Source organism: Porites lutea, chromosome 1 (genome assembly GCF_958299795.1).
Source record: "Porites lutea chromosome 1, jaPorLute2.1, whole genome shotgun sequence".
NCBI lineage: Eukaryota > Metazoa > Cnidaria > Anthozoa > Scleractinia > Poritidae > Porites > Porites lutea.
Window position 1 is genome coordinate 42,983,189 of NC_133201.1, and position 61,155 is coordinate 43,044,343.

At 39.5% G+C, this 61,155-nt stretch overlaps 4 protein-coding genes across 6 annotated transcripts; all 4 read right to left on the bottom strand.

The window, feature by feature from the left end:
• Positions 1-968: 968 nt before the first annotated feature.
• On the bottom strand, positions 969-10,781 carry LOC140938669 (myophilin-like). Of its 2 annotated transcripts, none has more exons than XM_073388167.1 (6): positions 10,668-10,781; positions 5,267-5,400; positions 4,630-4,696; positions 4,164-4,268; positions 3,020-3,052; positions 969-1,205 (listed from the first exon to the last, which is right to left on the bottom strand). In XM_073388167.1, exons 1-6 carry the CDS (start codon positions 10,713-10,715, stop codon positions 1,179-1,181), a joined length of 414 nt encoding a protein of 137 aa, XP_073244268.1. In that variant the 5' UTR covers positions 10,716-10,781; the 3' UTR covers positions 969-1,178. The 2 variants fall into 2 exon arrangements, with proteins under 2 accessions (XP_073244268.1, XP_073244274.1); XM_073388173.1 differs by lacking the exon at positions 10,668-10,781 and adding an exon at positions 7,027-7,187.
• Positions 10,782-12,315: 1,534 nt separating this feature from the next.
• LOC140930069 (uncharacterized) lies at positions 12,316-36,660 on the bottom strand. The gene is made up of 13 exons (XM_073379727.1): positions 36,484-36,660; positions 30,927-31,066; positions 28,252-28,312; positions 27,225-27,329; positions 25,743-25,775; positions 24,623-24,816; positions 21,089-21,241; positions 19,652-19,718; positions 16,947-17,098; positions 16,325-16,409; positions 15,804-15,902; positions 14,258-14,290; positions 12,316-12,619 (listed from the first exon to the last, which is right to left on the bottom strand). The coding sequence occupies exons 1-13, from the start codon at positions 36,532-36,534 to the stop codon at positions 12,422-12,424; spliced, it is 1,371 nt and encodes a 456-aa protein (XP_073235828.1). The 5' UTR covers positions 36,535-36,660; the 3' UTR covers positions 12,316-12,421.
• An 811-nt stretch (positions 36,661-37,471) lies between these two features.
• On the bottom strand, positions 37,472-47,572 carry LOC140951668 (myophilin-like). 2 transcript variants are annotated; one of them, XM_073400981.1, is made up of 6 exons: positions 47,424-47,572; positions 44,963-45,102; positions 42,993-43,080; positions 41,074-41,181; positions 40,646-40,678; positions 37,472-37,895 (listed from the first exon to the last, which is right to left on the bottom strand). In XM_073400981.1, the coding sequence occupies exons 1-6, from the start codon at positions 47,469-47,471 to the stop codon at positions 37,698-37,700; spliced, it is 615 nt and encodes a 204-aa protein (XP_073257082.1). In that variant the 5' UTR covers positions 47,472-47,572; the 3' UTR covers positions 37,472-37,697. The 2 variants fall into 2 exon arrangements, with proteins under 2 accessions (XP_073257082.1, XP_073257074.1); XM_073400973.1 differs by lacking the exon at positions 37,472-37,895 and adding an exon at positions 39,036-40,041 and having other exon boundaries at positions 47,424-47,570.
• A 1,334-nt stretch (positions 47,573-48,906) lies between these two features.
• Positions 48,907-60,445, bottom strand: LOC140951682 (protein MFI-like). Its single transcript, XM_073400993.1, has 13 exons — positions 60,242-60,445; positions 59,872-59,924; positions 58,620-58,708; positions 58,274-58,421; positions 57,098-57,427; positions 56,453-56,545; positions 55,766-55,819; positions 54,485-54,635; positions 53,702-53,838; positions 52,865-52,929; positions 50,968-51,138; positions 50,300-50,355; positions 48,907-49,052 (listed from the first exon to the last, which is right to left on the bottom strand). The coding sequence occupies exons 1-13, from the start codon at positions 60,300-60,302 to the stop codon at positions 48,997-48,999; spliced, it is 1,464 nt and encodes a 487-aa protein (XP_073257094.1). The 5' UTR covers positions 60,303-60,445; the 3' UTR covers positions 48,907-48,996.
• Between the last annotated feature and the right edge of the window lie 710 nt (positions 60,446-61,155).

Sequence of the window (61,155 nt, forward strand, 5' to 3'; positions counted from 1 at the left end):
TGGTTTTACTACGCCCTTTGGTTGGCTAGTGTATTTACTTTGGTTTTGGTTTTACGACAGTCAAGTGAAAACCGCTCTAGACTAAACATGCATAATTCATATTATGTGGCCCGTGACGAACTATATATACGCACGCGCGGTCTAAATTTCTCCGTTCCTTTGCTCTGTTATATGAGTATGATAGGTGATAATCATGATACTTCCGCATGACCTGTTTTTTTATTGCCATTTCTGAATTCTGAGCAAACTACTGGTACCTATACTCTTTTCACACATTTAGCCATTTCGGTAAACAACAGACGGAAATTAAACCACAGATTGTAATTAGACATTTTTTTCCAAATAGTACTGGTTAATTATAGGGATTAACAGTAACAAGAAAATTAAGACATGCACTAATAAACTGTTCGTTTTGGGGCTGAAATGTCTGGGAATGAACCTCATGACCAGTCATCATAAAGTGTCACCAAAACGGACGTAATTCTGTCCAATGCGAAGTAACTGAAAAGGCAAATGGTCAGTAACAAATAACTTGTGTTCAACACCTGGTCAATCAATGCCTTTAAAGAAGAAATCGCACTGAAATCACAAAATAAACAAACGGACCACAAGGCTCATCGCTACTGACTAAGTCAGTGGCCACATAAACGTTTCTTGTTTGCAGACATTTGCGCGATGGCTTGTAGTACGAGCGTTCCGTTATTCCCCTTTCACCGTGGTTTAAAAGTAAACACATAATCTTACCCGGCCTTCACTCGTTTACTGAGCACGTTCGGAAATGCTCCACAGAGAGAGAGGGAATATGTTAGGTGAAATGTTCTCCGAGCGAAATTATTCCCTCCTCCCCATCTCTCTCGCTGACGTCATTACCTGTTCATCGTCCTCGAGAGAAATGAGAGTTATATTACCCATATAATGATCCCGCCCTTAATCATCCACTTTATTTACAGCAACTAAAACTTTCTTCATTTAGGTTTAAATATTTTATTTATTTGAGAGCTAAGAGAATAACGCCTATCCACTTTTTTTTAATGATGGAGGCACTGATGAGGGTGACTGAATGTGACGGTTTGCGTTTACTAAGAGGCAACTTAAATATTTCATAAAACAATATTAGCTAAGAGTAGAAATGAATGCTTATAATGTTAAGTAGACAAAGTTTCTTCTCAGTAGCTATTTTACAGTTTCACGCCTTTCTTTTCGGCCTGCAAAAGAAACAAACAGAAAAATTAAGTTCGATTTCAGTTGGCAGCTAGGATCCCTCCGGGACCCTTTGGGGCTGTTTACATGGAGGGAGAAACATCCTAGCACCAGGAACATCCTGGAAAGCGGACCATCCTAGCGCCATATGTTTTCTGTATTCAGTTCACACGCAAAGAGTTGTACTTGTCCCTAACGCTTGGATTTTCCTAACTAACAGGGAGCAAGATCCTAGCACCAGGAACATCCTAGAAAGCGGACCAACCTTGCGCCATATGTTTTCTGTATTCAGTTCACACGCAAAGAGTTGTACTTGTCCCTAACGCTTGGATTTTCCTAGCCCGGGGGAGGGGAGACTCAGCAAATGATAGTGGTGGGGATACTCGTCGTCTCGCTTAGAGGTGTAAATTTCGGATTTTGGTCTCACTTAGGGTGTTCTGGGCAAAACGCCATCATACTTAGCCGTGAAGGTCTCGTTTAGAGTTGCACGCCAAAAAATATAAAAATATATATGTTGTCTGTGTTTTAACATGGGCTCTTTTAGGGGTCAAAAAAAGCTTGGGCCACGCCCAGATCGGTCCGGCCTTTAGGGGTTTAATTCAAAATTTCCGACGCGCATCCCCACCCCTTTCATATGCGGAGTTACCCCCCCCCCCCCGGGTTTCCTAGCTAACAAGTAGGAAGATCCTAGTAATAGGAAGACCTTGGCACTATTGTACTCTACCTTCGCTATGAAGATACTAACACTAGGGACAAACCAAAGAAGAATGGAGGCGGAACGTTAGTGGCTAATCACAGCGATACCACAAGCTGATTATTGTAATAGTTCTGCTAAAAGGTGGTCATTAACGGAGGCAAAGAGAGCAGAAGGGCCCAAATTGCATTTTTGTTTTTGTCGCCCGCCATTTTTAATTCCTTCCCGAACCTTCTCTAGTGGACGCCACACAGACTTAAATTTCTGCATGTAAAACCCAACGTAAAGCTTTTCCGCCTTCTAGAATCTTCCTGGTACTAGGATATTCCTCCCTTCATGTACACAGCCCCTTTGTTGTTGAGCCAAAGCCAGTGTTATTACTTTGTTCAAATAATAAGGCGGAGTCAATCCATGAACCAACTGCTTTCAGTTTTTGCAGAAGATGCACGCGATGGCCGGGAAAAATACGAGGAGGAGAATTTGGCGCCAGATGTTCACCAGTGAAAAACCAAACTTAAAGTATCGCAAAAGATGCGCTGTGTCTGTTGAACCTGGGTCTAATTTACAACAGAGAACTGACTGGGAATGAGACTGAACGTAGTGGAAAAACAACACCTGAGAAATGTAAATCAACGCCAACATAAAACTGTGAAAAAAAACCCAAATTCTGTCTGTCTCATTTTGTTCTCTTGGGGTCATGATCATTTATAATAGCCGGAATTATATTTCTTCAAATACACATATCTCCAAGTGTAACCGCGGCAGGGTTAGCTCAGTCGGTAGAGCACTTGACTGCAGAGCGGGAGGTCGTGGGTACGATTTCCGGGGCCGGACCAATACTCAGGGTCTTAAAATAAGAGAGAAATGAATGTACTTCCTTTGCCCTACGATTGGCTCGTATGACCACGTAAGATGGCGAATGCCCAGTTCAAGAGGACCGCGTCAAGACGATACTGTACCCACCCCGCCCCCCGATGCTTGTATCATCGAGTATGCGCATTGACTGTTATGATGATTAGAATACACATGTGTGAACGAGTAAGAAATGGTGCGTGTTAGTGGTGAAATCCTGGTTAAATCCGAATCATCCTTGGTTAAATCCGTAAAGACACAACAGATACGTACCTCCACTTTTAGCCATTTTAAAGCTATAAGAACCTGCCATGGAACGAAACGGGAAAAATCAAATTTGACAAATAGGTAAATTATTTAAATAGCTCCCATCGAAACTGTACTTTTATTTCACTTTCATCCATAAAACTTAGTTTGCACAGTTTTTATCTGATCATTTCCTAATTTGAGAAATTAGAGAAAAAGTCCTTCTTCTGTTCTTTATGCAACAGAAATCAGGCGAAGCCCTGACTATCCCCTCAGTCTAACAGATGCATCAACAAGAAAAAAGGGGGATTGAAATGCCAGGGCAAAATGGCGGGAACTCGCAGTGCGCGCTACTCATACTGCCCCCATTTAAACCTTCGCAGTCCAAGAGGCAAAATGATTTCTGGCGCGCTCAAGGTGGAGCTGTGACTGTTCAGGGGCACCCAACGAGAATATAGTTCAAAACCACTAAAATATAGCATTGTTAAACGTATTCTAGTATTTAAACGGTAGATATAGGCATATTTTTATCCCCTAAAAATGTTTTCTCTGTTCGGATTTCCTAGCTGAAAGTCTAGTGATCCGAAAATTGTAGGGATCAAAACTTACCTATTCGAAAATTTCAAGCAGAAAAAAGGCTCCCGAAAATTCTAGGTGACCTTTTTATGGTAAAAATCCGTTAAAAATAGTCAATTATACCTTTTTTTAGCTGTTCGAAAATCCTAGGAGAGACAGACAAGCAAGGAATTTTACAAAAAATGTTCCGAAAATTCTAGATCTCAAATCGTCTTCCGGACAAATATTTTCCGAAAATAGACGTTGGGTGCCCCTGCCTATTCTTAAGTGAGCACAAAAGAGAATGATGGGACCTTATTCTCTTTTGATGACTGAGTAAGAAGAACGAGTCGAAAATGTCTCTGGCTGCGCTGGGTCTCTGAAGATGACCAGCGTACCAACCTCGTCCCCAGGGCTTTTCCCTTTAAAAATGGGTTGGGCGGAAAACATTTGAACAACCAGTGGTGCCTGGTTTGATGGCCTCATGTAAACATTGTAAGGTTTTGAAACGCGTCTTGTTGCGCTCGATCCTTTTTCAGTCATGATAAGTAGCAATAAAAGTTGGTTTTATTTCTGATTAGCAGAAAAGTGAGGATCCTCGTTTTAAATTGCTTACCTGATGGACGTTCTGTTTTTCATACAAATCTACTGTGACAAAACCATACTCAGCTTGAACACCATATGCGGTCACAAAATCACTAAACCAACCTATATTTTCCATCTGCAAAGAGATTACAAGGTATTTGACTCTTCATTTAACTGAGAGACTCTTGTCAAAATGGAGATAAATCCGGAATGAAATCAAGAAGGAAGGAAAGAGAGAAGGGAAAAAAAGGCGGACGAACGACGTGAAAAACGAAAAAATTTTCTTCAACTTAATTACAAACATGCCTTATAATGAAATTTCCTTGAGACATGAGCGTAATAGATTTAAATACATCGTTACGTTTTTACCTAGTACACGGCTCCAAGTCTGGACAATACAGCCCCTTCTAGAAAAACATGCATTATTTTAAACTGTTTATTGCTGTTGTTGTTATCGTTTTATCCTTCCAGTTTTTTTTTTTCTGAGACTGACTTACCATCTGAAATGGTGACTTCAGTTTGTTGATTTTCCTGATTGCCCCTGGTTGGAGTTTGTTTGCCAACCTTGTAAGAAAAAACCTTTTTCAATCAGATATTGAATCTGATAACAATGATTAGATTTGAAACAAATACTTATTTTTTTTCTTATGCAAATGAAAAGGGCTTTGTTCCCTCCCCCCCCCCCACCCCACCCCAGTGAGGTCTTTGCATGCTCACTGTTAGTTATTTGAAACAAAAAAAATTGAAAGGAAACACTCGCAAACCGTTAGAAGCACGCTAGGTTGAAGTCCTTTTTTTTCGTTACAGAGTTTCTAACTGAGTCAGCCCTTTGTAATTAAATTTACACCGTCACAACGTCTTTATCACTCAACAACCCCGAGAAAGACAAAAGTTCCTTTTTATATACAGTCGACTCTCTCTTAACAGACACCTCTATAAGACGGACACCTCTGTAAAACGGACACCTAGAGTTGGTCCCTGCCTTTCTTTACTCCTTTTATTTGACTCTCTATAAGACGGACACCTCTCTAAGACGGACACTTAGTGCCGGTCCCAAAGGTGTCCGTCTTAGAGAGAGTTGACTGTAGTCTCTACGACATTTTAAAAATTACAAAGACAATAATAAGACCGTACTGGCAAAGAGTTTGGCCGTTCTTCAGTTCTTCGGCAAAATCTGAAGGATCATCTGAAGGTACTGAGACACCAGTAGCTCTCTGAATCCAAGAACAAATTTCCTTTGCAAGTCCTTTGTCCCACTTTCCTGCCATCTAAAAGAAAAACAAACTGTTGTTTGCTGCTGTCAATGCTACAAAAAAGGAGCCAATTTGACCCAAGGAACTAACTCGCGTATATTTGGCTTAGAACTGGAGGGTGAAGTGTAATTGTTTTCAAAGGAAAGTAAAAGCAAGAAAGACGCCATGTTACGGTAAGAGCTATTTTAAAAGCTTACACGCTGGAAGCTTCGTTTTTTCTCTGAAATAGCCAGTTTCCTTGACTTCTTAGAATCTTTTATACGAGCTTCATCCAAGTGTTTTCGCAGTTCAGCTAATGCCTTTAAGTTTTTGAGTTAGCAAACTTCCAGCTTATTCAAGAAAAGGTCCGTGCACTTCTCGGAAGCGGCCGCGTTTATTTGGCGCGAAATTATGATCACGTGATAGTGCCTCAAAACGATCCCAAAGCCACTCGAGTATTTAACAATTATTTCTCGAGCCCGAATGGGCTCTGAGTCAGTAGCCCATAAGGCCGAAGGCAGAATGGGCTACTGACTCAGAGGCCATGAGGGCGAGAGGAATAATTGTTTTAGTAAAATCCAACTAGTTGGTAAAAAATATCGAGAATAAAAAACTTTTAACTAGTTATAGCTAGACTTTAATCGTTTTTTGCCGACAAAAAGCCCGCGCTTTTCGCTACTGGTGGGCTATAACATATGGCCTAGTAGAAGCTCAACCAATCAGAACGCAGCATTGATAATAGACCACTAGTTCGATTTTACTAAAAATCAGCATTAGGCAGAGCACATCCGGCAGATGTTCAGCACATCCGGGACATTATACATTACAATACCAACAGCGAATGCAGGTGATGTCACGTCACACCTAAAATTGCCGAGGACGACCCTGGGGCTATTTTTGATTGAGTCGACGTAAGATCTTTCATCCTTTAGAGTTTGATTTTTCGTAGAGGACGCGATCATGTCAGATTTCCGAAAAAGTTTCGGAGATTTACGAAGTTTTCATAATTCAGGGCTTTCTCATCCAAAATCGGGCATTTCGAGAAACGGACTCTTCTTTTCTCTCTCTGGTTCGAGTTTATCAATTATTTTGTATATTTTCCGACAAAAGTTTTAGTTGAAGTTGTAATATACCTCCAATTGTTCCACCAGGAGTAAGAAATTGATCCGTAGGCCACGAGATCCGGAATTGAATTTCGATCAGCAGGTGCCTAACTCACATCTAAGGCGTATATACGGTCGAGTTGACAGGTATAAATACAACAGTTCAAAACTCCCGTTGAACTAAAACTGACTTTCCACTCCCAATCAAACAATCAACGTGGTTTAAGCCTGAGTTTTCGGGCTGCTTGATAATTCGAACCAAATTACATTCCCCCGAGGAGTTCAAAGAATCGTCATTCCACTACTCAGTATTAGACAAATAATCATTTGCAACAGCTACTCTAGTGGATTTCACTTCCATTCCTGTAGCCTATAAACTTAGTACGCTCTTTTCAAGTGACTTACAGGTCGAAAGCAAATTCTCTTAACTTAATGTGCTAATACGTCGGGTTTTTTATGAAGTGTTGGGAATTGTGACCAAATTATCAGCTGACAAACCTCGTGCTCGGTTCCAATTTAGTCTGTTACTGAAAATTCATGCAAGAGATGTGAAGGTTACCTTTTTAAGCCAGCTCGTTTTCCTGTAGGAGTTGGTGAAGAAGCTAACTTAAGCGTGTCACTGTGAACGGACGCGTAAATAGAAATCGTCTCGCTTTGTTTAGTAGTGTTATCCAAAGCTATCGAATTCAAACACACTACGCAATTTGCATCGTATTGTCCAAGTAAAACACTCAAAAGTGAAAGGTTAATTTGCATAACAATGTAGAACCTTTCAGCTAAGAAAAGGTAGATATGGCCTTTATACTTGGAGCCAATCAGAACAACTTGCAACAAAAACTATAATTATTACTTGTTAATAGGGGCCTATTAATTTACTTAATTGCATACCTCTGAGATTCCTACATAAGTTCAGTAACATCTGTAAACCTGAAGAAGGCTGGTATGACCAGCCGAAATATTGTTATGAAAAAACAATACACGTAGTTCTGAATCAGCTTTGCAGCAGTCTTTGGTCTTCTCGTTTTTGATACATAAAGGTATTTTAATATTTTAAAAAAAACTGCAGTGAACTGGAGGCGGAGAACTGGTTCTAAGGCGGCGTCCACACGAATCTGAATATTTCCTAACACGGCATTTTTTTTTTACACAAATTGGCCTTCCGTCCGCAAAAAACCAGTGAAACTCAACGAAACCACATCTTGAAACCGCTCTCCAGATTGATTTAAGGCCCCGTCGACACGAATCCAGGTAAAAATATATCTGGATTCAAAAATCTCCACATTAATGCAGACAGGGCCCGTAAGAAGTTTCGCTGCATTGCACTTCAATCGTCGTAGTCTGCACAGAGTCACCTTTCGCCAGTCCTAGTGCAAGTCCCCCGCGGCTGGCTACAAACAGGGACTAGAAGGCATCTGCGTGTGATTTATAGCCCGCTGCGTGGCAACCGTTTCCAATATTCCTCTTTTTTGCTCTTGTCCCAACTTTCTAGACGAACTCGAGCGGAAACGCTTGCTAGCAGGCTATGTGATTTATTTACCATTCTTTTTCTCAGCTTCTCCCACGGGAAAATTTTCCAGGTGAATGTGACTTTTGAGAAGTTAGTTCTGTTCCAAAATCGTTATTTCCTATAATTTTTTACTTTTAACTTTTTCTCTTAAGTTCTTAAAATTTTTGCCCGAAAATGACCTGAAGATTGGCCATGCCACGGGGTTTGCTAGAGTGTGTTTCTTGCTGAGTTCGGTCTAATCTATACACTTTCTCTCTGACACCGATCTGCTTACAAGCTGATCCCTGGGAACAAATAGATCATATTTTTAAGCTTGTCTAAAACTGTTTTGCGTTGTTTCCAAGAAACAGCCACAACATAGAGTGTTTTTGCGCTCGCTTCGGCAGTAAATGTTGGCGGGGTCTGAGATGTGACTCATTTGCCTAGGGGCGGGAAGGGGGGCATGCCATACTGATAAGTCCTGAGAAGGACGAAATTAAACAGCTGTCCATGGCGGCATGCGTAAGGTTATTGCTCATAGTCACGAGCTGAGGAATTTGGAAGTGTGTTCCTCTAGTACTCAGCATATTATGAGATGTCTTATCAAAAACATGAAATCTCAAAAATTATTTATAAACATCTCACGACTAAAACAAAAAGAAATTAAGTTTATCCACCAAAAAGATACAGTCGAGCCCCGCTTTACGGACACCCGCTTATACAGACACCTGGTTATCACGGATAGCCCTCGGAAAAGTAAGCCCTCACATTTTCTCTAAATTCAACCCGCTTAATACGTACCCACCGTGATGTGGACACTTTTTATACCCCCACCCTCACCGTCTATATTTACGGGGTTTGACTGTACGACGTTTTAAAATTTGAAATTCCCGTCATTTTGTAAAACTAAGGCTCGCCAACCCTTCATCCTCTCTTGTCAAAAAACAACCTTGATTAAAACTACTTTATACACATTTCGTGGTCTGCATGTTTAGAGAGACACAGACTTTCTACAGCTAGTGGCCCTACCAGATCTTTCGTGCAGGGCGATCGCCACCTCAGGTCAAGTTTATAATTGGATAACTCTCCTTGACTTATCAAAGTCTGCCATATGGACAATTCTATAATCCGTCTAGCTGCTTCAGTATGCAAAGCCGATTACGCGAGCCGGGGGGGTACTCCCTTGTATAAGCCGTATTGGTATGTGCCACCCCAAAAGGTATGGTTTTTGTGTCCATTTCGGTCTGAAAACAGGTGGAGAATTTGCCCATTTTGGACAGGAATCGGATTAAGGTTTTTGGAGGGAACTATGGGACTGCGCGAACGTATTTGTCGTTCAAAATGAAAATAAGAACGAAAGAGTAATATGCGAATTTAACATGGATTAGGAAATCTGTATGCTGGCCATTCGACGGCCATGTTTTAATCTAACAATGATTACATTATTTCTGCCAATGTAAACGTGAAGCCAGGTCTGAAAACGGATGTGGAAAATGACATTTTTTTTATCTGAAATAGGGTGAGGATTTGAAGAACCGGGAGGCACGAGCCCACGAAGAATTCCCGGGAGTACCCCCGGGTTATGCCATAAAGCGAATTCATGAAATTGTATAGTAAAACTGGAGTAAAAATGTGGCCTTTTAACTACATGAAGTCTTTCAACAAAAGTAAAAGAATCTATATTTCAGTATGCAGAAGTGAGACGACTTTAAAAACCACCAAGTGGTAGACTTATTGGGTAGAGATGTGTAAGATTGGCAGGAAACGCGGAATCAGTTGTGGCTATTACGTCAAACCGTTTGTATCACCATTGCCTGGAGTCAATATCACTCACTTTCAATCAATATTTATTAAACTATATCGTCTGTTTATAAACATTGTATAAACGAATCAAATAAAACAAGCCATTCTATGATGCAAATAAGGTTTCACAAATATATTGAAGAGACGTCTTTTTTGGGACCTTTATCCTTATTTTGCCGGCTTCAATTCATGACTTTTAAGTACACTTAAAGAATTAGATGTAAATCCATGTAACATCCAGTCTGTATCTAGACAATGCAAAGTACCTTCCATGATACCGATCGCGCGGAATAATCACAAAGCACGACTCTGTACGGAACCCGAACATTGAAGAATGTCGCAAAAACGCGAAAACATCGAAAAGAGCGAAGTCGAAATCTCATAAAACACCCGCATAAAATGTTTTCGCAGATGGCGTAAGTTATCCTTAGCTTTGAGGGCCATTTTTTCTTGAGCAGCAATGCTGATCAATGTAAGTGTTGTTGCTGTAAATTGCATACATTAGAGTAAACCTTATTTTCTTATCATTTGATTGTATTTCAGGGCGACTGATGTTATGAACTTTTCAGCAGATATTATCCATAACACTCAGCTGGTCATCTGCGCAAATCATTCTTGCACAAATACTAAGATTTCCAAAGCCCATTGACAAACACAATATTTAACGTCTACATGCTGTGATCATATTCATACAGATTTTTAAATTTAATAGGACACAATAAGCCGACGAACTAAAGCATCATTTTTAGTGCACGTGACGACCTTGATAACGTTCTTGGCACAGGAGTGGATGGAAGAGTTAGCAGGTCCACATCTGTTGTTATCTAACCTCTTATAAGCAATTTATTTTTATCAATTTTAGCATGCTTGGGAATTGGGTAGATTTTTAAAACGGAAATTTCTTCTGTTACCTTCATTTCGCAGCCGGGAGAAGACGGGTGATACGGTCGATAAGCCATTTCTTTTGTCGAGTTTCAGCCGAAGAACCTCGAGTCGTGACAGACAGCTACAGACGTCGTTCTATGCTTGTTGCGACGAGACAACAGTTTACTTTCACGAGGTTAAGGGCGTACGTCATACCTTTGTCACGCTTGTCTAACCATTCCACAAACAAGAACGAAATTAGACAAACATTTAACATCACACTAATTGATGGTGTTTATTTAACCTTTGAAGATCGAATAATAGAATTGGGAATTTAATTGATCAGTCAAAGCCAAGAGCCCAATAAAATTTTCCAATTATTAGTACTTTTAATGCTTTAGAAAGAAATGTACTGTAAGTTTGGTTTGCTTTCAACCTGTTAGTTCTCTATTGCTTCCAGCGACTGTTGTGAACACACTTGGAATACTACTACACCTAAAACCTGTTTTGGAAGACTTTCGCCAATGAATGCTTAGGATCAATCGTGTTCGTAAAGTAACGGTTACCATGCTACTACGGCGTCTGGGTGAGACTTGTAACCTAGCCTGTACACAGATTTTGTTGTAAAGTCGAACCTCCATGTGCGACCACCTCCCATAACAACCATAAGCGACCGTCTATCCAAAACACCAAAATTTTCGGAGTCAAAGCCTTACAGTTGGAGTCTCTAGTAAACGATCACCTCCTGTAAGCGACCGCGATCACTTTTTGGGCCTGACGCGTAATTATTTTCCATTGTTTTTAACCTCTTGCAAGCGACCACTGACGCATTCTCTGATCTCTATGTTCGCTGTGTGCACTATGCTAGTTAGAATATACGAAGAACTTTCGTGACAACATGGAACTACACATCTGGTAACTGGTCGCTTAAAGGAAGTTCGACTGTGTTTTTGTTTTCGTTCTTTTCTGAAAACAAGCGCGCGAGAAAGAAAAATAAAGAACTATTTTCTTCTCCCCCACCACTACCCTCGTGCGCTGGGGGTCAATAAACCCCACGCAGTTTATATTTTATCACGCGCACTCGACAGAGCTTGAAGAGAAAATAGAGGGTCTGTGAACAGGCTACTTGTAACGGGAATGGCTAAAACAGGTTTTTGTTGTGGTATTCAAGAGACGTGAGTCAGCAGAATAAGCTCCCCCCCTCCCTCCCCCGCCTCCCCTCCCAAAAAAGGCCGTAGTTTTGAAAGACCTCTTCTTTTACGAGTCAGGAGGGGTTGGTTAAGGTAGGACATTATGTGACATTATTATATCCTCTCTTGACTTGATGATCTAATATCATTTTACAACATCTAACTCCTTGGGTGCGGGGTGTGGTATCCTTTTTAAGCCCTTACCCATTACAGATCTGGTCCCAACAACTGATAAAACTCTGTTGTCCAGAGAGCACAGAACTCTTTTTCAACCCACCCGAACGACTGTATAAAGTGTCCAATTCAAATCAAAAGGGGTTAATAGCCAATTATGACGCCTCATGTAGGGAAATGCTTCCCTGGCATACCTTTAATTGGACTCTAACGGCAAGAGGAAAATGTTCTACGAATCAAATGCAGTTCTTTCTGTAACAAAAAGAAAGTTTATTGTCATAAAAACTACAACTACATTGTAAGACGACTATATTTGCAAGCCATTTACTAAACTAAGGGTCAACATTATTGCGCTTACAGTACATTTTCCTATTGTACTAGCTTCTGGCTTTGACATATCCCCTTCGTCAAAGAAACATTTCTCCTTGTTTTATTCTTTATTTGTAGGCATCTACTCCAGCCACCTGCCTTGCGCGACCAAAGTGTTCTCCAGCTTGCGAAGCTAACTTGTTGGTTCCCATCTGAAGGCCTATGTGTTTTTTCCCCTCGCACAGTTGCTCCTCTGTAAAGTTTCTTTTATTCTCCTCGGCAATCTTTGGACCCAAGCAGGGGCCACTAAAGCCTTTGCTTTGTGCCTGCAAACAGTTGCATCCAGTCATTTAAACTTAAGAATCGGTTTAAGAAAAATTGGACCTCCAGTTGGTTTTTAAAAGAGATAAATACATTCCTAGTCTAAATTATATATTTTCATGAAACTGTTCGTGATAAACGCAGTGGTAATTAGGAGAAAGTGTAAATAGCGCACAAGTGTCATGTTTCAAAAATATTTATCAATGTGTATCGAGCACAAAAAAACAATAACACAAATATACTTATTGGGAACAACATGTTGTTGTACCTACGTTGTGAACGTTCAGCTTGTTGCCAAGGAAAGGCAGTAAGATTTATAAAAATTGGTCTGAGTATTGACCTGAAGTACTCGATCGCAACATCCGGCTCCGGGCTCCGCTCCGCAGTAAGGGAAAAGGCAAAAAAGGGACTGGTCCCAGGCTACAATTAAGCTAACCCTGTGGTTAGAATACCTAATGGGGCTTCGCTTCAATGGCCACACTACGTGGCCTGTCACGCAGACGTTCTTTGGGTGGCAAAGGGGTTTTCCGTGACGCGTGATGTGTGATCGGGCCCAAATTAGCCTCGTGAGAAGTGATTTGGCCTAGCAGGGTGATGCGTGATTTACTATTTTCACAACGCGTGACGCGTGATTTTCCTTTGAAATTTCCGTGATGGTTAATGTCATTTGAAGCAAGAAGCAGAGACTGATTAATAATAGATAGTTATGACACCAACTTCTTGCCCTCATTCCTCGACCTCGACCTGATTTCCTCAGATCAAATGATAATAGGGTACTTGTCAATATTTTATTTTATTTTTCCGAGATGCGTGATAGCTTTAAAAAAAAAAGCGGCGTGATGCGCCGATAGGTACCCCCCCTTTGCCACCCTGTCCTTATAAGGGTCCGCCAAGCGTTCCTGCCCCGCGAACTTTACACACTATGGGCTTAGTCTGCGAAATTAAAATGATTTACCTCTCAATTTAAAGGCTAACAAAACGGACATTCTTGTATAAAGTGGAAATCACTGAAGACTCGAGGGCATTCAGTCGGGCGGGAAGAAACGGGACGACGACTGAGTCCCAGAGGATGGAAACATGGCAACTATACTCACGATAGTCTCACGACAATCTCCGTTTTAACCTCAGTCGAAAACATGGCTTTAGATACTTCTGAAGTTGTGTGACTGATTCTTCCCTTAATTTGTTTCTAAGTTCCCGCTAAGACATGCTTGAAGACTAAGTACTAGAAAAAACGTTATTCAGTCGTAACAGTACAAAGCACTTCTGCCATATGATCGGTATTGAATTGGATGAAGATGAACAGTGAATGAAGCATGTTATGAGCGCTTGTATAGGTTTTCGTAAACGTCCACCTATCCCATGTGTGGGTGCTTACATAAAAATTCCCAGAAGTGGCTGGCTCCACTTACGGAACCTTTTTCTCCTACCCGAGAGTGTCCGCTTACGGAGACTCTCGAACCACCGGATAGAATAGGGAGACAGAGGGAGAAAGTGGACATTCCTGAGTAGTGGCTTAGACCAAGTTTTCAGTTAAATCGTCTCCATAACAGTTAAGAAACGAAGCAAGACAAGTTTTATAGCGTCAAGACCGCCTCACTTCCGGTTGAAGTGCATCGGCCAAAAACGCCTGAAATACTTACTGTGCTTCCTAGCTGGCACAAGCAATTAACAACCTGAAATGAAAAAAACCAAAAACAACAAAAGATAAGGCTGGAATTCCTCACTCCAGAAACTATTAGAAGAATGGGTTGAAGCATTCGGCCCAACGATCTCTGGGATAGTTTGGGTTGACAAGCGTTACTTGTGATTGGTTAATGGTTGCCTTGGATACCATCGACCAATCATAAGTAACACTTGTCCGCCCCTGCCCCGAAATCTTGTACGCATGCCCCTTATAGTTTCCGCAATGGGGAATTAAATCTTTTCCCCAACGGTGCGCCTACTGATTGGCTTTCTTGAGATCCCATGACATCTAATTCTGGCCTTGATAGGTGGGTTACGAACTATTAAAACTCATACTTGGCTCAGAGTCTGAGGGTTCAAAACAAAAGAAATCGCATTTCGATTCAGGGATTCATAATTCATTTCTTTTGTTTTATACTCCTCAGCCGCGAGCCAAGTACGAATTTTGATAATTCCAAACTGATCGTATTGGACTACCGTCAAACGAGGGAAATATAAAATACATAAGCATTGTACTTAGTTGTCATTTTCACTTCTCAAAACTTAAACTACAAATACACTGTCGATTTACTAACCTTTGTTGAAAGTTTACTAAATGAAAGGTATCGAAAGTTAATAAAATGTTCATTCGCTAAAATAATTTTACCCATGCAGGTAGCGCTTTCAGGAAAAAAGAAATTGATTTCTTTCATGGGGAAAAAATAGAAAGTATCTACCTTAAGGTGGCTTGATTGGATTTTTTTGGGGGGGATACCTCCCAAGTTTGAGCATTAACTACGTCGGCATGAGTAAAGATATGGAAAAAAGGTTACCACAACAGTATTATATAAAGAGGAAAATTTCTTATGATCTGGGTTTTATTGAAATCGGAGTTGCCATAGCAACGTAATGACGGCATTACGTTTTTTATTTATCTTTGAGTTTCTCTGTACCAGGAGTTTTTTTAAGAAATCGCTTAAAGGAGTATGTACCTGCCATAATTGCCTCAATTATGGCAAAGTTTGAACAAATTCTATGAGAGTGTTTTCGAAATATTTTGGAACGAAGTTTTAAGAATCATAAAAACAGTGAAATAGCATGCTATCCACAAATTAGCTAATATTTTAAGAAAATGATAAGCTTTGGATAAGGTTGCACATGCATAGCAGGTGTTCACATGGGAGCCTGAGTAAACTGTCCACAGCCTTTCCGTCTGTTCTATTTTTTACGTGCAAACCGGAAAGAACGCTACAATGCAGAGCCAGCCTGGTGTAAGACAACCACCTTGCTCTTCGCTTTGATATTCGCGTCAGTTCGCGAGTTTACCAAACAGAAGTCAGAAGTAGACAGGAGAAAATTGAGAGCTGCAAGCAGTGTAGGCGCTAAAGTTGGGGCGAGATGTCCACTCTTAAATCAGACATCATTCTCTTACTGAAAGACGGCCCATCCTTGTTAATGGTGCATTTAGCAGACACTCGTCTTAATAAAGAGAAAATATACTTTCCCTCAAGAATTCAAACTCACCGACATAACATTTTGTTTCTGGTACAGGTAAGCAGTGGTAAATCGGTCCTTCACGCCATAAGCCTCGGCGAACTTCAAGAACTTCTCAATATTTTCTTTCTGTTAATAAAAAGTAAAGTATACTGACTTTTTTATGATAATTAATATACAGTACAATATCTCACACGTTTTTCTTATTATTTACTCTCTGAAAATTCCGAACTTTTTTCCGTTACATTATTTGTGAAAAATAAATTCTAGTTTTTCAATATCCTACGTTTTTAATTTTTATAGACGATATTCACGCTTCCCGTCAGCTTTGCACTTCTTAAGAGAGAACCTCCCTGTACTTCTACTTGAGAGCAACCACCATCCCCCGGGAATTTCCCACACTCAAAACCGACATTAAAAAATTGCTTCAAGCTCTGGTTGCTCTCGATTTTTGTTTTTTGATTTTTTTAACTTTGCTTGTCTTCTTTAACACCAGTCTGTAAACTTCTCTGAGCGCAAGGATGATTGTTTGCAACGAAATAGTTTCTAACCTCTTTATTTGTTCTCATAGCAGCGTTTGTGACCTTTTTAGTGTCGTTCATCTTCACCGCTCCAGGCTGCAGCTTGTTGGCAAGTCTGAAAAGAAAGAAAGAATGGTTCATGGTAGGATTTCATTCAACAAGCCTCCTCTCGCGTTCATACTAACAATAAAAAAAGGTTTAATTCTCTTCTGCAGCATAATAAAGAGTATCACAGGCAAGTACTGCTCAGTAGCTTTTATTTGAATGGTCACATTGAAGAATCGATTTTATTAAAGAATAGATAGTTAGATCCAACCTCGCCCCTAGGCTCCTCTCCATCTCGTCTGCCAGACCATAGGGGGATAGGGCGAGTAGGAGAGGACCCTGGGAAGGAGACTGAGCCGAGATCCACTTTGTAAAGCTCAATAAACAGTACCATTGGATTTATATGGAAAATGCTGTTTATTAATGATGATCAAGGGACATTCAAATGATGTTATAACCTTATCTTCTTCACTGCGTCACAAATTTGAGAATCATTTCACGACGTATTTCCGGTCGTCTCCTCTCTCCACCAGAAAAGTAATTTTTAAGCTGGAGAGAAGCGACGACCTGAAATTCGTCTGCGTTCGCAGACTACAGAATGTCGTACTTGCAAAGAATTTCACCGTCCATGAGACCATCGGCAAAACCACTTCCAGGAGAGTCAGTGTCTTCTGCTCCCCATTCCACTGGTTCTTCCAACACATCTTCGATCCAGCGTCTCACGTCCTCCTCAACTCTTTTGTTGTAATTGGCATTAATCTGATAACAAAGAAACCGTCGGAATGAAGGTTTATTCCCTCGATCTACGAAATATTGTATCGGCCCTCTTCTTCTTATTGCTCTGCACCCCACTCATTCGTGATGTTAAACGGGTCTTTGATGGGGAGGTCTGGTTAAAAGTATTTTGTTTCGTTTAGTTCCGCCCCTTTTTTTCATTCAATCGCAAAATGACTCAATTACTTTGGAGTCTTTGGAGTTCAATAATTTTTGGAGAATTTTTTTGTGATTTTTCGAATGCTTTAATGTATAAAAATTGTAGGGGGGTTGGGGGGTATTTAAAATTTTGGAAAAGGGAAAAATTTTGGATTTGGGGAGTAGTTAATATGAAGTGAATAATTAGTAGATCAATACCACCACGGATAGATGAATAGTCCACCACCACAACAAGGTGCCTCTGAGCCTATTAGGGGACTAACTGGCGTGCATACCTTGTCTACCGCTAATTTATTTCCTTCCCAAATCAATATCATTTCCCCAATGACAACCACACTTCCCCCATTAGCAAGTTCATATGCTAATTACATTATTTATTACGAGTTTGGCTCCAAAAGCGAGTAAGATGAATCGAATCCTGTTTTCTCAATGGCTACCCGATCGGGCAAGATTGGGATATCCCGCTTCCTCCCGCAAGAAAACATTTTTGTTTTTGCTATGTAATTAATCCCCCGGGGGTGGGGGGTAGTTTAGGAATTTTTGAGTGGGGATGTGCCGCTGGCATGGGACCCTGGAACCCTTAGCCTATACCAGAGCTAGTTCAAGTGAATTTTCCTTCCTTATACTAGACTAAACTCCCCAAATCCCCCTATCCTAGAGTAGATGTTTTCCAGAAACTACTGAGGTCTCTAGCAAAGTCCAGCCAAAACAAAACCGATTTGATTTTCACTTTTTATATGTTTGAGTGGCAATTCCCGGTTTCCCTAGAGTAGACTAAAATTTTCAACCAATTAATCAATTTTCTGGAAAATGATACGCTACTCTAGACCCAAACTCTCTCCTCTCCGATTTATATACTCCATCCCAGGGTAAAATGCTTGAAAACCATACCCTTCACAGCGGCACATACCTATATAGCCCATATATGGTAGTATGCCCCACCTCCGGGAATCAATCCTTCATCGACCAAGCTTGTTCGGTCATGATGGCTGAAGATTGCTCTCGTATGCCTAAGCTTTGATGGCCTTTGACAGTTTATCGTTGACGTTGTATTCTTATTCACTTTCCCTTTTTGCAACTTCGTCCAAGGGGTCTTCTTGTTTTCCAATATGGCGGCGGCGTATTGGAAAACGAGAAGACCCTGGGGACGAGATTGCCCTTTTATTCAATTTCCATTTTCCTATACTCCATTTCTTTCAGTTCGAGCGGGCTGTCGCGTTGCAGTTTTGCGTTGGGCTTTCGCAAAACAGTCGCTCCTTAGTTATAGCTCACTCACAGGCGGTTACTACGTCTCGCTCCAATATTTACGTTTTTAATAAAAGGTTACCCACAACCTGCTCCGTAGGTGGCCTTGAAAGTTTTCAAAACAAACTTCAAGGTTATTGTTTCCATTTTTATCAAATATGCGAATGTAAAAATTTCCTTGAGTTGGACTTTCTCTGGGCATTTTGTCAACAGTGTTTGACACTAAAAGTTTCTTAACAATTCAAGTAACAATTTCACTTGGCTCGTCTTTGGGCAGTACTTTGTTGCATTTTTCCCTGATGTTAATACCGTTTGGCTTACAATACGCCAATTATTTTCACAAGAGCCTATTGTTTCCTCTGAGTTAAATATTTATCCTACTTCGAACTTTAAAAGACTTCTCTTGATATCGAGCCGGGAACTGACTCAGTTGGAAAAGGCAGAGAACGATTTCGCGAGTTTTGGTGAATACTCGAATGTATACTTTCTTGTTTGTCACTATATATTTCGCCACCAGCTGTTGCGCAAGCCCGAATGGGATCCTTAATCTCTGTGTACGGACATCTCTTTGGAAGATCGATCTCAGTGCCTCTTATGCACAGTAGGAAGGCTTAGCTACCCTAACCGTTTTGGCTAGATGTGCTGAAAACCTCAAAGTTAGACCGTAATCTAAGAATGAAAACAATGCTTTATTTAAGATCAACTCATGGAAACAGACACATCTCGAAACTCCCATGCAAGAGAGTCCAGGGATAGTTGAATATGAAATCATTTAGAGGCTAGACTTCATCTTGGTAAAACATTTACTGTGAATATTATCAGTATTTAATCAGTTTTCAGTGAGGTTTGCCACGTCTTTGAAGATAACAACGGCGATGAAGGGACAGCTCATCAAACGGAACATGCATCAGACATGTAATCGCGAAAAAAATAGCTTTCTCTTTGAAGTTCGCTTGAAATGGCGACAAAACTGAAACTGTAACTGTATGGTACAAATTCAGTTATTACAAGATCGTTCGGTGGCAAGTTTTTCTCGAAATCTGTGTAAATCTTGAGCTGCATGATCTCTTGGAAATTAATTACAAATTCTAGGTATTAAATGGGACAAAAATTGCTTTCTAGATTTAACGTTACCTTTCGCTGCACTTCTGCAGATAAGCCATACCCTCTGGCTTTATTTTCCGCCATGTTTCTGGTATAACTGTAGTTGGTTTCCTTCAAGTGTCTTTTTCAGGTCCTCACTTGAATTCGAAGCAGAAAGCACAGATCCAAATGCAAAGAATGGGCAAATTGTCAAAGATTTAATCAAGTTTATTCCGCCACGCTTGATACACACGCATGCAACCGGCTGAAACTGAAAAGTCTGTTTTCTCATGTTCAGTGAAAACGGTTTGTAAGCAATCCTGTTCTCCTGTTATTTCAGTAGATAATCACTAGCGATATACGCTATAGCAATTTTTTATAGATATGTTGTGATTCTATAAGGAAAAAAATTTTCACATTTATGCCAGATCGAGAAATTTTACTTTGGCGTTACAATTTTGGTCCTTATATGGAAAGCGGAGATAAACGTTTTCGCTTAGTTAACCTTTATGAATGACTGACAAGACAAATGAGACGAGTTTTCCGAATTTTTTGTAAGTGAAAGCTTCAAGTAAACAAATACGTGCCGAAAAGGTTAATCATTTCTCTACTGATCATGAATCAAAGACAGCATGCAAGCTTGTTCTCCGTCGCAGACCCCAGTCTCAGGGCCGGGGGAAACTCACAAAACGTTCTGCTCCGCAGGGAAGGGTAGGGGGGGGGACTCTGGGAACGAGGTTGCCGAGTTATAGGCCCATCAATAGGCAACCTCGTCCCCAAGGCGGTTTTTCCCGGAGAAAAGCGCGCTGGGAACGAGGTTGCCCAGTTGCAGGCCCGTTCCCTTATAAACAAAAAAACACATCCGATTATAAGCCTCCCCCCCCCGGATAAAGGCCCCCTCCAAAAGTAGTGAAATGAATTCGATTTATCATGGAGTTTTGATGCTTAATTATTATTAAGACGTATTTTGTTCAGTACTGCTGCAGCTCGTTTCGAGGGGCTTTTTCTGTTCCGGTTATAAGCCCCCTCGGAGATAAGCCCCCCCCCCCCCCCCCCCCCCCTAGTTTACGGTCGTCTTTTATGGGTCAAGTAAATCACCCTAGAGCGAAATCTTGATACTGGGATTTAGGCTGGTCACCGTTCGTGTCATCAATTTAACAAACAACAGGACTAGGGTTTCACAACCAGTCGTCATTAGTTCATCCACTGCTGGTAACTGCCTGGTACAAAGCTTGCTCTCTCGGGTTACTGAAGAGCGGGGGGAGGGGGAGATCTTCACAAACACAAATTTTATTGTTCCTCTCTCGATGTGTAACTATTTCTAGGTGTAGGGTTTAAAAACCATTAGTAGTAAGAATTAGAGATCTGAGATCTGAATTGGGATCTATATTACCATTCATACCCTGATTCATCATTGTTTGACAGTTAGAACTTGTCTGCCATGAAAACGTGCAGTTCTGTCGGTGCACTACCGTTTACTGTGTTTACTCCAACTCTGGCCATGTAGAAGACTTGATCCACTCATCGCCGACGTATTGGCCATTGACTGGAAAAACTTTGCTCTGCATTCGTAATTCCGTTACACTAGACTTGTTGCTCTCTTGTGCGATTTCGGTGCACTCATCCCTTTCTAAAGGAGATCTGGAGAGCAATCGACAAACCACAGTCCTGTGATGAGCTGCAATTTAAACTCGAGAGTCTCAGAAATAAGGAAAAATTTTGTCTAGTTTGGAATATGTTTTACAGAAATGCAGCTGATGAACAGACTATTATAGATACTCAGGAGGTTACCACCCCTCAAAAAAGTACACTATCCCCCCCCCATCCCGCCACCTCCAAGAGTTTGCCACAAGCCTTATCGGTAGTATCTTTGACATCTTAGAGTGGTGAGGAACTGGGGAATCGTAATTCAATCGCCAGAAACAACTTCAGAGAAAAAAAGAGAACAGAATTAATGTTAATGGCGACGCAAAGAAAGGTAAGCTATATTTTAAAATTCCTACACTGAAGATTAAGCTTTCAAAATCCGTCGTTTCTTGTCTAGTCAACTAATATCATGCATTGTTAAACAAACGGGTGGTGAGATGCAATAACCTATAGTCGCTGAAGCAGGACGATCTAAACCATTCCGCAGAAAGGCTCTTGGAAGGAAGAGCCAGAGGTTGGGCCGGGCAGAATCAAACTTTCTAATTGATGTTTTGGCCTATTTCAAGCTATTTCGTTTCTTCCTTGGGTGTCGAATACCATGAACAGGCTATATGAACGTTAACTAACTCGTTGCAATTGTATAACCTGACTTCAGAGGCGGTTCTTTGTGTTGCAGGTTGTAAAGTACACCATTGCAGTTCTCTTAATAACTGGCTTATTGGTTGTGGAAAGCTCGCTTCATAAAAACGCACCCAAGGTATCGCCACACAGTAATTTTTAGTGACTACATTAAATGGAGTAAAAAGTTTTAGGTATAGGATAACCCCTTTTGGGGGGTTACTTTAACTGCGGTCCTCGATATTAACTCCAAATCTGGAGTGATTTTTACTCCTGAAAACGAGTTCTTTAAACTCCTCTTGGATAGAATAACTCTACGGTAAGGAGTTAAATTAACCCCACTGGAGGAATTATTATAACTCCTTGAAAATTACGTATACTGTGCATAATTCGTACTGTATTTTTAAAATTGAATGCAAACACAAACTTCGCCTGCTGAAGCCGAATTTTTTTTGCTTGTCTCAGTGTTTAATTGTTTTCAATCTATGCTTTTGTTTGAGCAAGTTCAAAGCTTAAGTCATGAAGTTTTAGTTTTTTTTTTTACCCGGACGCAGGGTGTTGGCCCTGGCGTTGAATGGGAGGAAATCTATTATTTTTAATATTTCAAAATATAAATGGAGAGTAGTTCATTGTAGCAAGTGGACTGTCCATACAATAACGAATGTTGTAGCCGCACCTTAGCCTACGAGTAGTCCCCATTTTTCCTCAGGGATGTAGAGCGAGCGAAACGCGAGCGCGCGTGAAAGTCACCCCAAGCGAGAAAGGCGAGAGGAGACGGTGAGAGAGAAACATGGACGTCCCTCATTTTTCTCTCTCCGCACCGCGTCTCGCCTTTCTCGCGTGAGGTGATTTTCACGCGCGCTCGCGTTTCACTCGCTATACCATCCCTGAGGAAAAATGGGGACTACTCGTAGTCTAGCCGCACCGTCACTCTGGTTTTGACGAAAAAGATGATTGAAGAACTTTGTAAAATTCTTTTATCGAACCTTTTCAGGGGGAAAGTGAAGCTAAACTCGAACAAAACGCCCGCCACTGGATAGATGCGCTTCTCGACAGAGTCGACCTCAAGCACTTAAAAGATGAAGAAAATTTGCAGTTGAAGAGACGAATACAAGAAATCCTTACAAAACGAATTTAAAACTGGATTGACTTAGAAGGTTTTGAGAAGCGAAGGAGATCGAAAAAAAAATTGTGACAGACAAAAAAGAGCTAGTGTATACAAGGACAAAAGAAATCGTCGGTATACTAGGAACGAAGGACCGCCAGCAGATCAGAAAAAAAAAAATTAAAATAGTCAAAGCACGAAGAACCTTGTTGTTATTATAATAGTTCTTCGGGAAACGGCGTCACTACAGCAGTGAAAAAGCAAGCATATATAATAGCTCCCTGCGCCTAGCCTGTGGGCAGACGTCTCCAATTTCACAAAGGGAAAAATAGTGCATGTTTGCACGCAGGCTACCTTGCGCCGAACTTTGAATGAGAGCAGCCGACTGGCGGGGGACAAGTCGGCGCCGAGTCAATTGTACTGCGAACCGATGAGAAACTGCGCGTAAGATATGGATACCTCCTCCCCCCGCCCACTCGCCTCAGTTAACAGTGCATTCGCTTGTTTTCAGTCTTACAGTGCGCATGCACAAGGCATAAACTTTCAAAAGTGAACTTTGACGGCCAAATAAGCGTGCCAAGGCCAATCTTGCCGAAGTTCAGTGGCTGACACTCAGCTGTCATTTGAGAATACCTGGAGATTTCATGCGAGTCCTTGCACAATAGATGTCTGAGAATTTCTTTCTTAAATTTAAAATGTTTTTAATGAGGAAAAATTGGGGGTGGTGTTTGTTTAAAATTAAGGGAAGGGGATGACGTTGATTAAAGATTAAAATTAACATGAGTAATCAATAGAGAAATGCCAAACAGTCCACCATCAGGTATTATAATCGGAGATCCAAGGGCAGCTGGTAGGGACTACCAGATTTGCACAGGAGAAGTTTACAAAATATGGTATCGCCCATGAAAATCCGATAGTCCGGATAAGCTGGCTTTGGGTCCCCGAGGGTGGGTGTCCCTGGGCTGCCTCATCCCCAGGCTTTCACAGGGCGGAGCGGTGATTAAGAGCGGTGAGCGGGGAATTTTGAAAGCGGGGTATTGGATACGAGCGTGGTATGATGGAACCTAACGCAGATATCCTGAGTAGAAAAGGTTTTTCCTCGCGTGCTGCGAGATTCCTTAGGGGCCGACACGTCTTCGGCCTAAAAGCCGAAGCCTCGAGGGAAAGGGGGAAATTTTTCTCCCATTGTTGCCTTCACTCACGTCGTGTCCACTTTAATAGCGAGGCAAAGCACTAAGATTCGTCGAGGACTATCTGGTTTATGTGCAGATAATCCTTTTCCTGCCTACTTTCTTTAATTTTCCATTCACCCCCCTTGTATTAAAGGAAAAAATTAAACCAGAAAGCCAGCCGAAACCATCCATATAAATGGTAAGGGAAAATGATCCACGCATCGAACACACCTTTAGTGCCAGACAAGAGCGTTTATTGCCATAGAAAACTACACCTATTACAACCACCAAATTGTGTATTATTTAATTAAAAAGGTACAAATCGACGCTACTGCACTTACAAATGATATTTTCAAATTTCTAGTTACATGTTTCAAGATAAGCCCCGCTATCGCTAAAGATATGCTGACCATGACATCTCTTCTTTCGACTTGGAAAGCTTTCATCTCGTTTTAGCTTTCATCGTGTTTTAGAGTTTATTTGTATGCATCTACTCCAGCCACCTGCCTCGGGCGACCGAAGTGATCACCAGCTTGCGAAGCTAACTTGTTGGTTCCCATTTGAAGGCCTATGACATTCTGTCCCTCTTTGAGTTGCTCCTCTGAGAATTCCCGTTTATTTTCTGTGGCTTCTTTAGGACCCAGTTGGGGTACTGGTTTACCGAGTGCAGAGCACTATCGGAGAGAGAAACAGATTTCAAAGGCTGTACAATCGCCGCATAAAGTAAAATAATGAATCACAGTTGATGCAATATCATAGCATCTATCCTTTCGCCTTTTTTCACTTATTTTGAAGATTTGCGGTCAACGCACAACGTCCGCCCTGAACGGCAACTTCACCGGCCACAAAATTCACTCGCCGGTCATGTTGACCGGTCATGCACACTTTCATTCTTGAACAATCAGCTAAATCCTCATCTGTAAATCTTAGATTTGGTCTTTTTGTAAAATACAATCACTTTCACAAATAGAAAATTAAACAAGGGTAAATTAACTTTTACCCAATATTTTGGCCGGTCAAAAACGAAACTTAACCGAGCAAAAATTTCTTTGGCCGGTCATCGTGTCTGGCCACCTTCCGAAAATTATTTTGAGCCCTAAAACGTATAGTAACCTGGGCATATTTACAGTCAAACCAGGTCAAGTGTACCCCCCAAGAATGCATTAATGAATTTATTATTCAAAAGTTGAATCTATTGCTAGTTGTAGATTTCAGATTGATCTCTGCATTCTTGTATGTGTAATGAGCCGTGAATTCACACGCGAGGCAGTTATGAAATTTCTACTAGCTCCATTTTCCTGAAATTGACGTAAATGTCTTCTAAGAAGCTTAATCCATTCAAAGATTTCCAATCTGACCAAATACAGAGAAGTTCTAGTAAAATATTCAATGCTCATTACGCATGCAGAAATGCCGCTTTGAATTTGACGCCAGTTACGGGAACGGCTAACGGATTCATTTTTCAAATAATCAATTCACTGATAGAATCTTGGGGGGTACGCTTGACTTGGTTTGACTGTAAAATTCAATTTCTCTCAATAATAGCAATGAAATTCCATAATATTCATTGAAAATTGCAAGAGCTACTGTTTGAGCTTACCTTTCGGGCAAAAGCATGCAAACCAGAAATGACCTAATGAAACAAAACAATCACACATTATCTTAAAAACTGATTCTTGCTGGCATCAGATTCATTTTTATAAGGTTAGGAAGAAGAGGAGGAGGAAGAAAAACCTAAGACTGATAGTCCGTGTTGAAGAATTCATTTATTACAGATCAGAAAAGGCTACCAAGTACAGCTGAGTACAGTCAAGTCTCGTCTTGCGGACACCTCGCTCTTACGAACACCCCGCTAATACGGACAGCAGCAAAATCCCCGTCGGCGAAAATTACAGACATTTGACTGAAACAACCTCTCGCTGTTACGGCGGACTCTCGCTATAACGGACTTAAAGAACACTTTCCTCGGTCATAGCAGCACAATTTTATTGTTTTAACTCTCGTTATAATGGCCATCAATCAGCAACTTTCAACATTTTAGACAGAATTACCTCAAATTATAATTGTTTATGTAGTTGTGTTTATATGAGGAGGCGCGCTGGCCCGGCTTGTCGAGATCCCGGTTGCACAAGCCGAGATCTCGGCAAGAGTGATAGCCCGCCTCATATACACACAACGAAAAGTTTTACGAGAATACAAGGCACAAGCCGAGCCAGCCCGGCTAAAAGGGGTGTTACACAGGACGATTCGCAACGACGATTTTTAGCCCAGCACAGAGTTGCAATGTTGGAACAATGTTGTAACCATTCGAAACAATGTCGCAACAATGTTACAACGCTGTGTTGCGTTAAAAATCGTCGTTGCGAATCGTCTCCAGTAACATCACCTTAGTGGGCTAGCTTACCTCATATAAACAGGCCCTCACTATTAGGGACACTAGACGGCGGTTCCGAGTGTCCACAGAAACGGAAGTTGACCGCAACATGTCCCCACACCATCGATACAACCAAATTTACACTGTACATGGACTAACGAACCCTTTCCCTCAGCGTTTCCCATAGATATATAAGAAAAATTTGTTCAACAATAGCCCATTTTACAGTTACCGTTGGAAAAGAGGCTAGAGTTGACCTTGTTTTGATACAACCCTTCTTGCTTTATTATGTACATAATAATCATGTTGTTGTTGTATGCTAACTAGTATTTTTTAAGCAAAATTCCCATTAGAAAAGGAAGGAGGTTTGTATCAAAACAAGGTCAACATCAGCCTCAAGATCACTCGAAGGCTAGCACACCAAGCGCTCAACTGTAAAATGGCCTATTATCAAGATCTCTTTCACTTGTTGATCATTTCATTTCTTCTCATGACCTTTATCTTGGATTGAGTAGTATAAGGAGAAACTAAATGTTGGTCTCACTTAGAGCAGTTAGAGGTAATAAAGGATTTTCTTTTTTAGCAAACTATTGAAAAAGAAGCATGAACTGAACCCTTCTGATTTTTGTCAATCACTTCCTTGAGCTTTGGTCAATCCAGGGGCAAAGATATCACACACTCTGTCCTCCAACAAAAGTCACCACTTACCCCTGGTATATTCTGGTTTTCATACAAGTCGACGGTCTGAAAGATGTCGCTTTTAGGTACCCCTATTTCATCACAGAAGGACAGAAAGAATCCAATGTTCTCCATCTACAACATTCAAGAAAGGAACAAATCATTAAACAATGACCAGATATTGAAAAGACAACTGAAAGTTGAAGGGGCTTATGCAAAGAATGTGCTGTGTGTCAGTTAAACTGAGACATCTCAACATGCAGATTTCACTTTTGGTCCACAAAAAATTTATTAGGAATTTTCAATTTGCCTAAGTATGTACTATGATCTCGCCCAAAAACACTTCAGTTGCGCGTTAGTCAAGTTACCCTTTAATGATAGGGTTAGGAGAATTAATAAGCTGATCATGACCGAAAAAATGCTTTGATCTTTTCTCAAATTTTCTCAGCTACTGTAAATCATCTATTAAGCCCCCTGGGGTGCTTATTTACTTCAAGCTCATTTGAGAGAGGGCTTAATAGAGATGGGTGGGGTGGGAGGGGGGGCTTATTGGAGAGGGTGGGGCTTATTTAAGTTAGAAAAGATGATGGTATCAGTTCTCTAAAAAGAACTACAATACATAGTGGAAAAGCTCAAGTACAAGAAGGTTGGAGGTCATGCAGCCAAGGATCAGAATCAAATCCGAACTTCCAGTTTGTAAATAAACCATTCCAGATCAGTCCACACAAAAGTTTTTCAGTAGTGATTGATTAATTAAGTCTATCATTTATTAGTGAAGAATAATTAGGAGAGGGAAGGGAGAGGGGGGTGCTTAACAAAAAGTGGGGGGGGGGGGGGTTATGAACTCAGTCTTTCCCTGAAAAGGGCCTATTAGAGGGATGGGGCTTAATAGAGGATTTGCAGTAATTATTGAAGGAAATGTTTAAAGATTAGTTTGGAGAATTTGTAGGTGAATACTGGGGATTAAAGGGTTAAGAACAGAATTACTTGACATGCTGATCATTAATGGGTACCACTGACAAATCTGGGATTCACGGCAATAGCAACAGGTACTAACCATTTTAAAAGCCATCTTGCTGGAGTTCTTCTTGTACTTCCCACCAAGAGCATTAGCTAGGCTAAGGTAAAGAGAAATAGGCAGGTCTATAAGGGAAGGGTTTTTTATTTATTTTTATTTTCTTATTATTTTACTATATTGCACTGCGCTGTTGAAGGAACACTCTCAGTATGGCCAGTGACATATTTTTATAACTGATTACATGTACCTCCTACCAAAGTGGTTCAAGTCCTGGAGTTAATGCCACTGTGGGTTGAGTTTGTTACTGGTTACTATGTGCTCTTGCTCTAATTAAGAGCTTTTTCTCCAGGCAGTCCACTTTCTCCCTCTTCTCACAAACCAACTTTTCAAGCTTCCAATTCGATCCAAATCATTAAAAATTAAACTAGTTGTATTGCATTTGCAGTTGCAGTCAACTAAAGATGAAGCTAAGGGTGCAGGTATTAAATAGATTCTTTTTTAAAATGAGTTTTAAAACAAATTTTTATCAGGGGGAAAAACTCACCAGAGGACATAAATACACTTTAAGTCCAAATCTTAATGAATAGAAGCATTGATGGACAAAAGAATGGGTGGTTCCATAAGATATCCATACTCAGGGCAGGGGGTTTCAAGGGTCTTGACTTCCAGAAGAAAATTACAGTTTTGCAAATCATGCTGTGATCATATGCTCAAGGTGAACAAAGCACTAGCAAGGCTATAAAATGTTCACACTGCATGATAGGTGAGATTGACAACTTACAATAACCAAATAGATATCAATCTCTGCAGCTTTTTCCCACTATAGATTTCATGGTACTCTCACGGTTCATAAACAATTTGCATTAGTATTGGGAATGGAATCCTGGGGTGTTCTCAATGCTGCCAATTGGACTAATGTGGGCAAATGTCAATTTTGTTTTATTTTTTAGTTTTCATTAAGAATAATACAGCTGCAATTCTGAGGGCAAGGTGATTGAGCATTTTGGAACTCAGATAGCAAGGGGAGATGCTTTCTGTGAAGATGAAGATAAAGAAGAAGATCGATGCCTTCTGTGGTAGGAATGGATATTTTCTGGAATCACCCAATGAAGATCAAATAATTCACTGAATAAAGACAGATTGAAGCAATAACCCTGAAGCGTATAAATGTTCCAATGCAGAAGTTCTTTTGAGAACCAGTCAAAATTTACTTCCTAATATGGAATTACTGACCCCTCAGCACCACTTCTTGTAGATGTAAACGTTTTTGACCATTTGATCATGTTATAATAATTATATAAATTTAGCCAAGCCTAAAGGTGAAGCTTTCATTAATAGACATCCACTTAAAGTTGAGCCCACAATCAATCAAAAACTAAGTAACTTGTCAGCAAATAACTTCAAAAAGACATGTAACCTCGACGGGTCGACACGTGAGCCCGCAATACGGTCATGTGATACTGGTCAGCAGATGCCCTGTTTTGACAGCTCTAAATGACCACAAAATGAATGTGCAATATCAGGTTGCAGGGCCCAAAACTAGCTATAAAGTTTGACAATTAACATTGGTTTCCCTGTGGTGTGGATGAACAGTTGGTTGGGCCATGGTTTGTACAACTCCAGACGAACAAATTTCAAGGACTTTTTAAGGATTTTTCAAGGACAAAGTACAGTTATCAAGGACCAAGATTTATTTTTAAAATCAGCATTCTTTAAACCCCTATGATCACCCTACTGGCTAAAACATGTTATGGAGTCATTAATTTACAATTTTTACTTCTTCAGCCATCGCGATGATCACATTATTATTTTAATACTCTTTCCTTAACAAGACTTGGCAAAATAACTGCAGGGTATGACTTGCAATATTGCATCTGTGGTACAGATTGAAAATTATATAAACATTTGAAATAAAGAAACAGAAATAAAATATTGTTCATGCAAAAAAATGTTTTTACGTTACCCATGAGTTTAATAATATTTACGGGTTCTTATGCACCGAGGATGAGCCAAATTTTCCAAGGCAAAATAATCTAATAGAAAAAGGTCTCTGGCTTAGACAAGGTTTTTGTTTTAAGGACTTTTCAAGACCAAACGAAAAAATCAAGTTCTTTTCAAGGACCTAAACCAAATTCAAAGACTTTTCAAGACAACTATAGTAAAATTCGAGACCTTTGTAAGATTGTACAAACCATGTCGGACAGACGCCAAATGGTCACGTCCATATTTTCTTAGGTATGGGGCTCTGCTCGCGCCTGCTGTTATGGATGAACTTGCAGGACAACAGTTAGGGACTGGAAGAATGCAGTATTAGCTATTGTTTAAGACACTGGAATGCCTTCACTGCTCTGATTCCCTATTCATGAAAAAATTTCTGTGCTTCTTTATTGGACAGCTAAAAAGTCCCAGCATGGTTCGAAACAAAAAAGGAGAATTTAGATGCTTCCGGGTTATATGGTTCTGGTAAAGTCTCAGTGACTCAATGAAATTGAATCAATAAAATTAAATGACGATAGCAGTTCAATTAACAGTAATTTGCAACTTGCAATAGACAATACAAAAATTAATATAATTTAATTAACTATTACTTTCATTGGTCATTCAATAGCTTCCTCAAAAACAATTGCTTAGAAGTATGCACCGGCATTTTTAAAACAAGATTAAATACAAATAGGCAGCGATAAATATTAATTTTAACGTTTCCTAGCACTTACTCAACAAGGACTTCTCCACTCTTTAGGCTTTCATAGAAGTCTTTCGGATCAGGAGAGGGATTAAGAACTTGTCCTCCAAGAACTTGATTGATCCAATCTCTGATTTGCGCCTCCAACTCAGGGTCATATTTGGCATCTTTCTGTATTTTTGTTATTATTATAATCAACAGAGAAGTGATTAACCACAGGTTCTTAAAGGTTCATGCAGTTCTACAATAATTGTATTTGTCATACCTGTGATATTCCAGTCATACAAACAAAAATCCCTCAACAGACAACAATAAAAACATAGGCTCTCTCAAGTGGACACTAGCTGCTCTTAATTAAGTTTAACCCATTCGCCCCTGAACCACCCGTAAGGATCCAGATCCTTTCTAACCATGCATTGTGACGTCATCAGTTTTAACGGTCAAGGACAACTTTCTTCGCTAACTTGTGCAGAGTGAAGAGATCTTTCAAACCATACCAGAATGAGCACAATTCAGTCAAGGACACCGGAGAAAGAACCAAAAAACCACGTGACATTGACCTGAAAATCTCCATGAAAATCTTGTTCCATTGCCCACCTACCTTTCCTTTCACCTAATCCTAAGATCCTAAAAGCTTTCCTAAAAACTCTTCCCACCAAAATGAAGCCTACTAAATGCCCAGCAAGAGAAAAAAAAAATGAGGCAAGAAAAGCGATAAAAGAAGGGAGGAGAGAAAGTGAAAAGTAAAAGTCAAGACTGCTGTGTAACTTTTAAACCCAAAAACTATCTCGAAATTTTGCTTTCTGCACATGCCCGAACTTCGCAAGCTGACATTTTGCATCTGGATCAGAAGGCCGCGAAGTGTACGACCTGTAAACCAGTTTGTGGTAAGTTTTAGCTCTTCATAGCACGACAGTGACCAGAAAACCACTCGACTAGCTTCAAAACGCGTTTTTCGGCAAAATCTCCAGGAGCGAATGGGTTAACAGCCTACAATACAAAATCCTAACTCTCCCTTAATTATAACAAAATAATTTTGCTGAGCTTTTCAAAAATACACACATTCTGAAGTTCAAAAGCCAACTGATGTTTGCGTTCTTTGTTTTGATCAACCATCTTAGCAAAACTCTTAGGAAAGAGAAGTTTACTTCAAGAGGTTCAAAAGGTCACAGTTTATGATTTGTGCTTGGTGGATTTTGATCCGTTTTGTGTCAGTTACTTTGTTTCAAGGTTTGTTGCTTGGAATTGTAATTATGACTGACAGCAGCGGAAAACGCAACTGTGAATTAAAGGCAGCTTTTGAACTTCAGAGTTCATGCGTTTTTGAAAAGCGCAGGAAAAGCAGCCATGAGGTGTGGTTGTGGACATGTTTTCTGACTCCACAGACTCCAGCTTCAAATGTACATCAAACACAAGATTGAGGTGTTTGCTCGATACCCAGATGGTGGTGGGAAAGTGAATCACCACGGATCAGATTATGTTTCTGGGAAAATGCCCACCTACCCCTCCCCTAAGCCAACATTAACACTTACTATTCACTTAAAGTAAAATGTTGACTTAGGGGAGGGGTAGGTGGACAGTTTCCCAGAAAAGTACATCTGTAATGATCTGCCACCACCTAGTGGTAATTTTGTTCGGACTCCTGGCCCCGGTTGTTCAAAAGTTGGATAGTGCTATCCTAATCGCTATCCAGAGAGGATAGGTATTACCAAAAGCAATTGTATTATAATCCATTGGGTAGATATTTATCCAGTGGATAGCACTATCCACCTTTCAAACAACCGAGGCCTGCAGGGCTGTCAACCCCCCACGTCGTCAAATATTGAGAATTGATGGGGGAGGGATGATAAATGACATCATAATGCACACGGCACATGACCTCATTTGTGAAAAAAACGAACGAAAAAGATGTTGTTGGAATTGCAACATTTGACCTAATTGGCTTACTTTGCAGCAATAACATTGCTTATATATATTACATAACAATGGCACACGGAAGCTTGTGAGGAAACGTTCGATGTTAACTGTAAAATAGCTCAAACAAACAATGTATTTGAAGTTATATTGTCAGAAAGTCGATTCTACAAGAAATGGCAAACTTTGGCGATTATCCAGGAGATTTCAGACTCTAATCTGGAGACCAGCAGAACCGGTCCAAAATCTGGAGTCTTCCGGATTATCTGGGAGAGTTGACAGCCCTGGGCCTGACTAATAATATTATTGAAGTACTTGTATCTGGATACCAGTGGCGTAAGAAAACAGATGGCATTTCATGATGCCATGACTATGTAGCATCCCAGCAAAATGATGTCTGAGGAACTTTTTAAAGCAGAGAAATTCGATGCTGATGACATACGTCACAGCCCAGATCTGGGTACCTCGGATTGGTTGTGCTGCAGGGAAATTTGTTTCAACCAATCATGCAGAAGCACTACACACATCTGGGTAGTGACACACTGACAGTAAAAAACCCAACTTAAACGCATTTCATCACATTTACAGAACAGATGCCCAACTAAGCCGATACAACATAAACTTGTCTGCGAAGTGGGATGCAAAACATGTGTTTTGCTACTTTGATTTTTGCTCACATCTCAAGGCTAATGATCCAAATTGCTTCCATTTTCGCTTAAAAGTACTTTTGTCTTCGAAATTCATGGTAAAAAACACTTATCAATCGACTCCTAAGACAGCTGCTAAAAAAAAACAATAGATAAAAGGCAAGCCTTATCGGATTCACTTGTGAGGCCGCAAAATTGGTTGCCTGGAAACCCACAATGCACCTTGACACAGGGTCCGAAATTGCGCCTTCCTGGTCGCCAATGCGACTAAAAATTTAGCCCTGGCGAACAGAATTTCATAGCTGGTCGTCAGCTAGCGACTTGTAAAGCTGGTTGTTATTGTGGACTTTAACTTTCGGAGAATCTGATTAAGAATTGAAACCTCGAAGCTATTTGCCAACAGGTCTCTTCCTTTTTGACCTGCTGATATTTTTTGATTAAAAGTGAAACGAATCTTCTTGTAATAATACCTTCACAACAGCTACGATCAATACGAGTTGAACGTTTCCAAGCCGCCATGTTGTTTTCAGCTGAAATACGGTAAGCACGTTATGTACTTTGTAAACTGGTACGAGTAATGTGGCACAGTTGTGGCCTGGTACGAGCAACATGGCGGCTTGACTCGTGTTTTATGTTTCGTGTTTCGTGGTAGTTATCGGAAGAAAATAGAGTTTTGATATGATCAGTGCAGTCGTGGGCAGACAGCTTTCTGTTCCTATGTTCTAGGTTAGATAGCTTTATATCTCCAAGAAGTAATTTGTGGAAAAAATAAGACTTCACTGGTACACATACGGTTGCTTTCTGGTATCGGGAGCAAAAGTGGTGCAACTTTTGAGCATAAAAACGTCCATATCATGCATTTTTTGTTCGTGTTTAGACTTTTATTTGAAAAAAAGGGAGGGAAAATTTTTGGCGACCACAATTTGCCCTCTGGCGACCAAAAATTTATACTTGATCGCCAGTTGGCCCCCGCATTAAAAAGTTAATTTCGGACACTGTGACATCAGTCTGGATGACATCAAGGCGGACTGACCAACCACCAAATTATCTTGATAGACATAAAGCAAAGAGACTATCACCCTAATGGCTTGCGATCATGATGAGTCATACATATTGCAAATTCTGATAAAATCATAACACACTTTAGCAAGAGCACTTCGTAAGGAATCGAACATTAAAAAGAAAAGAACCTCACAAAAACCACAATTGCAATCCATTTCAATCTTCTTTCATGCCTCCTTTTGTATTAGCTGGGTTATTCATACTTTCTTTGAATGTTTAGAGCAGTTATTTTTGTTTCACCCAGTTTGGTGGAAGATCACAGTGTTTGAGTATTGAAAAAAATTAGTGACATAACTCCTTTACCACTGGTACTTATTTATCTAATAATTTATCACATTGTCAAGATACAAAAATTATCAGGGTTGTCATTAAGAGCCGGGGGCCGGGGATTTTCCCCGGCTACTAAGAGAGTGGCCCCCGGCTACTTTTATTGGAAAATAGAATAAAAATAGAACCAAAAGAAATCCCTAGCTGTTTGACTCCCCACCTACTTGTTGTATTTACCCAGTAACTTGAAATCTTAGTGACAACCCTGAATTATTACCTTGCCTTTCATCTCACAATTTTCACAATAATTGGATTATTTCGATTTTATTAGGGATTTATCAAGACACAAAAGTTTCACATTTTCTTTTAATTTCTGTTCATAAGAATTTTAAAGATAAAATATTTTACAAATTTCAAGCATGAAAAAATCTAACTTTGTAAAACATCTTAACCATCCACAAGTACCATGCATATTTTATAACTCCGGATTTTCTATATCGGAAAACACTGCCATCTAAGGAAAAGCATATGGGAGTGAACATCACAGAAACCAAAAATTGTGGTCTAGAAAATTCTATGCGGATTGGTATTTATAGCATGGGGTAAAACCGGAAAACTGATATTCGAGAAACATTCAAATTCCCCTAAGCACATAATTCACTACTTCGTTGAATTTACTTCTTTTTTTTATGAAAGAGAAATTAGAGGAACATTATAAATACTACAAATTTCTAGAAGAATTTTAGACACGATATTTATAAAACCGAAGGGGCAAGTAAAAACATTGCGTGACGTGTGATGTGAAATAATCGAAATGATGGAATTCAAGAGACGCATGCAATTTGCCAAGAAAAACGTCTGGGTCATGTCTTTATCGATAGTATCGGCAGCCTCAATTTTGGCGAAAGAGGCCCCTTGTACGATAAATGACAGTTTGAAAACAACTCTCCAAGAGTAATTGGTCCGTTTCTTTACTACCAATTACCCAGAAGCGGCATATAAACACAACTTTGATCATGAAAATGAAAAATAAATAAAGATACATTGCAGGGATGCATCATTTTCTGATAAAAAATCAACAATGGTCTCAAAATATAAAAATAAATGCAAACCAGATTAAGACATGACATTTTCCAAGAGCTACAAGTATTAGACGGAAATATTTAACACTTACAAAAAGTCAACTGCAAACAAAGCGCCGTATTTAATCATGCTTGGATCACAAGTTCGGCCGAGCTTGTTTAATTTGACTAAACATTCACATCCCATATGTAGACTCTTAGATAACTTTCTCTCTAACATTCTCCTCGTTATTCATCATTGTCTTCATAGAAGACTTGTAAAAAACTCACTGTAATCAAGGCTAATATTAACCAACGTTAATGGCAATATAGATCACTTGCACAAGACGGCATAATTGCAAATGTAATCGTAATCAACCGCGCCCTCCATAAACAAAACCACTAGCCCAGAAGACTTATAATTTTGAGACGGGCAAGATGATCTACGCGGTCCAGAGAATCATTAACAAAACGTGAAAATGCAAAGTCCGTGTAAAAAATTTTCAAGGTAATAACTTGTCCGTTTTGCCCGATACAAAGTTATCATTTGCACAAAATCAATCGCACGCAAATGGAATTTCGCTCGCGGAGACACAACAATCAAGTACGAAAATCAACAATTTGCCTGTCATCGTACCTTTCTTTGCAGCTCAGCGGTAAGTCCAAAACCTTTGGGTCGGGAAGCCATTTTGTAGCTTTTTTCGCGAATAACTGATACTACTTGAAGGAGGACGTTAACTTGTGATTAGACAAACACAACCAGTAAATCTACTGCATGTACGGGGTTTTATAAAGCTTTGCCAGGAATGAAAAATGATTCCCTAGTGACATTCGTTACGTCATCAGTCACGCCTCAGTTTCTACCCAGATTTAAGTTTTTTTTTCATTCACGTATTTCCGTGAACATTTTTGTGAAAGAATTTGAAATATCGCCTTCCTTTTCTGACATAAGTCTTGCCGTATTTGTAATCGACGCAAGCTTTCACAACGGTTGAGTATACGTGGGAGAATTTATTCATTATCACGTAATCACAAACTAATAAATAACTATTGTTGCAAAGCACTTTGTATCGGAAAACATGTATCTGTGGGGTGTCGTTGGCCTGTTTTAATTTTCTGATCACATTTTCGAACTGGTTTAAGCCCGATATGATGAACTACTATTTGTACTAAGTAAAAAGTTCTGTAGATTTTCATCTAGAGAAATACGGTTGTTCTTTTCTCTGTGTCGTCACGCAACGCTCCTCATACAAAACGGATAAAGCAGCAAATAAGGGGGAAGGGACTGTTCGTATATTACTTCCTCGAGGTGGGTGGGGGTGCGAGTTTTTGTTGTTGTTGTTTGTTTTGTAATGTTTTGTCTTATTTCCTTTCTTTTTTACCCTGTATAATTAATTTTTTTGTTATGTAGGTCAATAAGAAGAAAATGATTTTACCAATCCTACTGCACACCGCCACCCCGGAGGACTTAAACAGTTCCTGATGTCCCTTGCGTTCGCTGCTTGTTACCTAAGAAAAATGTTTGTTTCCTACATTTGCACCAACGGTAATAACAGATAAGAGTCAATTTTGGATGCAAAATTATTTAATTCACGCACTGCACAAGTCACATTGTACAACTACTTTACAAAAAATTAAACTGTTGCTTTGTTTAATTTCCAGGTTTAATATTACCTTGAACAATTAACTATGTCCTAGCTTCATGAATCCTATTCTGGACCTTTATGATCAAATTAATCAGATCATGCATAACTCACAGTCAGTCAGAAAAAAGCAATCATGTCCATGATTTTTGAATGCTCATGAAAGTCAAAGATTGTTTCCATAATCATCATCCTACGAATGTTTCTCTTAGCTGTAAGCTTTATCACCAGCGATTTGCCTGGGACGACCAAAATGATCTCCAGCCTGCGATGCTCCTTTATTGCTTCCCATCTGCAGGCCTATAATGTTTTGACCCTCCTTGAGTTGTTCGTCAGTAAATTCACGCTTATTAGCGTCAGCTTCTTTGGGTCCAAGACAAGGGACCTGCAAGCCTTTGGCACCAGCCTGAAAAAAAAAGGAGTTATAATCAATTAAATCAAAATCTAAGCTATGTAATTACCATAAACTGCCGCTAATAAGCTCCCCCACTCATAAGCACCCCTGGTTATTGAACCATCTACCTTAGCCTCCCATGCATTCCTTTTTAGGGGAGCTCATATTTCATTGCTCCCTCTGTAGTGAGGAACAAAATACAACCTCCCCTAAAAATGTCTGCGTGGGAGGCTAAATCTACCTATAAACAAAAAATTAATATAACTGTAAGCCCCCTCCAAATGTATTGATATAAATTCTATTTATTTTGACGTTTTGAGGCTTAATTAAAAACAACTAAATGCAAAAGGTACTTTGATCAGCCCTACTGTAGCCTGTTTGAAAGAGCTCTTTCTATTTCTCTTATAGCCCCCCTCAGATATGAGCCTCTATTTATAAGCCCTCCAAAAACCTCTTACAAAGATGTATAAGCCAAGAGTGCAGTATAAGTGGCAGTTTGTGGTATCATTGGAACTTCTGCTCTATACACTTTTGGCTTGTCTAAATTAAGACTTCATAGTTGATGCAAGCCTCTTAAAAGGCTTGCATTACTTAAGTGTATAGCTACTGATGGTTCCACCATATCACAGAAGCCAAGTTGTTAATATATGTGATATAAAGTCAAACTGAATAGTTTCAAAACATCAGAAATTGAATGTGTAATATATGTCATTTTATTATGTCATAATTTGGTGTGCAATGAAATCCTTAAACAAGAGTGTGACAAAATCTAAATGCTGTTTCTAGTTGGGTATGTTGTTATAGGCAGAAATACCTGCCAGTAAGTGAAATGAAATGAAATGAAAAGAATGACTTACCTTAAAATGACCGAGTCATCAGTGTTGATCATGTCGTGACATAATGAGGATGGGCATACCGCAACGGTCAGGATAAGCAGATGAAAAACTTAAGCTTGGTGTACGATAAAAATTTGTATATTTATCACTTTTTAGGTCATGAGTATGTAAAACTTGGAGCGGCTTTATGTATCTTTAACAAATCAAACACAAGCATGCACTTTTCACAACTCAAGCTCAAACAAAACCCTCCAGTCTTTTCATTGCTTTTCATTTTTTTCTTATTTTAAAAAGAATGATCATACAAATACACTAGTATATTTATGTCCCACTTTATTGCACTTGATTAACTGTAAGTATAAAGATTACTAGTAACAATGCTTTAATAAGTTAATAAAAAAGTGGCATGCATTAGTATTCAAATACTGTGTTAACAACATAGCTAACTAAATGCCTTCCCGCAAAAACCAGCAAAACCGACTGAATGACAATTCAAAAGCATTACTAACAAATACGTTATTAAATTTATCTATTTTAACTCATGCATAACAATGTCAATAGTCAACATTAACATATAACCGATCAAATGAAGTATCATTGTAATGAAACTCTTATTACTGACATTTTCGAAGGTTGTACTATGTTTTAAGTATTCAGTTTCATTAAGATTTCTTTTAACATTGAACAGTACAGGCACAAACCGATCTGCTAATAACATTAGCAAAAACTCTCACTGAGTCTTTGAAAAAAGTTTGTTCTGGGACCTTATCAAGAAACCTTTCAAAATTATAATCAGGGATTATTTTAACTTCAAATGCCCATCCTAATTAGCTCAACTTTCTAACGTTTATGCTTAATATTCGTTTGAATTTATTTTCACTTATACTTAACTAAAAACATGCATTTCTAAATCACCTACTAAGATCATTAAAACAAGAAATGCACAAATCAGTGTTAATCAGTGTTGATAGAGTGAAAATCAGGGTGAAAATTTATGGTCAACCTAATGGAACTACTCTCTGTCAGTGATCAAAAAGTGGTTAAAAAATATCATTCCAACCAAAAATAATAAGTATGTTTATGATCGTCATGTGCTGTCAATTGGCGATGACCTTCGCAGATGTTTATTTGTATGCATCTACTCCAGCCACCTGCCTTGGGCGGCCAAAGTGATCACCAGCTTGCGAAGCTAACTTGTTGGTTCCCATTTGAAGGCCTATAACATGTTGCCCCTCCTTGAGTTGCTCCTCTGTGAATTCCCGTTTATTTGCTGTTGCTTCTTTTGGTCCCAGTGGAGGAACTGACAAACCTTTTGCGGCAGCCTGCCCATGAGTACACATGATTGAATGATCGTGAGTATGAACGCTGTTACAAATTACAAAACTTTCCTGTGTGCTTGCAAGTGCATGTATGTAAGAATGAGAAAAGAAATCCAGGGCAGGTTGACACATCTCTATATCATGCCCAGCGTGTCGTGTGTTCAGGTATGTGTAGTGTACCAAAGTTTGATTTCTTGAGGCTTGGGGAGGGGGGAGGGGGGTTAAATTAAATTGCCACAAGGACACTGGAATCCTTAGCCTATACCAGACCTAGTTCACCCCCATACTGACTACCCTCCCAAAATCTTTCCTTAATTTTTTCCAGGAACTAAATAGTTTACTGAGGTCACCAGCACAGTCAAATTTAAATTTCCCTTGTGAAGACTAAAATCTTCGAACCTCTTTTTAATCCCTGAGATCAAAATACAATTCAAGCTAAGTGCTAGGTAACCATACATGTGTTCACTGTTTGTGGCCTTAAATTATGCATTTCACTCAATTTTCAAAACTTTCACTGTCTGTGGGAACTTTGAGTATAAAGGCTGGATAAGCAACTTAATGCAAGTTCTTTATAAGAAAAAGGTAAAGTAAAAAATATAATGCTCACCCTACGTCCAACAGCATGAATCTGACAAATCACCTGAAATATAACAGTTGAAGGGTAAAGTTAGTCAGTCAAGTAGTCTGCGTGCAGATGTCTCCTATTTCCTTGTTTGCTACATACTGGAAAAGTGAGGTCTGCGCAGATGTAACTGCATTTGTCATGTAATGCCAAACTTAAAACATGTAAAGTTTTAAATGCTAACAAGGACAATCCACTGTTCTCACTCATTTGCATTTATTTAGCTTTGACCCATGTGAATTTTTTTAATGAGCTCGCCTTAACTATAGAAAAAATAGATTTTTGGTCACCAGTACAAAAGACCCTTGAACAATGACAGTAGAAAAACTACAATCTTGAACAGAATAAAATGGATTATTTATAACATTTTTTAATTGCAACTTGGTTTTTAATATATTATTTTTAATACTCACATTAGCCATGTTTTGTTTTTCATACAAGTCCACTGTTTGAAATTGATCTCCTTTTGGTACCCCAAGTTGTTCTTCACAGAATTTCAAGTATTTACCAATGTTCTCCATCTGAAGCAAACAAAAAATAACAGTCAAATAAGCTCTCGTAAGCAAACACTTCAGGAATTCGAAAAAGTGGTCGAAACCAGAGCTTGTAGCTTGCAACAATGAACTCCCTCCCTGATTTTTTCTGAGGGGAAGGGGGCATCAAGGTGCAGGAAAGAATGTGAGAGCTCTTCGTTTCTTCTGCTCCTCATGGCTTTGCCACTCAATCACGCATTGGCTAGCCAGTCCCAAACAGAGTGGTTGCTCTCAGTCAATAACATTTTTTGGTAGTCATACACATTTGCTATTAATGGTTAGCCAGTTTACATTAGAACTCCAAGGACAAATTCAAGCTATTTATATGCTAAGAAAGGTCTACTATGACTCCACATCTCCTGTTTCACCCACTTTTGGAGCACTCACATGTGCCCAACACAAAAAGTCCTCACACACGCACGGTACAATGACACTCAAGTTTACGCTCCAAAAGCATCTTGTTTTTGCTTGAAATCTTTTAGAGTTTGCTTCATGCTAGGATATTGTCTTATTGTCAATTTAGGGGGGGCTCAGCTTTTAAGGTTAAGTAAATTTATGATGACATCAGTTTGTTAACACCATGATCAGGTTTTCATGGCTAAAAAATAGACTACCATGGTAGCAGGATTCATATTTAACCAGTTTTGTTCATCTCAAAACCACCTAAAAATAATTTCATTGCTTCTTACTTCCCAACCACTTCAACATTGAAAGAAATTCCCTTTTCATTTCTTTCCCAGTGTCAGCGACCCAAAAAATCCTTTGCAATTGATGCGGAGGGGGGATGGGTGTGGAAGGGTGATACTCCCATATATGGGTGTACACATACTGCTTAACAGGTATGCAATTTCTCCTCCTGACTTTGGAAAACAAGGTATGAAAATCACCCTTTATTTCTGGAAGAGGGGTGTGTTATACATCAGTTTGACTCTGGAAAAGTGTTTTGATTGTTCTTGTTTAAGTTTACGTCCAAAACTGCAGTGACTCCCCTTATTTTACTGAGCCAGCGAAAAGTACAGGATTCTTCTTTTTGGCAATAGTATTGTCTAAAACAGGGTTTTAAATTCATCTCTTTTTGTTTGGAACAGTTTAAGAGACTCAGACTCAGCATTACACCCCAAAAGTAATTTAACAGGAGTACCCTACCCGCAATTTGACATTTTTAAGATGCAGTTCATAATCTTGGGTGTCCTGTGCTACTACACATAAGTGGATCTCCTTCATTAAACCATTTGTGTATATTCAGTGCCATCTTAAATTACTTTTAAAATATTATACAAAGACAATATGACCCACAAATCATCTGTGCGTATGTATACATTGTTTGTCACGTGGAGTTGGAAGGTTCCAACAAAAGAAAAGGGCAATGTGAAGTTTTCTTAACACTACACAACACACAATCCCGTTATCGGTTCAGTCAAAGCATAGCAAGGTGTAATTTGGTGGAATGTGAGTTACTGACATCATTGTCACCACAGCCAAAATAAATCTCTAGTTTGACTTTTTTCTCTTGTTTGGCTTTTCCTTTTGAACTGCCTTTTTCCTTTATTTACAACCCGTTGCCTCTCTTGATCTCCTCCACGCTTTAAGAGGTTCTGTGAGACACATATTAACAATAACAATTCAGCCAAGATTGCATTGAGACCCTTTTTTTCTAGGGAGTACGTATCTTTTAAAGTTGGCGCTATCATTGAATGCAAGTTTTTGTTTTGGAGGTAACAACACATCTGACCAAGAGAAACCCTAACAAGAAACTCACTCAAAAATCTGCAATTACTGATAGCTATAATAGACAGTACCTTTTTGAATGGTTGATTCATTGTATTTGCTTTGACTTCACCACCACAGCTGTGGTTAGGATCAGCTGTACGTAGTGCGTTGGCCAGTCTGTAATTTTGTAACATAAAGTTGGAAACTCATCAGAAACGACGATACAAATTAATAATAGAGACCTATAGAGATTCACCATTTCCATGTATGGTTATGGGTAAATTAGTAACCTGTATGCATAGCGGTAATTACAGGTAGATTGCCTCTTACCCTGAAAAAACGGGTAGGCTACTGGGTAGAATGGTAAAGCCATTATCATATCTGGGAAATCAGGAATGCCTTTTATACAACTATGGGGCAAGCATGTTCACCTAGCAAAACCAGTATGCTAAAATGGTATTCTTAAGGTCATTATAATTTTTTAAAGCTAACATTCAACATCCAAGCACAGGGTGCAAAGGAAGTCAGTTTTACAGCCTGCCATTTGGGCAAGCTGTAGGTAGCATGTACTAAGCCCACAAGTCATTAAACCCTTTTTGATTAGCAGGATTGATTACAATCCTTTTGTAATTTGAATTTCCCAAAAAACAGCAGCTGCCCATCGGTCAAGTTAAAAACAAAAACCACCAGCCCGACAGCAAAATCCAAAAGCCCCGGGCGATTGGACACGACTTTCTTTGCGAACTGAAGCAAAAGGTAGCTATAAGGTAACTTTTTTGAAATGCAGACTTGATCTGGAACCTGCTAGTGTTCGTAGCCTGCTCCACAGATCAACGGAACTAAACTAATGAATAAGGTAGTCTGAGAAACAGCTCTAAAATCCTTGTTCTGGGCCCTTCACCTGTGTTTACTGGGATTTGGGTACGCACCATGATTGCCGATCAGGTCGAAGGGTCAATCAAAACGCATTTCCAGTAATTCATTGAGTCTATTGGGGGCCTATTGGCGCTGCTTCCTAGACGTACAGACTGGTATTCACAGCACATAACTTCCTTGAGCACAGTATTTTATTTGATGAACATGAAACTCGGGTCAGGTCATGAAAATCAAAAAACAAAAAAAAAAACCTGAAAAGTTTACATCTTCTTAAACAAGGTGGAATTTCCATTTGTCCATTGGCTCTCCCACCTTCATGCTACTACCTTGAGATCAAGCTCATTTCACTCACCATTTTTCATGCTTTGTCACCTTGTAATTTATCTTCAGTCTCCAGTCTTCATAATCATTAATACCGCTTTGTACTAATTTCATGAAATTTAAATGACCCCCCAGGTCATGCTCTCTTATCTAAAAATGACCCCCCAAAACCAATCAAGATTTTGAAAATGAACCCCCAGCAAAATGGGTGTCCCCAGTTCTGAGCCATCACGAAACCGTCACAGAAAATGAGGCCGTTTCCTTCCCTTTTAATATGTCTTGACGCTAACAAATGTGTCCAGCTATTTTTTCATTACTGTTATAGAGACAATATACGCAAAAATTTGGGCCAAAACATTTCCCAAGGATGCAAAATGTCTGGTAGATGGGAGTTACTCAAAAACGTCTTTGCTTAAGTTTGCTTAATAAACAACCAGCCCCTAGGGAGTCTATCACAGGCCAGCCTAATATCCTCAGATCTAGAATTACCTGAAATGTATAATATTAAGGCAACAGAATGGCAACGGCAGCGAAAATGTCACCCAAAAAGTGAATTTGTGCTGTTTCAAACTTCATTACTGTTATTCCATTGTCAAATGTTGGGATTTTTTCAGGAGTTGAATTCTAGAGGACTGTATCTAATTTCACAACACAAAAAAGAAAATCATTGTCTTCTGTTCATGTCCTCTACAAAATGTGAAAATAGGAAGCTTCAAATTGTAGTCGAGCATTGACGGCAAAAAAAGGTACAAAAAAGCACGATGCACATGCAAAGTTGTTGTTTCCCCAATCTTAACCTAATGCCTTTCTGCTGTTGTTGTTGCCATCATCATTGCTTTATAAGCTTGCTAATAAGTCTTACTCGCAAAGGACTCTGCCATCAGCCAAGCAAGCATACACATTATCTGGCCCACTTTTCCCCCCAAAGACATCTCTTCCAAGAACAGCTTCAACCCAAGCAATTGCATCAGCTTCTTCATCTGAATTGTATTTTGCTTCTTTCTGTAAAATAACAAAGCTACCATTATTCATTTATTCTTGTTATGGCAGAATTAGGCATATCATATTAAATAAATGCTCTTTCTACATAGATTTAACTTTAGCAACCAGCCAGGCACAACCAGCCAGTGTACTGCGTAATACATGGTTTCATATAATTATTAATTTGACCTTGATTTTTTCTCTTATAAAATGTGAAAGATAACGCTGATGTAACTTATTTTATCAAAACAGGGCTGTCAAACTCTCCCAGATAATCCAGGAGACTCCAGATTTTGAACTGTTTCTCCCAGTCTCCAGATTAGAGTCTGAAATCTCCTGGATAATCGCCATTTCTTGTAGATTTGACTTTCTGACCATGGAATTTAAAATATTTTGTGTCGTTTGAGCTATCGTGCTGTTAACATCAAACCGTTTCCTCACAAACTCCAGTATGCCATTGTAATAACGTGATTAGTGGGAAGGAAACCAATTAGGTCAAATGTTACAATTCCAACATCATCTTTTTTGCACGCTCTTTTTTCACAAATGACGTCACGTGCCGAGCATTATGACGTCATCTATCATCCCTTCCCTATCATTTCTCAATAGGCTGATTTAGCAACAGAACAGGAACGTCAGTTGATGACTGCGCGGGCAAATCAAACAACTGGCTTGACCAATGGCAGAGCTGCAAATTGCACAGCGGAAGTCGAATTTAGTCCCTTCCGCGTGCTTTCCCGTCGTCAAATGACGTTCCCGTTCTGTTGCTAAATCAGCCTAATATTTGAAGATGGTTGACAGCCCTGTCAAAATATCATAACTAGTCAATCAAAAAACATAAAAAAATCGACGAACACACCATCGCGTATCGATAAATCGATTGGGTTTTCGGTAATTCATCTCCATCGATTTGTTACTATATAAGCCCTGAACGTATAAAACCGCAGTGTACAAAGCACTAGCATTAAAAACCAGATTTTCACATCTTATAAAATTAACTTAACTTAACTTAACTTTATTATTCCATCGCTCATATAGTACAAACTCAGTAAAGCCAAAGCCGGTGGCTTATACGGCCTGTGGTCAGAATGACAGAAATTATTTATTATTATTTTATTGGACTGTAGGCTAAACTAAAAAAGTAAAACAAGATACAAAACTGAGATTAAATAAGTTTTCATGCATTCAGTCCTATAACAGTCCATAACTAGTGACAAATAAACTAACAATAAGCTATAAGAATCCTGCGCTAGTTCAAAAAGTGAAGTTTTAGTTTCTTTTTGAAGTTAGTAGCGGTAAGGCTGTCACACTACACTAACCTTAAGACTTGCATAATCTTTTTTTTTCTTTTTGGTTAAGTTTATATCCAAACAGTTACGTTATTTATGAACATACTTTACGGCAACAAAAGCAGCAGTACATGTAGCGAAAGTCTCTTCTGCAGCACCATTTTGAAATAACGCGGGAAACTGGGATAGACTTGAGACCAGTCTTTTATCTGTCACACATCTTCACAAGATCGTCACACATATGGGTGGGGTTCCAAGGAGCTTCCAAAACGACCATTTGGATTGTTATAGAACAGCCAGATTTATGTGCAATGGTAATGCAACTTTGACCACACAAACGGCAAAACATGAAATATCTTTTCTGTGACCCGATAACGTGTTGATTGCATTAAAAAGAGCGAGACTCTATTTTTTTTTTTCATGAAATCGAGTATTCAAGGTGGAGTCCAAGCAAATTAAAATAACACGTTTGACTTTCATAACGTTTTCGATGGATTAAAAATAAGTATGAGTCTTAACGTAAACAAATTAGAAGGTTTGCATCAGTTTAATAGTTTTTCTTTTCCATACTGACCGAGGAGATTGTTTTATAACAACAGCACACCGTGATAGAATCTGTTTTGAACACGAAAAATCCTTGAAGCCCAAAACACAAACAAACATTTTAGTAACACAAAAGTGAACAATGACGATAGTTTGCAACGAAAAACATAAAGATGCTAGTGCGCGTTCATGAAAAAACAGCTCCAGATATTTCATTTCCTCATCGCTCAATGGAAAACTGGGACAGTAACAAAATCAAACTTTTAAGTCAAACATGATTTCTGCCCTTGAAAGTACATTTTGTGAAAAGAAAAAGAGGAATACTGACGCAGACATTCCCCTGATATGAATTACTTCCCCGCAAAAAATAAGTCGAAAAAGTTGGGGACACGATCGACAATGGGGACACGATTGATCAGCCATACGTGCTTGAAGTGAGGCATTCCTTTCCTTATACATCCACAACTTTAATTCAGTGAAATTTTTGCAGGTGTTTTGATCCTTCCTTACCTTACGTTCTAATTCGGCAGAGAGTCCATATCCCCTGGCTTTATTCATGCTGAGTCCTCTTTAGCCAACGAAACAAAAAACGCAGCTGATGGTTCTTGTTAGCTCAGTGTTGTGCACGAAAGCACGTCCAACTTAAGAGTACCAATGTATTACAGTTGAGCGAGCCTAGATATCTCATGCCTAGAATCCCAGTAATGTGGGCGAGGTCGTGACACACATACTGATTGTGGCACACGATACGCTCTCTGCATTCATAGATGTTTTCAAGGCCTCCAATTTTTAAACATGTTCTGCTTAAAAATTACCGCTTGACCATTAAAGGGATTTGCAACAGCAATAGCAATTAATTCAAGAAGGGTCTAAACATTTTTGCTGCGTTCGTTTCATATTTCAAAAAACATCTTGCTTCACTGTCTGCCTTCCAAATTTTCAATCTTCTTAGCGGACATTAGATGACAAGTTCAATGATTACAAAAAATAACACAACACAATTTTTAGACTTAAAAAAAAAACTCTACATACTTTTGTCATCTTGAATTGCAAGTTCGGTTCGTTACAATATTTCGATCGAAGAAACAAGATGGTTATTTCACAACAAATTAAAAAATAACGTGTGTAGAATTTTAAATGTCATTTGTTTGAATTAAGATAACATCTCAAAACGTTTACCACCTAGTAGCCATAAATGGTGCAGTAAAATAATGCGTTGATACGTGCCTAGTTTTCAAGTTGAAAAGAAATTGAATTCATTCATTAAATTCACATTACATCGAATTTAAGAAAGCACTCGAGTTCTCGGATTAAGACACGCCACGTACTGGTCTCAAAGACCACAAGGGCGAATAAAGGACGTTGGAAGGACCAGATATATCTCGCCGCTGTAATTGTCCCTTACGTAAACGGTCACTGCCATTATATATATGTTATTGAGGGTGTTTCTATTAGAAAGAGGGGAAATCGCACCTCAGGGTCGAACCCGGGATCTGGGATCCTATTTAAACCCGAAAAGTTTTGCTTAGGGCGACGAAAGTAAGGCGCGGCATTCATAGAAAACAGGCTTTTTTTTCGTATATGCTTAATTGAACAATTCTAATACTCTCTTTAGCGAAACCCAGTAAATGTAATGAAGGTTTTTTAAATTTTTCATATTTCACGCCTGATGAATCTGTACAACCGTGCATAAATAAAGATTACTTACTTTAAGTAATACTTTTTCCAAAACGAGGCACTTGCCACGTAAAACAAATTGAAGTATAATACAATGGTGTCAATGGTGTTAGTCCTTACTACAAAATACATGGTTAATATGTCTTTAATTCTTACAGTGCATCGGTAAGAATTTTCCCCTGGCTAGGACTCTGCACTCATTTGCAAGTAGCTGCTGTTTCGCGTTACGAAATATAGAGATAAAAGCCATCCAAACAATTTATTAGTCTATCTTTGTATGATATTTATTTACAGTGGAATCTGAAAAACGGTTTTATATAATAATAATAATATTTAAGAAAAACATACACACACGCACACTTGAAATACAAATTAACACGATACAAAAAAAAAGCCAAAACCGCTGCTATCTGGACATCAACGTCAGCGAAAAGGGGTCATCAGGCAGAAACTTGGTTTGCTCTGGAAAAACAAAGAGTATCATTAAATAATAATTTACTGAAGATCCTCCAACAACAACAACAACAACAAAACCAGATTAAATACATATTGCTTTTGATAAGAGAAGAATCGCGGTGGACAAGGAAATGGTTTTGTTGACAAGTTCACAAGGAGAATTGGCCACCGTTACAAAATTTCAAAGATAATGTTTTAACGAGCTTGAGCCCGTTCAGGGAACTCAAAAACATCTCATTCCCCTGACTAGCAAGTTTCGCGGTCGGCCGACACTCAATCGGCCGATCATAATTAACATCAAAAGAAACTTCACGACTTTCCCGCCCTTCGCGCAGGTCACATGTACTTGTTCCAAGAGCTTAGAGCGATTTTCGTATGACCTTGAAAAATGGTTTTGGTAAGTGTTCGCTATTTGTTTTATCAGCCAATGGATGAAAAGATCGAAACATGGACTTTTCGTTTTCCCGCCAAAAAAAACCCCTAATATGGAGAAGACATTGCTCGATTGAAAAATCGTGTTGCAGTATGACGTAAAAATAATTGTAAATTGCTTTTTTACCCATATAAACTCGTTTAAACTTCTCCGTGCGTTCCAGATCGAATTGGAATTTGGAAGTGTTGGTTTTTGAGGAGAGGGAAAAACCGGAATCTCCGGAAAAAAACCTCTCGGAGCAAGGGAGAGAGCCAAAAACAAGCTCAGCCCACGTATGGTGTCAACGCCGGGATTTGAACCCGGGCCACATTGGTGGGAGGCGAGTGCTCTCACCACTGCGCCACCCTTGCTCGTCAAAGCGAAGTATCGATTGATTTCTAGAAAGTTCTTCGGGCATGAAGTTTTTTCACCCGAGCGTTCGCTTAACCAACCAAAGGCCACGCGCGTTCGTGTCCGTCCGATAAACCAATCAAATCGTTATTCGCGTGTTTACACTTCAAGGTCGTAGGAAAATCGCTCTCTTGGTTACATTGCCACGTTGTGGCTAGAGTGCAGAACAGTCGGTGTTTTTCTGTTTCAAAAGCGGTTTTAAAGGCGCGAAGCGCTGGCTGCGCACGAGCCTCACATGACCACTCTCCGTTTTTAGCCTCGCCTCAGACATTTCGTTCGCGCTTTCTTGAATACGCAAAAAATACGGACTGTCTAGGTTGTGCCTTTTCTCATTGACTGGTATAAATATAATGGTTTTGCTATACGGCAGACAATTGAAAATAGTCTATTAACTTAGTTGTTGCCAGGCTTATGTCTTTCTGAAACTGACCTGATAAATACTCTGAGCCTGCACTTGTAGCAACTTCTTTCCAGTCATAAAGATATCTAAAAAAGGTGAAATAGATTAATCACACTTTTGTAAAAAATTCCCTAAAGGCCTTTCATATGGTAATGACAAGCAATATCTGCGAGGACTGACGCTTTTTAAAGACAATTTTGGTGGCAGCAGAATTAGACTGATCACAGTCTCCTATTTTTCTGCAAGATCGTCCAGATCGAGCGCTTTGCGTTACGGGCAGCCATCTTGGATGAGTGTCAAAACTACCTCCCTCCCCCTACCGCTTTAAACCCCGACGCCCGCCCCCCTAGGTACATATGAAACCAAGATGGCCGCCCATACCTTTTAGCGCTCGATCCTGACGATGTTACGATGAAACAGGGGACTGTGAACAGTCCACAGCAGAAGCAGTAACGATTTTTCTAATGAGGAAACGCGCGCGCCCGGTTTTTCTTGAGCCCATTTTCCTTTCAAGCGTCTATCTGCTACCTCAGACTTACATGCAACACAACTTGACTCTCTCTTGCATAGTTAAATTAATTCGGGTGATAAATTTCCTAGAAACATTAGCAGATATTGGTGTTGGAAGGAGTTTTGGAAAAATTACCATATCCACCGGACAAACCAAAAATCGCGGTAACAAAAGTGCTTTTACATACTGGTCAAAGTTCAATCCGTTTGTCCATTCCAGCAGTTCATCCACTTCCCAATCTTCCACAGCATCCTGCCCCCGTGTGTCTGTGATAGTAAGCATTCCTTCAGCTACTGACTGTACCACTTGCTCAGTTTTCGGATCTCCCTGCCTGGCCCTCAACATGCCTTTCTTGTACCTGTGCACAAGGTAGAGTGGGTTAGTCTGTGTAACTGGTGGGGTTTCAGCCCCCCCCCCCTGGGGGGGGCGGGGGGGTACTCCCTTTAATGGCCTATACTGGGAGGCTCCGCCCGGAAGGGGTACCTTTTTGAGGCTTAAAGTATACAAAGGGTAGAGATTTCACCAGTTGATGTATATAAAGGGTAGGCATGGTTGCCAAAGCCAGAGGTTTCTGAAATTCCCTGCCTTTTTCCTGGCAAATGTAAAATCTCCCTGACCAGCTGAATTAACAATTTCACAAATAAGCCCTGATAATGGACTCAACTCTCCGCCCACAGCATCATCTTTACCCGTTTATTCATGCTTTCAGCAAGTCACGTGCAGTGTACACGAATTGATAGTTCCTTAATATTTACATAGGACATGCAAAAAGGATTGGTTTTCTTGAAAACCCAAAATGAGCTTGTCATTCAAATTCTCTGATGACCAATATTCTACCAATACAACAAGATTCATGTCAGTTAAATGTACCAAAAAAAATAAAACAGTAGAAAACAATAAAAGTAGCGGAAAAAGACTAAATATGCACTCTTAACATTTCGCTTTTCCCTGACTGCGTTCGAAGACTTTAATATTCCCTCACTAAAAAATTGAAATTCCCTGACAATTCCCTGACCTTGAACAAATTTTTTTCCCCTGACCATTTCCTTACCCGTGGCAATGTTCAATGGTAGGGAAATTTGTCATTTCGGTCGGTATAAAGGTCCAAAAGGGCTAACACATGCACTTTCTGGGTGTGAAAAAGTCGAGAGAACCTTCTGGTTTGGTGATTTATACATATTTAAAAGACAGTGCGTTCCACCGCGGTCAAAGAATAAGTTAATTTGACAATCTTTGCAATTTTTAACTAATAATGAGCTTCGCGCAAAGGAAAGTCCAGCAGTAACACACTTTTTTGGTTTTTATACACTTGGAACGTTTTAGGTAAACTTTCAAAAAGTTTAGTAAATTAAAAGCCTGTTGGAAATACATTCAACTTTCAACAGATAAAGTAACAACCTAATCTTTGAAGTACTTTGCCGAGCTTTTGCAAATTTCTCTTATCTGACCGCGGTGAAGGTTTGCATGAGGACGTCTCAAGCAAAGAAAACAGGAGACTACATAAAACAGTTTTGGCTTTTCTTCCTTCCTATCTATCCTTAGACAAAGACATCCTTGAAAATTTTTCATGGACTACTTTAAAAAAACTGCTAGCAAGATCATGCCAAAGTGGTTTCCCAATAGTTCATTTTTCTTGTTGTTGTTGTCGTTGTTGTTTGATTGTTGTTGTCATTGTATGAGTTTTTTGCTCGTTTGTTTCTTCTATCAGCCAATAATTTAAAAAAGTAAAAACGTGGAGTCGTCGTTTAGTCACCGAGGAAATGCACCAAAGTACTAATTGGGGACACTATTTTTACGTCTCCTACTGAAGACGGAACCGTCATTTTACGTGGTCATCCGAGCCACGCGTAGGTCCAGCCATTTCCAGAGCAAAGAAATACCTTCATTTCTCAGTCATTTTAAGACTATGAGTGTTGGTCCCGGTCCCGGGAATCGAACCCACGACCTCCCGCTCTTCAGTTACACGCTCTACCAACTGAGCTAACCCTGCCGCGGTCAATGGTCATGAATATGCTTTACTGGAAAGCACGAGCGAGGTCTGACCGGAAATTAGGTGGTAAAAATACTCAGAATGCAATAATTACATTTTCTTCATCCACTCCACTTTCTTCCTTTTCCGTTTTCTCTCGAGGTCCTGTTTTCTAGTAACCTGCACAAAATAAATTCATCTTAGAAATCAAATAGTTTGCAGATTCCAGGGGGGGGAGCTTTAACAAAATATAATATGAATGTTTACGCCTAAGGCTTGTTTACACTGTACGGCAACGGCACAGAACTGTAACAAGTCGTTCACACAAACCGAACATCAGAGCACTGTGCCGGCTCGGTTGGCTAAGAGAGTCTGGTTAACTAGCAGTCCTCACTCCTGAATATTTACTTCCGTCTCAGTGAATTCCAGTCCTTGCTCCTACTTATTCACTTCCGCTACGGTCCGAATATCTGTTCACACTGAACAAAAACGTCCACGCAGAAAGATCAACACGGCGCAGCTCCGCACCATTACAGAAATCGCGCCGAATAGACCTTTTTACTGATACGGCGGCCATATTGAATTAATTGGATTTAAGAAATGTTATGGGATGCCCAGTGGGGCATGAGCACGATCCGATGTACTCGCATCAGTATTTACGCGCGCTTTTCGTGCCACTTTTTCTTTAAGTTTTCTAGAAAAAGATTGTAATGGGAAAAAAGATCGCTGTGCCGTATTTGGATGTAATAATGATCGCCTTTTTCCCGAGAAATATACATTGAAGTTCTCTTTTTGACCGAAAAGCGCGCGTAAATACTGAGCGAATGCCCATGGGCATCCCATAATACTCCTTAAATCTAATAAATTCAATATGGCCGCCGTATCGGTAAAAACATAGCCTAACATTTTTTTTCCTGTTGGTTTGTGTAAACAGAAAGAACCCACACAGTACCTTATTATAACTGAACTGTTCTTTTTTAAGAGCTGACTCATAAACCACAGGATCCTGATCAACTTGTTTCATTATTCGGTCAGACACCAGTCTCCAGCCATTGTTCTCCCATCTTTGATACCAGCCGGTTCTGTTAACTACAAAACAAGGAGAGTTTTAGTACTTGTTAAAGTTTATTGATAGGATAGCACCACACGCTTACTACATGTATTTTCCGTTCTATCGAAGACTATGTGTAATGTGATGGCCGCTTCAATCATGAAAACGGCTGTGCTAAATGTAATATATATCAATTAGGTTTGGGCAGTGCAAAATTCAAAGGAGCATCGCCTTAAACTAGGCCCTTTCTTCGAGCACCTTGTAACCTCATTCTTTGAGCCCAAATGTTAAAATACTCCCTAAATTTCTAATCCAAAACTTCCTAAATATAACTAGTCATGACCCCATTAGGTTCTTGCAGTAGCTGGGTTTGTACTCTGCAGGCAGTGATCTCTCTGGGCCAGACGCTATGCTATGAACCACACAAAATGTACAAAAAATTGTGATACACATGCAAAGTTGTTGTTTTGGTTATTAATTCTTATTTTTGAGGTTCTCATTACCATCCCTAATGTAATGACGTCTATATGTATGTCTCAGACTATGAGTAGTCTACTTTTTTCTTGGTCCGTCAAGCAAATCACGTCTCTCGGCTCGACACTCGTGCACTCGTGCACTCCCCTTCACTAAATCTGAAGAAAAAGAGAGACTGCTCACAGTCTACGTATGTCTTTATGTACCCACCCTCTTCAGCATTAATTCCTTTGTTGTGTATAAATTCCACAGGAAGCCGTTTTGTTGTTGCTTGTGTGTAATCTCTTGGGGCATTAGCACACAAGTCTACAATGTTGCGATGAGTAAAAATCTTGTAATAGATATTGGGAGGGAACTTTTCCTGGAAAAAAATTTCAAAAAAAATTGCCAAAACCCAACTCAATAAAGACCATGTACTTGAAGCCACTGCAATAGGTCCAAAAATATAGAAGTTGACAGCTGTCAATAATAAGATACTGTAACATTACAGTCAAACCCCTCTTAATATGGACACCTCATTATTACGGACAGTTTGCTTTATTTCTTGAAATTCCAGCCGCTTAAAACGGATGCCTCTTTAATATGGACACTTTCTATGGCCCCCTTCATAGCCATATTAGTGAGCTTACTCATTAGGAAGGCACAAAGAAGAAGACGGCAAAACGCTTGTGATGATGATGATGTTATGATGATGATGATGATGAACTTTATTCATGTGTCGATGTATTTAGCTGATGCTAATTGGGGACACGAATGTGACAAATGTGTGTGACAAATGTGACAGGCCTATTACCTGTGTGTTTGTTGTTATTAATATAACTGTGTTTTGATCTTCAACAAAAAGATCTTTTAAAAGGAAGGTGAAGTTTGGTGGAAATTATTTTCAAACAGAATTATTGTCACGCTTGTCACACAAGGGTTGCCGTCTTCTATCCTCTGCCATCCCTTTGCGTAAGTTCACTATTAACAAGCTTTGACTGTAATACACTGAATTTAATACATATGACTAGGTCAGTAAACATCACACATATGTTTCTCCCCCAGACTGCGTCAAAGCCAACAAAAAGGGATTTCCACTTAATATATTTCAAGTTGCAGGATATATGCAATAAGTAGGCAAGGAAATGACAGCTAGCAGGATGAAAGTAGCTGGGTTCACACTCATAGTAACTGGGAGAAGGGGAGGGGGAATCCCCAGTCCTGACCCTTAGTAACAGCCCTGAGTCTTAAACTTCCTTTTTAGAACACCCAGGGGTTTTGTTTCTGGTTCTCTCCTTTCGTCGGAAACGTTTTTTTTCCAGTTACTCTGGTTTTCCCTTCTCCTCAAAAACCAAACATTTCTAATTTCCAATTTGACTAGGAATCAGGTAGATTAAGAACCACTAAGTGGATGTGCTACCTTTAAATTGTTATTTTTTTACTCATGTATTTATCGATTGATTGAGTGATTGATCAATCAATCCATTGATTTATGTATCTGGGGGTACTCACTCCTGCCAGCCTAAACTTTATATGGACTCCAGCAGCAGCATCTAAGAGTTCAGCCTATAGGGAAAATAATGTGAAAAAAATTCATTAACAAGATCCCAAAAATAACATTTCTTAAAAATATACATTTTTGGCATCTGGGAGGGAACTGCAGGTCGAATAGGTTTTAACAATGAGGCCCTGTTGGGTTGAATAATTTTCCAACAAGCAACATGGCCTTGAAACAGCAACAAAAGACTGGGTGAAATGGTGATATAAAACATAAAGATAGATTCAATACCAACAAGAACAAGGCATTCTCCTCAAAATGAGAAATGACTGTACATGTATATGAAATTTCCCCTGCTAAGAGGGCCTCAACAATGGGTTTTAAACATTTTGGCAGAAGATTGTTTTTAGGAGGAGCTTCAAGTACCTCTTCTTGGAAAGTTAGTTCAGTTTAATACATGTAATTAAATTTAGCAAAACTTCATAATGGACTGAAGGGGTTTTTATATTCATGACAAAACTACAACCTCCCTCATGCAACCATAACTCAATAGTACACACTGAGCTGTTTACCAATGATTTTATTAAGGACACTAGGGATTAAGTGGTCAGGCAGATGATCAGAATTTTAAACTGAACAAAGCGCTAGAGATAAAAATATAAAATAAAAATAAAATATACCACATTTCAAAATGAAAATACCTCTCTTGGATTGATACATTTAAGCATTGAAGAAGGGTCTCCGCGGCTTTTAAAGTTGATTAAGTCTCTGTAGTACCTGTATACCTGAACATCCTAAAAAGCAAAATAATACAGAGACAGTTTTTTTCATCCCAGGCTGTAAGCTACAGTGGAACCTTAACAGAACAAAGGGCCAAGGGACTAACAAAATATGTTCTTCATAATGAGGTTTCATTTTATCGAGGTAAACCTTTTTCATATATTTTACTATTACTGGGGCTAGGATCAATATCATTCGTTATATCGAGGACTTCGTTATGTAGAGGTTCATTGAATCAAGGTTCCTCTATACCTTAAACCCCTTTCACTCCTAGTCTATGTTAACATGGCAAGACTTAATTTCACTCTCACTTTTAGATAAATTATTGTAAATTTTTTAAGCCTAGAGTTGTATTTTCCCAGATTCTCTAAAACAACTAACTTTAACATGAGAAAAAGGAACCTAGATTAAAAGTTAATCCAGGGTTAGCAATAATTGCCTTTTTCAATTTGTCTGAGCAGACGGACCCTGGAAGATTGAGGCAGAAAGCAATTTTCAAGGTACAACAGAAAGATACTAATGAGTCTACACTAAAAATTAGTCCAAATAAATCTTCTTAGTCTTACAATATGTTGTCTCCAAGATCTCTGAATAATCTTTGCTGCTTCTTCTCTGTTAATGATTTGTCTTTTTTCGGACCCCTCAGTTCCAGCTGTGTCCACACGCTCACTCACAGCTCCTGATACTGACACTCCCCCATCTGTAGTTGGTGGAGGAGGCCTGGGCATGTCTGGCTTTAATAATACTGAACGCCACCATTCTTGTATAAGTAGAGCACAGAATTCTGTGTACGTCATCAGCTTACATGATGGTCCTTGTTCTGCAACAACACGCTCACAATACTCTTTATATCTCTTCTTTGTTCTAGGCAAGGCATAAGCAGGCACTGAACGCCCCTGTAGTGTTTTGAGAACAATACCATAAGCCATGGTTAAATACATTTAAAATTATTATATCCTCAGTACTAAACACAAACATAAGCAATATCATGACTGTTTATTCTGTCTGCATTATGTGCAGCACGTAAATGTTATTCTGTTTCTGAATTTTTGCATGTGACTTTTGTTTCAACAACAAACATTGTCCTATTATCATTTAAATCCTTTGGGTGTTAATTTTCTTTGTTGTTGTTGTTTGACTGTTTATCTTTTCTTTTCATACATCAGGAACAAACAAAAACTCATAGAAAACAGAGGATGAAAACATTTTTTATTTTATTTTGTTAGATTCGCCAATTATTGGCAGGGTCACCGCAACAGCATGACGCCAATTACTGCGGGCCTGTAACAGTCCCTTCCCCCATGAGAGATAGACCACCACACCGGGGACTACGTCCCCTACTCTTTACAAACAGTGTGTGGGTTCTTTAACGTCCCACAGAATTTATATATGCAAGGGTTGTGAGACAGGGCCTACAGTTTATTGCCTTATCCGAGAAGACTAGAAAGTTTAACCATTTGCAGATGTCCTTACAAAGGCAGCACTTTCTCCTCAGCCATTTAAAGACCCCGAGTGTTGGTCCGGCCAGGACTTGAACCAGTGGCCTCCCACTCGGCAGACTGGCGTTTATCCAACTGAACTAACCGGGCGGCGGTTAAATACATAAATAAATGGCTCAATGAAAAACAATCTCAAGGGGCTGTGGAGGAATAGAAGTTGATGAAAGGAAAATGATGGCTATCAGAGAAAGGAGTGGTGAGGGAAAAATGAACAAAACCAACAACAGCTACCACAAGCCTTACCTTTGATGAGGGCTGTGGAGTAGAGTGGGGAACTATTGGTGTAATTGTCCTTACATCACTAAGCCGTGATGGAGTTTGAATGAATCTACTGCCAAGAGCTGTAGACATGACGCTTGCATTTGGATGAAGAATCCCAAACAACTTACATCTGTAATGATAAAGATTATTGTTATGATGAATATTGTTATTGTGATGATAAATTAAACATGAGATCAGTCAATGTCCACAAGGAGCTGATTAATCTTAATAACTTTAACAAGCATTCCTGTTTTAGAACCTAAAAAAGTAAAACATTACCAGTCACACCTAAATGTTACATGTTTAGCTCTTAAGTAAGTATATTTACCGTGTGAAGTACCCTCTCCAAACACGTTGAATTTCAGTTACTGCAGCAATTCTTGCTTCCTGCTCATCTCTCCTTGAGGCAATTAACTCCTGTAGGACCATAAAAAGAGATCTGAAATTATGAGCCAAACTTTGGAGGAGAAAATTCCTTGATTTTTCATTTTTCCATCACAATAACAACTTTCAAGACCCTGTTTTTGCAAATGCAAATAATTTTTCTTCCTGGATGGCAAATTACTAGATCCTGAGGGCAGGGACACTAAAACAGCCTAATACCCCATGGCGGGGACAAAAATAGAAAGGCAAATGCCCCGCCCAGAAGCTTCCGCAATCACTGTACTACTAACAGCAGTTGACATTCACTGCAGAGTAGAGAAGTACCACTTTCAGCATTTTTAAAGTGCAATTTTTCATTTCTGTAGGTCTGTTGCTCCTTTCTTAAACTGTTTGTTATAGCACTAACCATGTCAATAAAGACATCAACAACAACATAAATGCTGTTCGTGATTCTCTCTTCATTACAATTGTTGTTTATCTTGTTTAAAATAACTGATTAGTAAAACTAATTGTAATTAAAGAGTCAACTGTTAAGTCAGCTATTCTGAATATTTGTGGCAACCATATTTTGTTCAAATCCTTGATCAACCTAAGACTGATCTAAAACAAAAAAACTTCAGTAGTTTCTTTGTGTTGTGGATAAGTGCGATCACCAAATGACATATCTCAAGACACTGCATTATATATACCCACACCACAAAGCGAAAGTTGTTTTATAACACCCAGAAATACTCTATAAATTGACTCGTACAGTGATGGCTTGTGATGTTGCTGTAACAACTCTAGCTTAATAAGCGATAAAGAAATGCAGAAAATCCAGAAAAAATACTAATAAACAATCAAAGTGGGAATCATGTGCATGTGAAAACCTGGGATGGCCCCGGGGTTGGAAAATCCCCAAACTTATTGGGAACATAAGGGTAAGGGTGAATTTGGAAAATTGGCATACCCCTAGGAAAACCATATGTCCCTGCATAACAACAGACAGACAGTGACTGTCTTAATTATGGATGAGTCACAGCTACATATAACTTTTTAAGCCGTCAATGCAAGTAGATGGAAGGAAAGAGTATTCAAACTCACAAACATGACTTAGCAAACAATTTTCTTAACTACCAGCGCCCTCTTCCCAATTTCCATGTTATTGTCCACTGATATCTTGTCCAGTTTTAGGTTTCAACCAAGATAAAACTTACCTGTCTGTCGGCTTTTGTGGCGAGAGCAAGTTTTAAATTCGTTGCTGTAGATCCTGCAATGAGTTAGTAGGAATACCAAGTGTGAAAGAAAGAAAGAAAGAAAAAAGAAAGCCAGTAAATTTGGTTCTCGACGCTTTGTCTGTAACAAAGCTGACAATGCAGACGCCCTGTATGTAAGCTTCTTTTTCTCCAATTCCATTTCAGAAAAATCGGGTCGAAATTTTGTGCTTTGTAGACGCTCCGGCTTTAAACTCAAATTCATTAATATTTAAGGGAAACAGAGTCTCATTATTAATAAATAAACTTGATAGCAGCAACTAACAACGTTGCAAGAAGTCACTTCACAATCAATGTAATCGCTGAAAGTTACCTGGCAAGTCAACACTGCCTAGAATCTTGCGCGCCTCTTCGCGACTCAGTTTTGTAAACATGGCGAAAATTGATATTAAATAGTACTATCTAGCCATAAAAAGGCATGTTTTTTCATTATCTGTAGGCAAAAACCCAGCACCAAAATGCTATACATTGAGCAAATTGGCGGATTGTCACGAAGATTTCGTAGCAACAAAGCATCCGCTGATCATGTACTGCGGGCAGGTAGCAAACATGGTCGACTAGACCATGTTGTATGCTCCATCCATAGTATTATGCTCAAAATTATGCCGGCATAATGTATGTATCTGACCCTATGGTCGAGTCTTGGAAACTGTGCTGTCACAGGTCGCCCAAGCTCGAAATATCAGCATCGGCGACCATCGGACAATAGACCTTGGCATGGTTTTCGACGCAAACGTGTAAGAAATTACAGTGTTTGTATGAGAATCTAATGTCGAATAATTTCCTTAAAACGGTTGTTCTGAGAAAAATATCAATTGTAAACTAAAGCTACACAGCAAAGGATTATCCTAAAAAAATTTGGGGGCGTACCTGTGCTTAAATTTCCCCATAGGCTTGCTTTAGATTTTCCATATATTTGTCTGCAATTTTCCCGGAACTTTCTCACAGACAAATTCATAGGAAATTTTGGAAAGGTGGTTCTAGGTCTTCTAGTGCATGTACCGCCCTTAATTTTTTTCAGGAGAATCCTTAGGAGTGAAGCTTTAGTTTACAAATCATATTTTTTTCAGAACAGCCGTTCTACTAGTCTGCTACACAGCCATTTTTAGCGTCGTCACGCAAAGCTCCTCCCCACAAGTGGCTGTGTAGCAGACTACCGTTCTACAGAAATTATTCGACATTAGATTCTCATACAATGTGCCTACTCGTCAAGATGGCGTCGAAAAC

Bases quoted from the DNA above. Each gene is read 5' to 3' on its own strand.
- LOC140938669 (XM_073388167.1), bottom strand. From the start codon at position 10,715: ATGGCTTATCGACCGTATCACCCGTCTTCTCCCGGCTGCGAAATGAAG. The intron at 4,697-5,266 runs GTACGGTCTTAT...TTTTCTTACAAG, and splicing joins AACGGCCAAACTCTTTGCCA to GTTGGCAAACAAACTCCAAC. The intron at 4,269-4,629 runs GTAAGTCAGTCT...ATCTCTTTGCAG, and splicing joins TGAAGTCACCATTTCAGATG to ATGGAAAATATAGGTTGGTT.
- LOC140930069 (XM_073379727.1), bottom strand. From the start codon at position 36,534: ATGGCTTCCCGACCCAAAGGTTTTGGACTTACCGCTGAGCTGCAAAGA. The intron at 28,313-30,926 runs GTAAGTGCTAGG...TCTTTACCTTAG, and splicing joins AGTGGAGAAGTCCTTGTTGA to CCTAGCTAATGCTCTTGGTG. The intron at 19,719-21,088 runs GTAAACACAGTA...AACCAACTACAG, and splicing joins TCTACATGGCCAGAGTTGGA to TTATACCAGAAACATGGCGG.
- LOC140951668 (XM_073400981.1), bottom strand. From the start codon at position 47,471: ATGAATAAAGCCAGGGGATATGGACTCTCTGCCGAATTAGAACGTAAG. The intron at 45,103-47,423 runs GTAAGGAAGGAT...GTTATTTTACAG, and splicing joins CTGCCGAATTAGAACGTAAG to AAAGAAGCAAAATACAATTC. The intron at 37,896-40,645 runs GTGAGCATTATA...TTTTTTTTTCAG, and splicing joins TTCATGCTGTTGGACGTAGG to GCTGGTGCCAAAGGCTTGCA.
- LOC140951682 (XM_073400993.1), bottom strand. From the start codon at position 60,302: ATGTTTACAAAACTGAGTCGCGAAGAGGCGCGCAAGATTCTAGGCAGT. The intron at 58,422-58,619 runs GTAAATATACTT...TTATCATTACAG, and splicing joins TGGAGAGGGTACTTCACACG to ATGTAAGTTGTTTGGGATTC. The intron at 56,546-57,097 runs GTAAGACTAAGA...TTTGCTTTTTAG, and splicing joins GATCTTGGAGACAACATATT to GATGTTCAGGTATACAGGTA.